This window comes from Taudactylus pleione, unplaced genomic scaffold, assembly GCF_031769625.1.
Source record: "Taudactylus pleione unplaced genomic scaffold, aTauple2 ptg000006l, whole genome shotgun sequence".
Classification (NCBI taxonomy): domain Eukaryota; kingdom Metazoa; phylum Chordata; class Amphibia; order Anura; family Myobatrachidae; genus Taudactylus; species Taudactylus pleione.
The window spans coordinates 2,444,907-2,516,995 of record NW_028284409.1 but is presented as its reverse complement, the minus strand read 5'-3'; positions in this window follow the sequence as shown (position 1 = coordinate 2,516,995).

The window sequence follows — 72,089 nt, the reverse complement described above, 5'->3', positions numbered from 1 at the left end:
AAAGAAGGAAAAAGAAAATTAAACTCCTCCTTTCCAGTCCACTGACCCTGACTGGGTATTTGCCTCTGGCAGTGATTACCTCAGAAACAGGTACCCAGATGGAGGTACTGGGAGGGATAATCTAAGTCTCCTGTATTGATGTATGGGGGAATGATTCCCCTGGTGAGGACCTCCATCATTACCTCTGAGGGGAGATAGAGAAGAAGATAGTAGTGTACCTGTTCCTTCTAAGTTGTATGGAGAAGTGTTGCTTGGGGACCCAGTGTGCACAGAGCCGGTGTTCCTGTGGACCAATGTGCATTTCACCCCTCAGGCTTGGTCGCAGTCTCGTGTGTGTTACATTGATTGCATGTCAGTTTTTATCAGGAAGTGCTCCCTCGTGGCATCCCAACTGCTGGGTAAAAACTATTTTACTTTCAATGACAGATTTTTTCTCCAGACATGTGGGAAGGCAATGGATGCAGCTTGTGTGCCCATGTATGCGAATCTATACTTGGGCTGGTGGGAGCAAGAACGTGTTTTCTGCCTGGACCATGTACCCTATACCGATAATGTCATACTATGGTTAAGATATATACATGACATTATTTTTCTTATCTGGAAAGGGTCAGAAGACACTCTAAAGGAGTTTACCAACAAACTGAATTAGAACACTCTAAACTTACATCTGACCATGGATATAAGTAGGACAGAAGTGGCATAGTTAGATCTAAAGATCAGAAGCAATACAGTCAGAGAGATTACCACAGACCTGTATCGAAAGACTACCGCTACAATCTCCTCCATAAAACTAGCTACCACTTTCCACCTATAGTCCAAAATATACCTAAGGGTGAATTTCTGCATCTCAGATGGAACTGCTCAGATGACCAAGCTTTCAAAGAAAAGAGCAAAGAGTTAACACAGAGATTGTATGATAGAGGCTACAGCCACCACATCATTAAACAAGCAAAACGCCATATAGCTCAGACCAACAGGGAGACATTAATTTGTACCCTAGTATGTTAGGGACCTACCCGAAAGAGGTTACCTGGATATGGTGGGTAGGCCTATAACCTTGGCCATAATTATGCTAAAAACCTCTATTAATTGCAATATTTTATTGCATTTATATATATTATTAATAATTTGGAGTTGTGCACCTGAGATTTGTCTGTTTTTGTGCCTGCAATTAGTTTCATCAGATAGCACCTCCCATCATATATATAGTCAGGTTGTGCAGTCCAGAAATCTTTCCTATATACTCCATTTAATGTGCTTTATTGCACTTCTGAGGGAAAGGAGATGTCCTCATTCTGGATTAGCACCCTTCCTTATTGGTTTAAAAGCATGGAGTATGGTAATGTATATGCACACTGTATTAGGCACAATTCTAGGTAAGTCCTACAAGTTATATACTGTAGTGCAACTTTGGTTCATTTTTGGGGCATGGGTCCCCCTGGATTGCATTGGTTGATCTGTCTCAGGGCACTGCATTATAACACATTTTCCTTTATAACACATTTTAACCCTTCACTGTGTGTTTAATATATATGTACTTCACTTTTTTATTTTCATTCTTTATATGCAGCTGCAGCTGCTCCTAACTATCTCTTTACACTGCACTTTTGTTACTATGGTGTTGCCCTGGGGCAGCTTGGCTGGACCAGTTTTGGGGGTCCTGCACTCTGGATTTGAACCCTAGTATGTTAGGGACCTACCCAAAAGAGGTTACCTGAATATGGTGGGTAGACCCATAACCTTGGCCATGATTATGCTAAAAACCTCTATTGATTGCAAAATTTCATTGCATTTATATTTATTATTAATAATTTGGAGTTGTGCACCTGAGATTTGGCTGTTTCTGTGCCTGCAATTAGTCTCATCAGGTAGTACCTCCCATCATATATATAGTCAGGTTGTGCAGTCCAGAAATCTTTCCCATATACTACATTGATTGCATGTCAGTTTTTATCAGGTAGTGCTCCCTTGTGGCATCCCGACTGCTGGGTAAAAACTATTTTACTTTTAACAACAGATTTTTTTCTCTAGACATGTGGGACGGCGATGGGTGCAGCTTGTGTGCCCATGTACTCGAAACTATACTTGGGCTGGTGAGAGCAAGAACGTGTTTTCTGCCTGGACAATGAACCCTATACCGATAATGTCATAATATGGTTAAGATATATACATGACATTTTTCTTATCTGGAAAGGGTCAGAAGACACTCTAAAGGAGTTTACCAACAAACTGAATAAGAACACTCTAGACTTACATCTGACCATGGATATAAGTAGGACAGAAGTGGCATTCTTAGATCTAAAGATCAGAAGCAATACAGGCGGAGAGATTACCACAGACCTGTATCGGAAGACTACCGCTTCAAACAATCTCCATAAAACTAGCTCAAACTTTCCACCTATAGTCCAAAATATACCTAAGGGTGAATTTTTGCATCTCAGATGGAACTGCTCAGATGACTAAGCTTTCAAAGAAAAGAGCAAAGAGTTAACACAGAGATTGTGTGATAGAGGCAATGCATTCCAGATATTGGCCCCGCAGCTAATGCCATCTGGCCGATGACTACATACCACATAATCAGCTGGTGGAGGATTCCTCCCCCAGCAATGGCCACCAGTCACCGGGACTGCGCATGCACAGCAGCCCCGACACTAGCTGGCAGCTCTCCGGAGACATCGCAGGGACAGATGATACATCCAGCCATTATGATTGCATTTTGCAATGTGATCATGGGTGGTACTGACATGCCCTGATCACATTGCAAATGCAATTATAACAAATGGGGCCCTGAGAGAGATGAAGTGGAGAAGTTGACCAAAACAATTAATCGGCTTCTGTCATTTTATAGACTGTGCTGGATAAATGACAGTTAGAAGCTGACTGATTGCTATGGGTGACCTCTGCTTAATCTCTCTCAAAGCTTTGATACATCTCCCCTGTGCAGAGAGACTACAAAGACACTTTTTTCTTAATCATTATGACATGTGCAGTGAGAGTGGACGAAGGAGCACACATGCATCCTGCTCACAGCTCCCATACCAACAATAAGATCAAGATGCCCAGCATGTAACCCACTCTGGATCAGCTTGCCCAGTTCTTTCACCATCCCAGTATTTTACAGAATTGTTTTTTACCGAGTTGGGTATGGGATCCTGGCGGTCAGAATCCTGACACCATCAGGTAAGTACCCTAAAACTTACCCCTAACCCTCCCTCCCCGGTGCCTCAACCTAACCTCCCCCTAGTGCCTAAATCTAACCTTCCCCTCCCTGCACCCTAAATCTCCCTTAGTGCTTAACCCTAACCTTGTTCTTAGTGCCTAATCTTAGCCCCTAACCCTCCCCCTAACCCCAGATACTTACCTTTGGGATGCTGGCAGTTGGGATACTGGAGCCGGGATCCCAATGCTATGGGGGTCCGGCACCGGCATTTTGACCATCACCATCCCACACGTCGGGATGCTGACTACCTCCCTTTTTTACCATGGGCCTTTTGCCTATTTCAGCACTGCACTTTGAGCTGGTGGCACATGCATGGTCACACTCTCAGGGTATTTTTTTAAAAATACCCTGAGAACTGTGTGGGGAGAGGATTCACAAGGACAGTGCCTTCTCGCAAGCTCTGTCCCTGCATGCAACATTTAATACATCCTTGTGATGTATTCAAATATCGCATCGCAGTTTAGGGAGAATCTATCACATCCCAACTGCATCCGAGATGTGGATTGTGATTGTGACACTGACATAGAATCATATGATGCAGACAGCTGCAGCACACAGACAGAGCAAAAGCACAGCATAATTATTAAGGGGCCTATTTATCAAATAATATTTGTGGCATATCTCCTGAAAACACCAGCTTTCGTAGAATACCCGCAAATGTTAAGTATCAGCCATATGTATAAAGGAGAGACAGCAGTAGATATCTCTGATATATGAGCTGGGGTCCCTCCATTCTGTGGTCCTCGCCCGGAGGCACAGGAATCGGGTGAGGGTGCAGTGTCCGGCATCGCCAAATCCAGCACAGCAGACATCCAAAAGAAGCAGGGTCAGCACACCGCGGGTGGAGAGGTGACTGTCCAAATGCCCAGGCGGGGCGCCAGAGCTGTGAGCAGTAGACCAGAAAATAGGTTGGGTATGGGGAGGTGAGGGAGGGCCCGGTGAGTGCTGGGAGGAAGCGCAGCTTCGACATTCTGCATTTATGATCCTGAGCACCTCTCCTTCAATAGCTGACCTACTGTAGTGACTGTCTCAGATGACTACTAACAGGCATGTTCCGGAACTCCATTCCTGATGACATAATTTTTCAACAGAACTTCAAGAATGGCATTCTGGACTGTTCCAACCTGAAAAATAGCCCTGTATATATAATATATTGTGATAGAAGCACTGGAGAAGTCTGGGATGGCATATATGTGTGTCCCAGATTCCTATTATATGTGTTTTAAAAACCCCAGGACTAGTCTGTTATGCCAGACCAGAAGTGTCGGCTTTTGGTAAAAGCCAGATAATGGGTCCTAGAGGTGTGGATGTGAGAAGAGAGTGGAGGGCTCCATCCACAGGCCATTCCAGGTGTTGGGGCTTTCAGTCTGAGAGAAGGCCGATTAGTAGTTGCATCTGGAAGTGGCTCAGATAAGCTGTGTTAGGTTTTGGTTCAGTGTCTCACATATGATGGGGGAGAACAGAGGTTTGTTCAGAGACACTGTTATTTGAAAGTGCTGTGTTTGTGGTAAGGCAGTAGGCCCTGCCACTTGTAGAGAGGGAATAACCTGTCTAGTTAGTGCCCAGACGGGCTAGGATTTACTTTCATGTTTTGTTTATTTTGCTGTTTATATTGCACAATAAAACTGGTTCCGACCAGCTTGCATGAAAACCGTGGACTGGTGTGCTGTTTCCTGGCTGCTGTGTGTAAGGTGGTGTCCATCTACCCCATGAGAGGAACCACCTACCCTGGCTATATCACAATATATATATATATATATATATATACAGTGCCAGTCAAAAGTTTGGACACGCCTTCTCATTCAATGGTTTTTGTTTATTTAAATTATTTCCAACATAGTAGCTTAATACTGAAGACATCAAAACTATGAAAGAACACATATGGAATTATGTTGTAAACAAAAAAGTGTTAAAAGTATTATGTAGCAATAGTTATTTTGGGGTGAGCGTTTGGGAGTGGGGCCCCCAGAGTTGTTCTGGCTGGACCTTTTTCAGGGCATCACCACTTAATTCACATAGATATTTTTTATCACTTTTCTAATTATTTGTTTATTATTTATGTCATTTTAATTCTTTCTTATTTCGTTAACACTTATTGATTTATCTTTACACATCTATTCTTTATACTTCACTATCACCTTTTTTCTCCTTTTCGTGTGATGCCTTGGGGTGGTACTTGGCTTGAATTTTTTGGAGTACCTTGCTTCTCGGACATGAATCCCCTTAATGTTAGGGACGCCAATATAGAGGAGCCTTGATGATGGCCTGGCGCTTATTCATATATTTGCAAATGTATGTAACAAATACCTCTGAATCTCTATTATCATGTAGGATTTAAGTATTTTTTGTTGATGTTGCTGCAGTGTGCTGGAGGTCAATTCCCTTTTTTTCTGTGTTCAGTGTAATATTCATACAAGTATTGTGACGTTGCCAGCCATACCGCAGTGTAATATTTATACACGTATTGTGATGCTGTAGGTCATACCGCTGTGTAATATTCATACAAGTATTGTGACACTGCCAGCCGTACCACAGTGTAATATTCATATTCATATTGTAACGCTGCTGGCCATACCACAGTGTAATAATCATACAAGTATTGTGACGCTGTAAGTCATATTGCAGTGTAATATCAAACAAGTATTGTGATGCTGCCGGCCGTACTGCAGTGTAATATTTATACACGTATAGTGATGTTGTAGGTCATACCGCTGTGTAATATTCATACAAGTATTGTGACGCTGTAGATCATACCACAGTGTAATACATATTGTGTCGCTGCAGGCCGTATCCCAGTGTATCCATATAAGCACTATGCGCCTGTGAAGTGCTTTTTTTTGTTTCATACTGGATTTATTGCAACTAAAATCACAAATAAGTATACTTGCAAAATACTCATGCCATTTTTCAACCTTGATTTGTAGATACCAACCTGGTGCGCTTGGCTTTCCTTGATCATAACAGCCATGTTTGGTCACGTGTAACTCAAGCACCAAATGGAGAGTCTATGTTGTGATGGTATCTGGACATGTTCTCCCTCCTTCCCTCCCAGCCTTCCAATACATAATCCCAGAAGCACAATGATAAGAGATGTATAGTACCAGACATTTAAATCCCTCTGACCCCTTCCTGTTCAGAGATTCTGTTTTGTGTGGTGCCACATTAATAGTTCATCCACCCGTTCAAGAATTGAAATGGGCAGGTGTGACACCAGCATTACCCCCGTCGGTGTGAGGGCCCAAGGACAATTCCATATTGGACCTCTTTTCTTTGCACTATGTGCTGTTTGGGGTATTTCGGACTGTCTTTTTGTGTAGATGACAAACGTTAATGTTATGGTTTATTAACTTCCATCCTGTCTGCCACTGCAGTGCCATTCTTTTTCCCAGATGTGCCATGTTGGGAATTGAAATGTCACAGCCGCTGAAGTCTTCAACATGCGGTTGCTGAATACCAAAAATGTCCAGAAATTTTTATGGCCACAGACAGCATGTCCTGCATACCCCTTTCATTTAAAAAAAATGCAGACCCACCAGAGAGCTAAGTTACTTAACAGCCACAGTCGGGAATTAGGTCCGTCTGGGTTTCCGCTGTCGGTATTTGATCCAGCGACTATTCAGCCGCCGGCTTTAAATACCGATTCTGTGATGTACTTTCAGCAAAAAGGAGAAAGTGCTGATAATAGTCTAACAATAAAAAAACTATAACAATTTAAAATAGAAAAAATTTAAATAATATAAATATAAATGGATAATTCATATAACAACGAAATAACAAATCAGTAACATCTTTGGCCCTCATTCAGAGCCGCACGTTAACAACAGTATGCTCGTTGCGTTCCGATGTTGACTAACCGCGCATGCGTCGGTGTTACACTGCGCATGTGCGTACGGCAGATTGCGAGCTTTTTTTCTCTCGTTCCTAAAATAGCGTACAGGAAGTGACATGTCAAATGTGATTGACAGAACAGGGCGTTTTTGGGTGTTGACGGGGGTGGAGATGAAAAAACGCAGGCGTGGCGAGGCGTTTTTGGGGTGTACATACATTAGCAGATGCGAACGTCAAATGTGTTCGGACCGTCTCATACGTCACTGGAACATCCGCTTTCCCTTCAAAATGCTCGCACAGCTTAGGGTCAGGATTACTCGACCATATTGGCGATGGCCTTCTCCTCCGTCCCGGGACTCAACGATGGTGCTGCGATTAATCGCGGCTGGTCAGTAAAGTAATTAGTGTTGGATTGAAAACCGGCTTGGTATGTGTTTGGAAAGCAGTTTATTGGGATAGCACAAAAGCGTACGCAGGTGGAAATCAGAGCTGCTAATGTCATGATTACACAATCAATTAGCGTACATTTTTGGTGTTTTATTTTGGCCACAATTTGTTGGTTATGGCCTATTGTAACAATAATGTCATTATGTTTTAATTAGCTCCCCTTTTTTTTGGTTTACTGTGGAATTTGCATCGCTATGTGATTTTTTAAACGTTCCTTAAAGAGGCCTTTTTTTTTTTTTTAAGAGGGTCAGTTTTTGCCTTTAGGGCCAGGATTAAATGTAACCCATTTGTACAATAATGTCACAATACAATGTCAGTTTTTTGTTTTAAATTTATTGTTTAAACACAAACAAATTGGCCTAATATTTTGTTGCCTTTTTTTTGTGGCAAAGATATTTGTAAAAAAAAAAAAAAAAAGCCATAACTGGTAACATAAACGTAAATACCAAAATTAAAAACATTTCACAAGAAAGGAGAGGGAAGTTTTGACCAGAAAGGAATATGAGCCAAGCACAGAAGGAGTGTGGGAAAAGTCGCCATTGCTGTCACCGTTTTCTCGCCCGTTTGGCTGGGTGAGGGTGGGCGCCAGACCGGGTCCGGGATGCCATCGGGCTGGCCTGTCCAGAGGCAGATGTTGTGGCCTCTGGACTAGGCACAGGGCTAGGCACATTTGGAGGATTGGCTGATGTTGTGCCAGAGGTGGAGGATCCGGATGTTCCGGCAGGAAGGGAGGTCGGCTCCACCATGTGCTGGCGAACGAGCTGCTCCAGGGCATCGGCGATGCGGATGTTGGCCCTGGTATTTTCCGCCAGGGCCTGAGCAATGGTCACGTTGGCCGCAGCATTTTGCTCCAGGGCCTCAGCCACCCGTATCAGACTGGCGTCCATCCTCTGCAGAATCTCCGTATGGAAATCCGATTTAAAATTGAGTTCTGTGAGGAGGCCCACTGCCTGCGAGGGGGCACGCCCTGGACTGGCTTCTGCAGGGTCCTCAGCCGGATGTACTGGTTCCTCCCCTGCAGAGCCAGCAGAAATTCTGCGGCCAAGGCTCCCCTCTGGAGCAGACTCATCCGCCTCTGTCTCTGTTAGGAAAAATGCGAAAAGACTCACATTAGAATCTACATATTGGCACAATAGCATTTCAGAGTTGGTGACATCACAAGACTTACCTTGGCCAACATGAGGAGCCGCAAAGTCTGGCATGTCCGTATCCATGTTGGACACGCCAAACACCTCCACAGCCTGCACACACCCCTGTGCCAGCTCTTCTAAGTCTGTCAACTCCAATGACACAGGGGTGGGACCCCCACCTGTCCCCCTTGCATGCCTAGCCCTGTCGGCAAGTTTTTGCTTGAGACGATATTTGAAGTCTGCCCATCTGTGGAATGAAATTGGAACCATTATCCTTTTTTTTACAATGGGGTTTGTTTATAGGATGGGAAAGTGTTTACTTACCGCCGTTTGACATCCCGGGCTAGACGGACATAATCACCCACCCTATTGACAGCAACGGCGACCTCCTCCCACATTCTCCACTTCTGGCTTTGGCTCATATTCCTGGCTGCCTGGGGCAGGATGTCAACGCACTTCTGGATCAAAACCTCCATCTCCTTGCTTGTGAAATGTGGCTGCCTTTTTTTTTTGGCAGCTTTGGCGGGTTGACTGGGGCCAGCAGTCTCTTCCATGTCATCCTCCTCACCTATTTGGGTAAATATGCAGATTTAGCCACTTCACAACTTGCACAATATTATGTTTTAAAAGAATCATTGAGACAAAATGCATGAAGGCCTTACCGCCGGAATTTTGGCCATTGTTTCCCTGGTCTGAAGCCATGTCTCTGCTTCCAGAATGAAATCAACCAGAAATTAAATGTGATTTTGTGACGTATTTATACATGCGTCCTTAGTTTGCGGCCACATCATTGATTGTGCGTCCCTATGATTCATCCTTAATTTGTGCGGGAAAATAAACACTATTTATGGCTTGGTGTGTGTGGAGTCGAGGTTGCGTTGTTGGATTGTTGGCGGTTAAGTTGGTTGGATTTGGTTGTTTGCGGTTGGAGGATTTGGCGGTGTTTGTATTTTTTTTGGTTTGCTACAGTTGTTTTGGTTTTTCGTTCGCATTTTTTTGGTTTATTTTTTGCCATCGTTTCCTGATTTGGTAAGTTTTGTGCAGTCTAATTTGTGGCCAATTGGTGTCTACTTCTGGTTTTTTGTTTTATATTTTTTTTTTAACACTAATTTCATCTATTTTAGTTTGTTTTGGCTTTCGGACCCAAAGACCTTTTTGAGGGAAATCTTATATATTCGATTTTGGTAAGTCCATTATTTTTCTTGCATTTGCGAACTAATTAACGCATTTTTGACTGTTGGTGTAGTGACTTGCATTTGCGAAATAATTAACGCATTTTTCACTGTTGGTGTAGTGACTTGCATTTGCGAAATAATTAACGCATTTTTGACTGTTGGTGTAGTGACTTGCATTTGCGAAATAATTAACGCATTTTTGACTGTTGATGTAGTGACTTGCATTTGCGAACTAATTAATGCATTTTTGACTGTTGGTGTAGTGACTTGCATTTGCGAACTAATTAACGCATTTTTGACTGTTGATGTAGTGACTTGCATTTGCGAACTAATTAACGCATTTTTGACTGTTGATGTAGTGACTTGCATTTGCGAACTAATTAACGCATTTTTGACTGTTGATGTAGTGACTTGCATTTGCGAAATAATTAACGCATTTTTGACTGTTGGTGTAGTGACTTGCATTTGCGAAATAATTAACGCATTTTTCGAGGCTTATTCATCATGTAAACCAGTTTTGCTTTTCCCTTTTCCATTTTTGGGGTCCATTTGACCCCTATTTGACGTACGGTGTGCAATGTCGTTTTCATCGATGGCCAAATGTGTGTTTCGCCTATTTTATGTGTTGGCTTGCACCAATTTGACAAACATAAAATCACCCTCTAAATTTTTGATGTCTCATTTTTGGCTTTTTTACAGTTTATACGTATCATGACAATACCCCGGCATGTAAGCAGCTGTGGATGGTATCATAAAGCTAAGTTGTTTTATGTTACTTTTGGGGTGGCTCAAAAGCCTTACATTGTAAACTTTGAATTTCAGGTAGATCTGGGGCGAATTGTTCTGGCCCTGCTCCCGGAAGACGACCAACCTCAAACTCGTCCCAGGCGTAGGCATCGTAGGCATGCAAGGCCCCAGATATTTCAAACACGTGTCACCCTTTTTGGAATGCCCGATGATGAGGTTTTAAGACGCTACCGTCTACCTCCCAAAATCATCATAGACACTCTCTCATTAATAGAAAGTGATCTTGAGCGGCAAATTGACAGTCCAACAGCAATACCACCACTGACGCAATTTATGGCGGTGTTACATTTCTGTGCCTCAGGATCGTTTCAAACAACGGTGGGAATAGTGGCGGGCATCTCCTAATCCTCCTTTTCCCGGATCCTGAGGGCAGTGATGGAGGCACTTTTCAAGCACCTCCATCATTTTATTAAAATGCCTTTGGATATGGGTGCCCTTAGTGTGGCCAAGGCCAATTTTTACCAAATAGCTGGCTTCCCACACATCATAGGGGTTGTGGATGGTACTCACATACCACTTCAGCCTCCAGCACGGCTGGAGGTAATATTTAGAAACCGTAAACACTATCACTCCCTGAATGTAATGGTGGTATGTGATGCCTCCCTCCAGATCCTGTCCCTGAATGCTAAATTACCAGGAAGTGCTCATGACTCCTTCGTCATCCGGCAATCAGGGATATGGCAGAAATTAACCAACCTACAAGCTGGTGATGCGTGGCTTCTGGGTAAGTGGAGACCTTTAGTACATAACAATGTTAAGCTTGATACACAGTGTTCCTGATGTTGTCTATTTTTTTTCACAGGAGACAGTGGATACCCTTGCATGTCCTGGCTGCTCACTCCTTATTTGGCTCCCACACCAGGGCCACAAAGTGCGTATAATTCCGCACTTACAGCCACCAGGCAAGTGGTGGAGCGCTGTATCGGCCTTTTAAAAGGCCGATTCAGATGCCTCCACCGCTCTGGTGGCGAGCTCATGTATGTGCCGGATATGGTGTCTAAAATTGTGGTCCTGTGTGGGATATTTCACAACATTGCCATAAGGAGTGGTGTCCCAATGCAGCCAGAGGATGCCTTACCTGAGGATGGCCCCCCCGAGGTTGGTCGGAGGTCAGTATGTGGGGGGGCCATACGCGATGATGTGGTGGCCAGATTTTTTAGGTAAGTTGTAACAAAACTACAGTGTTTATACCTAATGTGTTTGTGTTTGTTTGCGAACATCTAATTTTGTGTTTTTTTTCTCACCATCTTCTGTTTGTTCACATAATCTTTGGCACTCCAACGCTCACTACTTCCTGCTACCCTTACCAAACCTGGATCTGGTCCTTTTGGGCATATATTCTGGAACCCATATCGCAACGCCATGTTTGTGGAATCATGTTGGCATGGTCCTTCGTCAACCAGTTCTTGATTTTTTGTTTTTATTTAATTATTTCTTGGTATGTGTTGTATTTGAATTTATCACTGTGTTCTTTTTTTGGGAGTGACCACTTTGTTTTCTCTGTTATGTTGTGAATAAATGTTTGGAGAGTGAAATGGTCTTCCTTTTTTGGGACGTTAACAGCAAGTGTAACCAGGTTAACACAAGTTACATTTGACTAAGGGGTAATCCAGTACTGACGCCAGTTGAGCTAAACTGAAATATGTTTTCAGCTTCCCAACCCACACCAAAAGGAAGCCTGGCCCAACCTTGGGATTTGTAAGATTGGCCTAAGCAGCTTGCGCACCAACTAGGAACCTGTAAAATGTAGAAATATGTAATTGACACTACACCCAAAAAGGGAAATGACATTGTTACTGTTATGTGTTTCTTGTGTCTGTTTGACATACAAAGACAAAACACAATCTAACTTTTAAAAAAGGGAAATCCTTGCAGGAACAGTCTACTTATGTCATGCTAAACTATCTTGGTTTTGGATTTAAAAAATGAGCCAGAACGTATATTTGTCTGAATAAATTTATTTTGAAAAGTTAACAAAAATAAAAAAACTACTGGCGAAGGAGGCCAGACAGCCGGTCGAGGGCCACCAGAATGCCAATTACATGTTGGCGCATCTGGCCAACACAATCCGCCACCTCTTGCCGACGCCTCTGTTCCTCTGTGGGTGAGAAAAGTGTGTGGGTTAATACAACAATAGGGAATCCACATTAAAAAAACAAAAACACAACGAAATCACTCCTAAACCTAAAAAAAAAAAAAAAAAGGGGTGCTGGCAAAAATACAAGGCCTATGTACAAATTCCCACAGGTGTGATATGTGTATGTTGAAATCACCAGGAAGAGGTAAAGGCAAACTGCAAAATCACCAAAAGTCAAGCCACAAAAACACGAAGAAAGGCACGACACATGATTACATACAAACAGTTTGTGCTTTAAAAAAAAACAAAATAAAAACATACCGGGAGCCAAAACGGGAGCTCCGGAAATGCCTCCATGATCCTCCTCGGAGGATCCGTCATTCCCCAAAGAATGGGGAGGAGTTATGATGGACTCCGGGGAGGGGGTAATTGGAAGAAGGGTGGGTGGAGGAGAGGGGGAAGTGGGACGGAGGGGAAGGAGGCCCGACATTTCCGGGAGAGGGTCTGGGAAGGATGGGGAGGAGTGGGGAATAGGGGAAAGATTTAGGGTGGAGTGTTGGCTGGGGGTTGGGGATAGTGGCCGGGAACGCCGTCTGGGCGGACGGTGACGGCGGAGTCTTGGCTGTCCCCCTAAAATATGTCAAAGAAATTGCGGTTAGTTTATGGACAAATCCGGGGACCAAAACTAAAAAAAAAAAACAACCCAAAAAATAAGCCAAATAGGAGTAGAATGAATAAATCAGAAATAGAGGGAAAACATGCACACGCAGATATGAGTACAAATAATAAATAGGACAGACAGGAAAACATGCACACGCAGATATGAGTACAAATAATAAATAGGACAGACAGGAAAACATGCACACGCAGATATGAGTACAAATAATAAATAGGACAGACAGGAAAACATGCACACGCAGATATGAGTACAAATAATAAATAGGACAGACAGGAAAACATGCACACGCAGATATGAGTACAAATAATAAATAGGACAGACAGGAAAACATGCACACGCAGATATGAGTACAAATAATAAATAGGACAGACAGGAAAACATGCACACGCAGTTTGCCCCACAAACACAAACATTAAAACCACAATACATAACACTTACTTTCCAGGATCTGCATGCGAAAGCATGCCAGCAAGCGGGGCGTTCGCCGTTGCAGGTCGGACCACCTGCGCTCCAGCTGCCCGATGTTGCGGCGTGAGCCGAAGGACCGCAGGCGGGACCGTGCCTCCGCATACGCGGAGCGCTTCTGCCGGTTGGTGATGGGTTGAGGTTGGCTGGTGATCCGGCGATCCATGACCTCCGTAAGCACCAGCAGCTCGCGCCTGGTGAATGCGGAGGCTCTCATGATGGCAATGGTGTTTTTCTTAAAAATCATTTTTGATAAAGTGTGTAAAAATTTTCTGATTGGCTAATGTATTTTGGAAATTAACAGGAGCAATTTTATTGGTTAGTGTATGAGTCATGTGTTCGACAGGGCCAGAAATCTCTGGAGAGTTATGATAGGCTTGATACAGTGACATGCGTAAGCAAATTTAAATAAAGAAATGAACCCAGGGAAATATGCGGTGATCCACAGCAATAGAACAATTGTTTAATTGTGGTTCACATGTTTTTGGAACAATAAAAGCGAATGTTTCATCCGTACGTATTCTGCGGGTAAACACAAACACGGACAAGAGTAAAGTTTCTTGCATTGTGTTGAAAAAAAACAAACAATTAAACTAATTGATACATTGATTGGCATGATACGATTGATGGAGGTAGGCAGAATAAAGGAGCAGGTAATCGACATCTGACAAGGCCACTTCCTGTTTATACTTGTGCGTGCGTTCCTTTCAAGCCATTTCGGGGATGTACGCTCACTATTTCGTACGCTCGTTAGTTAGAGGAGGGGTCGTCAGAGTTTAGGGAGGAATTTTAGATGCGAACGAAAATACGAGCGAGCCATTGAATTTAAATATTTTTGTACGTACGCCTAACGTACGTGCGCCCGCTTGCGAGTGGGTCTGAATGAGGGCCCTTGTCTTATAATTTTAACCATATTAGAAATAGGTTCACCATATATAAACAATTGACTAAATGTAAATATAAATAAAAATAATTTTGTGTGTATATACAGTCAGGTGCATAAATATTGGGACATTGACAGAATTTTCATATTTTGGCCTCTATTCACCACCACAATGGCTTTGAAATGAAACAAACAAGATGTGCTTTAACTGCAGACTTTCAGATTTAATTTGAGGGTAATTACATCCAAATCAGGTGAACGGTGTAGGAATTACAACGGTTTCTATATGTGCCTCCCCCTTTTTTAGGGGCCAAAAGTAATGGGACTATCAACTCAAAAGCTATTTTATGGACAGGTGTGGGCTGTTCCCTCATTATTTCATTATCAATTAAGCAGGTAAAAGGTCTGGAGTTGATTCTAGGTGTGACATTTGCATTTGGAATCAGTTGCTGTCGACTCTCAATATGAGATCCAAAGAGCTGTAACTATCATTGAAGCAAGCCATCATTAGGCTGAAAAATTCAAACAAACCCATCAGAGAGATAGCAAAAACATTAGGTGTGGCCAAATCAACTGTTTAGAACATTCTTAAAAAGAAAGAACGCACCGGAGTGCTCAGCAACACCAAAAGACCCGGTAGACCACGGAAAACAACTGTGGTGGATGACAGAAGAATTATTTCCCTGGTGAAGAAAAACCCCTTCACAACAGTTGGCCAAATCAAGAATACTCTCCAGGAGGTAGGTGTATATGTGTCAAAGTCAACAATCAAGAGAAGACTTCACAAGAGTGAATATAAAGGGTTCACCACAAGATGTAAACCATTGGTGAGCCACAAAAACAGGAAGACCAGATTAGAGTTTGCCAAATAACATCTAAAAAAGCCATTACAGTTCTGGAACAACATCCTATGGACAGATGAGACAAAGATAAACTTGTACCAGAGTGATGGGAAGAGAAGAGTATGGAGAAGGAAAGGAACTGCTCAAGATCCAAAACATACCACCTCATCAGTGAAGCATGGTGGTGGTAGTGTCATGGCGTGGGCATGTATGGCTGCCAACGGAACTGGTTCCCTTGTATTTATTGATGATGGGACTGCTGACAAAAGCAGCAGAATGAATTCTGAAGTGTTTCGGGCAATATTATATGCTCATATTCAGTCAAATGCTTCAGAACTCATTGGACAGCTAAAAAGTGGAATGTTATGCAATGGCCAAGTCAATCCCCTGACCTGAATCCGATTGAGCATGCATTTCACTTGATGAAGACAAAACTGAAGAGAAAATGCCCCACGAACAAGCAGGAAGTGAAGACATTTGCAGTAGAGGCCTGGCAGAGCATTACCAGGGATGAAACCCAGCGTCTGGTGATGTCTATGCGTTCCAGACTTCAGGCTGTAATTGCCTGCAAAGGATTTGCAACAAAGTATTAAAAAGTGAAAGTTAGATTTAGGATTGTTTAGTTTGTCCCATTACTTTTAGCCCCTTAAAAAGTGGGAGGCACATATAGAAACCATTGTAATTCCTACACCGTTCACCTGATTTGGATGTAATTACCCTCAAATTAAATCTTAAAGTCTGCAGTTAAAGCACATTGTGTTTGTTTCATTTCAAAGCCATTGTGGTGGTGAATAGAGGCCAAAATATGAAAATTCTGTCAATGTCCCAATATTTATGCACCTGACTGTATATAGAGAGAGAAAGAAAGAAAGAAAGAAAGAAAAAAGAGAAGCACTTCACTACAGAACTAAAATTGCCGTGTTGCACTTGACAATAAATTACCAATGAGCCCAAATGATAGGCATTCTTCATACTTTTTTCAAAAAAGACACAATAAGGCAATCCTGCTTGCCAAGGTTTCAGATTATAATTCATCCGTCATCAGGGCATACAGTACCATAATATTACAGTACAAATTCTTACCTTATATACACCACTAATGGAAGGCAGACAAACTGACCATACCTGGCTCGGCATAAGTGTCCCCGAAACTAGAAGTGCCTGTGACATGTAAACAAACCAAAACCTCAATACATAAACAAACCCACTGAAAAAATAAACAATCAAATAAATGCTCTACTATCTCCAGAACACCTGAATAGACACAGTGGGCCTGATTCAGTCTAGTATGTAAACCCAATGTTTTACGTACTAATCCAAATGTTTGGGGTCGGCACATGGGAGTGCTGAGCCCAGGGTCAGCATCGGTGGATACAGATTTCCTTGTTTCGCAAGAGGCCAGGCTGAGTACTCTGACTGGATGGTGCTGCCGCCATGGTGACCAATGGTCGTGATGGCGATCCGATGCAGCTTCTGCAGATGTTGCACTTGGATCACAATTGCTGTAATGAGGTGTCTGCTTCCTATGGTCACCTCCTGCAGTATTTAAATATTTGCTGGGCAGTACTCTGTATGTTGATTTGTTGTAAATTGATGCTACAATGTTGTTACCAACAATTCTGATGCAAACATCAGATCTAAGTTCTGGTCAGTCTCCATGGTTATATTGAAAGTAAATTTGATAGGATAATTGGGACTATTGTATCTTGCCATATGTGCAATGAATTAATTTACTGTCCCAGTCCAAAAAAGCAGCACATCATCTATGTAGCATGTGTAAAGGAAAGATGAGATCTTGCATCTCTGTTAGAAAAAATTATTGTTGTTCAGCAAATAACATTTAAGCATTTGCATAAAAGGGTACAACATTAAAACCCATCACATACACCGTATGATGGAGAAAAAATTAAAGAGACAAAAAAGGGTAAGTTGTAATAGATTTACAAATAAGTCCAGTTTAGGACCTTCATACATTGGACTTGTCGCAAGTAAGTATTTGGTTGCCTCATTGCCGCCATCATGTGGAATACAGGTGTGAAGACTTGTAATGTCTACAGAATATAGTCATATTCCTGTTGGAAACATCCAAATATCCTTCAATTGCTTGAGTAAGGTGGTAGTATCTTAGAGGACATGTCTGTGTGTCTTGAATACAAGGCTGTATAAATTAGTCCAAGAATTTAAAAATTTAATTATAGAGTGACTCGTGAAACCCAAATGACTGGTCTACATGGTGGCTTATCAAGGCTCTTATGGATTTTGAGTAGACAATATAGTACCAGCACTTTAGGATGTTACATGTTATTGATCATGTTATTACTATTGTATCTGCTATTAACGGGTTAATATATTATGTCCATTTTTATGTGCCCGTAGGAATAGTTTGTTCTCTCTATACATACTTGTACATGATATATACTTTCATATGCTATATCAACACTACTCATGTGATGTGAGTTTGTTGTTGTTTTTAGGCTTTATGATGTATTTCCTATGACAATATGTGTCTTGATATATTATTTCTAATTAATTTTAAGTACAGCTATTAACTGTAACACGCCTAATCATTTTATATTTTATTTTTTAAAAAAGCTTATATTGTTTGTCTATGTATTTATTAGTTTTTTATATTTATTACATACATCGTTGTTGTAATATCAGTATATACTGCTATTCATATAGTATCTCTGCTCAATATTTGAACTGTGATTAACTAGGTAAAGCAATTCTAACATACACCTGTTAGCCAGTTGATGTCTGACAGATGTTGATTCACAGGTGGTCTATTAATGAAAATGGGTATATATTAGCCGCCCATGCTACAATAAATCATTCTGCCTTCTTGAAGAAGCTGCTACATGCAGTGAAACGCATTAAGGATTACAGAGACTATTTTCATTTACACACTGCATCGGTGCCCCACTGTCTCATCACTCCTCCAGCCAGCGGTCTGACACACAGCCCGGATTTCCCTCCTCTTTGTGTCCTGTTTGAGCCATCACAGGACCGGAACATCAGCTGCGGCCGAGCCCTGTGAGCCAACACATGCCGCATTCATCTCTCTGGAGAGAGGTACATACCATTGGGAGTCCGGTCGTTTACCATCGGAGGGAGCTGCTTTACTGCTGAGCCCGGCCACATCCTGCCGGTGATCACACGCCACTGTGCCCCGGACCATAGAGTTCACAACTCTAGTGCTCCCGCATGTGCTTCTGCACTGCCATCTAGTCCTCAGCATTTCCAGCCGCGAACCAGCCGGTCTCCACTCCAGGCTGTCATCGCATCCTCTTCTGGACCTACTCCATTCCGCGTTCGAGGGGTGAGCATGAGCCACAATTATTGAGAGCGGTCTATTTACCACCCAGACCTACCTACTGTCATACTTTTGGGGTACCCTACCACGATTTTTTCTAATGGCCACACACTGGTATTAACAACCATTTACTTGTGGAAGCCCACTCCCTGCTTGCACGGAGCTTCAAGTAGCCATTCCTAATTATTTGGTAACATTGTTGCAGTTGTTACAGGACATTTCTTATTTATTCATCTATTGATTGTCGCAGAGACACGATTTTACTTGTTTACATTTTATTATATTTCACATTGTTGTATCAATATCATTGCAATCTTCTATTCTATAAAATGATTTATGAATACATTGTTTCTATGTGTTAATGTGTTTCTAGCGCCATTCCACCTATACCATTTTTATAGTAACTGAGATGTCGCTTATGCCGCCGGGTTGACACAAGCGGTGGTAAGCAAGATTGCGTACTTTGGATGCTGGAGTGCAACCTGTGCTGCCTGGTTGACACAAGCACCAGTACACAAGATTGCATACTCCGGATGCTGGAGTGCGGCCTGTGCCGCTGGGTTGACACAAGCAGCTATATGCTAGATAGTGCACTCTGGACTCAGGAGTGCGATCAGTGCCGCCTGGATGACAAGAGCAGTAGGAAATTGGTATGCGGACTGTGCTGCCTGATGACACAAATGGTAGGTAGTATGTATGCGGACCCTGCTGCATGGATGACACAAACAACAGGATAATCAAAGCTGACCAGAGGGCTGGGTACTTGACTCAACAAATAGGAGACTATGCCACCGGAAACATGAAATAACGCTATCACCAGCATCGGAGCAGCCTACACACTCACAGGAAATAGTCACAGGATCCAATCCGGATCAAATCAGGGATGATTGACAAGTGATGGGGAGGAGTTCAGCAAATGATTTCCTGGCATTCGCCTCACCCTGCATTCACAGTGCAGTGGCTTGTGACAGTACCCCCCCTTGATGAGGGGTTAAGGAACCCCTAGAACCTGGTTTGTCAGGAAAGTTCTCGAAAAATCTCTTCTAAGAACAGTAGCATGCAAAGATCTTTCAGGAATCCAGGAGTGCTCTTCCAGTCCATACCCCTTCCAGTGGACCCATAATTGAAGGCAACCTCGTGAAATTCTGTAATCAAGGATTTTTTTGAAATCCTGGTGATCTTGAATAAGCGAAATTAAAGGGATATTCCCTCCAGCACACTGCAGCAATATTGGCAAAAATACTTCAATCCTACATGATAACAGAATTCAGAGGTATTAGTTGCATACATTTGCAAATATATGATTAAGCGCCGGGCCAACATCAAGGCTCCTCTATATCGGCATCCCTAACATTAAGGGGTTCACGTCCGAGGCACAAGGCACCCCAAAATAATTCAGCCAAGGACCATTCCCAGGGCATCACATGAAAATGGAAGAAAGGTTATAGTGAAGTGTAAAGTATAGATGTGTAAAAGATAAATCAATAAGTGTTAATATAAGAAAGAATTAAAATTACATAGATAATATACAAACAAATAGGAAAGTGATGAAAAAATATTTATGTGAATTAAGTGGTGATGCCCTGAAAAAGGCCCAACCAGAACAACCCTGGGGGCCCCACGCCCAAACGTTCACCCCAAAATAATTATTGCTACCAAATAGTAGCACCCACTCTGGGTCATATAATTACAATTAATGTACTGCATGATAACAGCACATATATAAGCTGAGAGCTGACTCAATGAGGAGGTACCCCAGAAACCTCCAAATGGCACTATAAGGACCAGCACATCCTCCCAATGCTGGATCCCTTCATGCCTCTCAGAAGTACAAATAGAAAGTATGGTGGTCACTCAAATCATATTTTTTTCTCTGGTTCAGTGTAAACCCCACCCTTTACAAGCACCTGGGCAATATCATTAAGCTGATTTGAGTGAACACCATACTTTCTATTTCTATTTGATCTTGAATAAGCACCGGTGGAGGCCTGACTGCACACCTAAGAGAAACCTGAAGGAAAGGAAAACCAGTTTCAGAAGAGAACAATGCAAAGTTGTGTTGATCCTGAGAGTCTGGAGTAGCTTCAGTCGAATGCCACAGGATTAACTTGATAAATAATTCTAAATGGACAGATGAACTCGGGCCCCATTTTGTGATCTCTGCTATAGGTTAATGTTTTTGGAGGATAGCCAAACTAAGTCTCCCACTTTGAAATTACAGGGCCTGCGATGCTTGTCAGCCCAGATCTTAGAATGACCAGATGCTTGGAGAAAAGAATGGTGCACTTTCTTCCAGACTGATTGTAACCTGGAAACAGATGAGGATGAAGGAGTTGTAGTTGATGTTGCCTCAAAAGAATTACTTCTAGGATGATCCTCGAAATTGCAGAGGAAAGGAAACATGGAAGAAGCAGAATGGCAGGAGTTGTAAGCAAATTCAGCAAACGGTAAGAGAGTAACCCAGTTTTTTGACACTTGGAGATGAAGCAATGAAGGTACTGTTCCAGGGACTGATTGGCCTGCTCCATCTGTCTATTAGACTGTGGATGGTATCCAGAAGACAGACTGACATTGATACCCAAATCTGCACAAAAGCACCTCCAAAAGCGAGCAACAAATTGGGTACCTCGATCCAAGACAATGTCTGATGGAAGTCCATGGAGTCTAAACACATGTTGGATAAAGAGTACTGACAACTCCTTAGCTGAAGGCAATTTTCTGAGAGGAACAAATGTACCATCTTTGAAATCGATCCACAATGGTCCAGATGACTGAACAGCGAGAAGATGATGGAAGATCTACCACAAAATCCATAGCAATATGGGTTCAAGGTTTCGAAGAAGTGGGTAATAGACACAAGAGACAAGACAGAGAAGTTTTGGAGAGTCTTATTCTTGGAACAGATGTCACAAGCTGCTACAAATTCCCGAACATCCCGAGACATGGACTGCCACCAAACTGAATGGGACAGAAGTTCATGAGTCCTGGCGATGCCTGGTTGACCAGCAGCTTTGGACAAATGGAAGTTGTTCAATAGTGCCTTGCGTGACTTCTCATGAACAAACAGTACTTCTGGAGGCTTTTCAGGAGGGGCTCAGACTGACCTTGCCTGAAGGAATTAGCCAAAGTTCTAGTTAAGGCAGGATGAATCTGAGAGGTCGGAATGATGGTTTCTTCCATAACACTAGGAGACTGAGCGATAAGAAAGCTATGTGACAGGGCATCCATCTTCAAGTTCTTGGAACTGGGATGGAAAGAAATAACAAAATTGAAGCGGGTGAAAAACAGGGCCCATCATGCTTGCCTAGCATTCAGCCTCTTGGCAGACTCAATAGAGGTCAGATTCTTGTGTGTTCATCAGAACAGAAATCACATGGTTTGATCCCTCTAACTACTGTCTCCAGTCCTCAAATGCCCATTTAATGGCCTAAAGCTCTTGGTTGCCCACATCATAATTCTTCTGCGCAGAATAAAACTTCAGAGAAAAGAAAGTGCACGGATGCAGCTTGCCATCTTTACTATGCTTCTGGGAAAGAATAGCACCAACTCCGATCTTGGAAGTGTCCACCTCAACCACAAATGGGAGGTCCAGATTGGGATGTAAAAGAACAGGAGCAGAGATGAATGTAGTCTTGAGACGCTTGAAGGCTTGAATAGCATTGGAAGGCCAATTAGCTACATCCACCCCCTTCTTCATCATTTCCATGATGGGCGAGACAACAGCAGAGAAGGACTTAATAAAGCTGCGATAATAATTTGCAAACCCAAGAAAACGCTGGATGGCCTTCAGCGAAGTGGATTGCTTCCAGTCCAAAACAGCCTTCACCTTGTTAGGATCCATGGAGAACCCGCGGGTGGAAATAATGTAACCCAGGAAGGAGACCTCTTCCACCTCGAATTCACATTTTTCCAGCTTGACATAAAGACTTATCAAGAAGTCTCTGTAACACGAGTCTTACATGTTGTCAGTGCTGTTCCAAAGACTTGGAAAAGATGAGAATATCATCGAGGTAGATGACTGCAAAAATTCTAAGAAAGTCCCTTAAAATCTCATTGATGAAGTCTTGGAAGACAGCCATGGCATTAGAGAGACCAAATGGCATGGCAAGATACTCAAAATGCCCCGAGTGCATGTTGAAAGCCATCTTCCATTCAAATCCTTCTCTGATGCAGATGAGATTGTAAGCACCCCAAAGGTCAATCTTTGAAAAAAAAAAGATGTTAGCTTTTTTCTTAGAGAAAACTTTGGCCAAATCACGATATGGAAAATGAAGCAAAAGAAACAATAATTCTTCGAGATTCAAAGCTCCAATTGTCACTTGTAATAGTGGAGGCCGGAAAGGCTATCAGAATCTTGGAAAGGTTTCTACCATCCAAACCTATGACTGAGATGGGACTTGATGAGGGCTCCCAAATGAATCCCAAAGTTTAAAAAAATGTCTGGTCTATGAAGTTGTCCACTGCCCCACTATCCACAAAAGTGGAGACGAACACTTGAGCACCTGATGATTTGATGACAGCGGGGACAAGGACAGAATTTTGAGGAGAGATGGACGCAAGTCCTAGATGTAACTCTCCACTTTCACCTAGACCATGGCTTTTCCCCACTTCACAGGACAAATTTGGGCAATATATCCTTTACCGCCGCAGTAAAGACAAAGACCCAGCGTGTGTCTCCTGTGCTTCGCTTCAGTTGGAAGATGGAAAGCCCCCAATTGCATGGGTTCCTCTGATTCTGTAGGTGGCATCCAAATAGGAGAACGTGGAGCCAGAGACGGCAGATTCTTCTCCACCCTGCGTTCCCAGAGCCTACGGTCAAAATGGATGGTCAGGCTCATTAAATCATCCAGGCTCACAGCAGAAGGATGTTGAAATAGGATGTCCTTTATCTGGTCAGATAGACCCCATTTAAACTGACTCCAGAAAGCTGAGTCATTCCACCCAGAATCTATGGCCCATTTACGGAACTCCATACAATAATCTTCGGCAGCCCAGTTTTCCTGCGTTAGAGACCGTAGGCTAGCCTCAGCTAGAGCTGATTTGTCTGGGTCATCATAAAGCAGACCTAGTGCTGTGAAGAATGAATCCACTGTCAGTAATGCAGCTGAGGTGGGAGGAAAGCCGAAAGCCCAGGTTTGGGGGTCTCCCTGCAAGAAAGAAATCACTATCCCGACTCATTGTACTTCTGAACCAGAGGATGTGGGTCTGAGCCTAAAATAGAGCTTACAGCTCTCTCTAAAGTTAAGGAAGTCTTATGGTTCCTGGAAAACTGGTCAGGCAGATTCAACTTGGGTTCCTGGACATTAGATTGGGCAGATCAAGTCTCCTCGACATGGAGAGACAGTTCTTGCACCTTTTGTGTGAGAACCTGAATCTGGGCTGCCAGAATCTGCACCGGGTTCTGCCTGGGGTCCATGATGAAAGGATGAGTGCCTCTATCACAAACAAGGAATAGTTCTCTATCCATATATGTCCAGTGATACTGTTAAGGATGGAGGTACCGCGATAACAGTCCAGCAACAGCCTTGAGGGCTGGATAACTTGGCTTGATGCTGCCATGTAGCAGCCTTGAGGACTGATTATTCTTGACTTCTAATGACCTGTAGGTTGTAGAATAAGTTGTGGCCTCTGGGCCGTGAAGCAGCCTTGTGGGCTGGAAGACCTTGGCTGGTAGTGGCCTGTGGGCCATAGAACAAGATGCGGCCTCTAGGCCATGAAGCAGCCTTTAGGGCTGGTAACTCTAGGCTAGAAGCAGACTGTGGGCCGTAGAAAACAAGATGCAGCCTCTGCTCTATGAACCTGCCTTGCAGGCAGGTAGTTGTTGAGATGTGGTTTAAGCCACCGGGTTGACACAAGCGGTGGTATGCAAGATTGCGTACTTTGGATGCTGGAGTGCGGCCTGTGCCACTGGATTGACACAAGCAGCAGTACACAAGATTGCGTATGCTGGACGCTGGAGTGCAGCCTGTGCCGCCAGGTTGTCAGAAGCAGCTAGATGCTAGATAGCGCACTCTGGACTCAGGAGTGCGATCCGTGCCACCTGGATGACACGAGCAGCAGGAAGTTGGTATGCAGAGCATGCCGCCTGGGTGACACAAATGTCAGGTAGTATGTATGTGGACCATGTCACCTGGATGACACAAATGACAGGATAATCAAAGCTGACAGGAGGGCTGGGTACTCAACTGAACAAACAGGAGACTATGCCAGAACCGGAAACATGAAACAATGCTATCGCCGGCATCAGAGCAGCCTATGCACCCACAGAAAATAGTCACAGGATCCAATCCGGATCAAACCAGGGTTGATTGACAAGTGATGGGAGGAGTTCAGTGAATGATCATCCGGCATTCGCCTCACCCTGCATTCACAGTGCGGCAGCTTGTGATAGGCAGAGTAAAGATAATATTAATATTTTTGTCATCTGTCCCAATTCCTTATCTCCCCAGTAAGTTCTATATTATATGTGCAGAACAGCTCTGAGCACTTACCTGGTCAATAATATTCTATGACCAGGTATAAGCTGGCTGACACTCACTGTTTCACAGACTGTTGGCCTGATTCAGAGATGGATGGAATTGCAAAGCCACACACAAGCGGCTGTGCATTTCCATCCCTCTGAAATGCAAGTGCAGCAGGAGGTGTCAGACACCTCCTTGCTGCATCTGCGATTCCAGTGCTGTGACCGAGGTTACAGCCCGGGATTACCATTGCAACCATCTCTTTGGTCAGGCTCTTGTTGGCAGGTGACCCAGGAAGAGCCTGTAGATCTACTTGCATGTGAATTAGCTGTATTTGAAGAATATCCTCTGACTAAGCTGTTTTAGGAGATTTACATTTTCTACAAGGTGTAGTGTGAATTCACCTAATCTCCTCTAATTTAACAGCAGTTACAGTTGTCAGCAATACTTAATAGTTTCCTTCCCACCCATCTTCCATTTTATTGAGAATAATTTATGTGAATTATTATGATTGTTTTAGTATCCATATGTGCAATATATATGTAATATGTTTGTGCTTTATTAAATACTATTATGGTTAAGAGAAGCCTGTATGATTGATCAATAAAGAATATGTATTTATATCTGCACTAGTGCAGTTCCTAGTTATAGATCATGGAAAGCACCCTCCAGGTTATTAGTTGTGTATCAATCACAGCAGCATGTATCTTCTTTAGCTGGTTGCTTAAGGAGATGAGTTAATTCTCTTACTGACTTCATCTGCAGGTGCAGTAACAACATTGGGTAGCTTTCCAAACAGTATCTCATATTTGGAAATATTTAAAATTTAATTCTTGTATAGGGGTTATTCTAATAGAATACAGTACTAGTGGCAAAGCTTCTGGCCACTGCAAAGCAGTTTCTCAGCACATTTTTGCTTGTTTTTGTTTGTTCCATTGTAACATTCATCTTTCCAACTTGATGGTGAATGATATGGTGTTTACAGTTGTTTTATCCTAATAAGTTAACACATCTTTTAATAAACTTTTCTAGTAAAAATAAGCTAAGGGCATAAGCACAAAGAAATATAAGTGGCCTAATTTTTTGTAATTGGTTAGAGGTTAGGAACCTGTTGCTATGTGGATTAATGGTTCGTTGATATTGATTGGTCTTAGGATTTCCTCAATTCAATTACTTCTTTCACTTCAGTGTATTACTTCACATCTTTTTTCTTTTGTTTCCTCAATTCTCTTCAATCCTCCCTTTCATAATTAACAGTTTCCCTCTTTTTCCTGCCCCAGTTCTATTGCCCAGCAGTCCCTTCATTATTCAATTGTGTACACCCCCCCTCCACACTTTTCACATAAATTTGACCCCCCTTTTGTTTCCCCCCTGTGTGCCACACCACTGCTACTTTAGCAATGCCCAGGCCAAAAAGGTCAGGACCCCCCTGCAGTGCATGGCTGAGTTACCGCCATCCCAGCATGAGTGAGATCTTACCTCCGGCTGGCAAGCGGTTGGTCCCCCCCATGTCCCCTGGTGCCTGTTCACCTTTAGCAGGGGAGCGGGACATAGGCACGGCTTCCTCCCTCCTGTACTTACCCATGTCTCCTGCCTGGCACACTCCTTCACCTGGGGAGCGTGTTAGAGGCGCTGATCCTCAGCCCTCTGCTTCACTGCCAGCTCCCTCCATGGCCCCTGGTGCTCATGGCTCCCTGTGGGTTCCCGCGAGCAGTGGGACAGTTGTGCCCAGCAAGGGGGATGACCTCAGCAACGCGAGCGCCGGGGGCTGGGCATCCCCAGCTGCATCATCAGCGCACATAATAACAGTCCTATAGGGGGAGTCCAAGGGCTCTCATGCAGGGGTCGTGACCCCTCATGCTGGGCAGTACACAGTAGCCCCCCTTTCAAGTAGGGCAGCCCCCTTTTTATCACAGCCTGCAGCCGCTTTTTTAAGGGTGGGAGGAGTGCATCAGTTCCCCCATCAATCTCCAGGAGCCATTTTAAGTATGGCAGCAGCACCACCTGCTGTCCATATAGGTGGTATGCATATTTTGAGCTCACACAGCTCACTATCAACTTACCCTAACATGCCAGTCCACCCCCCCTTCATTAGATGCACACAGGGCCCCACCTGCCAGCACATTTTACCCTAGTATGCAGGGTTTACAGGTTTTCCCAGCCACTAATACACAACATCAGTATATGCACATGCCGGCGTATACACAGCCCGCCCCACATATCCCTGCAGTGGTTTCCTCCCCTGCTGTGGTTCAGTCCACATGGTCTTCAAGTGTACAGAATATAGTGCCTCCCCCCAATCCTTCGACATTGACAGCACTGTACCAATTCAATACCCTGCCAACACCAGTTTTTAGCCAGACACGGTATTGGCAACCAGCTGTGAACCTTGCACAGCAACCACCAAGCCCATACAATTAACCCTGTCAATCTGGATATGCAACGCCAAGTCCTTGGTTGACTGGGTATCCCAATGCACACACTGCCATAACCCTTTCCTTTTAGCTTCCCCTTCCCACCCCACACTCACGGCCCCCCCTGCACCTCCTTTACCTACAGTTCACCCAGCTGAGGGCAGCGTAAAAACTCACCCTTTTCCCCCTGCACCAGCCACAGAGTTCGTTATTCCCAGCCAGTCAATAATTTCTGGTTCTGAAGCTGTAGCTAGCACGTCAGTGGTGCAGGTTATGCCGAGGGAGGCAGTTCAAAGGATGAGACATATGGCGGGTGAACAGGTGGCGTTAACCAGAGAATCATCTGGTTCGGTAGGAGCAGCCAATTCGGACACTTTGGAGATTCCGTGGCCATCTGGATCTGGTGAGCATGGTGTTTCTCATGTCTTCTGTAAGTTCATCATCCGACTCTTCAACTAGCAGCGAATCTTCAGGTTCCCCTACGCACCCGTGAAAATTGGCTAAATTAATTGCGCACAGGTTGGCTAAAAAAGATGCAAATCGCAAAGACACGTCTTCAGCAGGAGCTCACTCTGAGCCGGCACTTTTCTCAGAAATGGCGCATTGCGCAAACACAGCAGTGACTAGGGGCTTAAGGAAAAGAATGAAGGAAAAGATAAAGAAGGGGAAGTACATAGATGTGTTTATGTTGACTGAAGAAATGAGGCAAGATGTTGAAAGGGCTAAAAATGTGGGAGGCATGGGAGAAAACACTTTTTGTAGTTTCCACCACTGGTTGAGGGGTTTCTTAGTTTTTTCATCATCTTATTTAGATACAAGGCCCAATGAACATCCCACCATTTTAAAATACATATTTTTAGTTCTCGAGATGTTTATGAAATCAAGGGGTTATGTTTGGAGGGAATACGATGAAAAATTTAGTCGCAAGTAAGACGGAAAACCAACCATGCCTTTAGGTTGTAAAGATGTGGAGGTTTGGTTGGAGGTCACACAACAGAGCAAGAATGCGCTTGAGGGCCAGGATAAAAAACACACTCCTGTCTCCAAAGCAGGCACTGGATATGGGCAGAAAGGTAAATGCTTCACGTACAATGATTCCAGATGTTACAGGGGCACGTATTGTCATTTTCGACACTCCTGTATAATTCGTGGAGCAGGTCATCCAGCCAAAGAGTGCAAGTCTAGACTAGACGAGAGCGGATTGGTTGAAAGTACTGACATTCTAGGAAGTGACTATGGATTGGCTATCAACTGTGGCAATCATTTGGGAGACCACGGATTGGTGAGATGATACAATTTAACAGGCTTCAACCTTCCTATCTGGTTGATCCTATGATAAAGCTGACTAAGCAAAATGCGCGTCGGGAGACATGCGGCACTTGCTGTTAATAGGATACACGCTGCATTATAGCAAGCGTGTATATATAAAAATGATTGCCTAAGATTTTTTGTCATACGCACTAACATCTATACTGGCTAACTGTGACATTATGCACATGCAGTTATTATCTTAAATGGAACAATTATATATGGGTTGCGATTGATGAATGGTGTATGTATGCTAGACTGTCAATTGTGATCGTTACATTCACAATGCTGTCTTAGTATGTGTGAGATGTTGTGGAAATACTATACTGCTATTTAATAGAATGAGCTTCTGTTTAGACAGAATGCAACTGCGATATTAACAGAAGCTACATATGTTCCAGTCCCTCTTTTCACTTTCATACTGCCAAATCAGGCAGAGTTATATTATATTAGAGTGACCTAGTTAATAGAGGCATTTATTTACCATCATATTATGTAACAGTATATGGATTATACATAGAGATGGCTACATTTACAACACTTTATATGTGAGAGATATATTGTAGCCAATCAATATGTTACTATAAAACGGACCTCTGGTTTGGATAACTAGTCAGTCTAATGGAAGATCTTCTTCATTATATTTTTCATTATACTATCAGCAATATTTTATTAGAATGGGACACATAATAGCAGAATTTACTCTTTAGTAGTAAATGGTGATTATCCCTATATTAAATAAGAGGGTTCAAAGATCTTAGTATTTCCATACATATAAGGGCTATAATATAGATGATTTCCCTATTAGAAGATCACCATCATACACCAATCGGCAAGATTGAAATAATACCATATTTCCACCAATGGATCTTTATTGTATTAATATAACTGCATGATGATCACAGAAGTTACTGCTGCTTGTCATACAATCCTGATAAGAGGACCCTCTTAAGGAGAATACTATATTATAAGTGGCAGAATATTAGCCTTTTTTGATAACACGTGACAATGATATTGATATCACTAAGGTATAGAATTATCTGTGAGTCTTGATAGCACCATAATTTGTTTTAATTCACTTTATGTATTGTGTGTGTGTCATTTTCTTTATATTTCACTGTAGGATTTTAATTGATCAATAAAAGTTAGATTTTAGTTATTTTGGATCCCATATTGATGGTATAATAATATTATTGTATTACTGCTAGATCCGGGTGTGCCCCAAATAGGAATCTTTTTTCTTATTCTCAAAAGAGTGCAAGTCGCCAGCAGGGCAGAGTCAGACCGATAGGGGTACTGGTAGCTGAAGTAATAAATAAGGCTTCATCCCCAGTAGTTCTGTCCGAATTGAATAAATCGCTGGCAATGTACCCCAGGAGAGAGGATGCTCAATTTTTGGGTCATGGGTTTAGTTTAGGTTTCTGTTTACCCATTATCAAGTCAGATCAGGTTGTGGCGTGCAGGAATTTAAGGTCAGCAAGAGAACTACCTCATGTGGCGAGATAAAGGGTGGAGGCTGAAATTAAATTGGGTCCTTTTTAATTTGAGCCCATGTCTGGCGTGTGCATTTCTCCGTTAAGGGTGGTACCCAAGAGAGTTCCGGGGAAGTTCCGCTTAATCCAGCATTTGTCTTACCTTCATGGGTCCTCTGTTTAATGATGCGATGCCTGAGGAGTTTTGTCGAGTTCGGTATCAGTTGTTTGAGGAGGCCCTCAACTTGATACGGGGTTTTGGCCCTGGGGCATTGATGGCAAAATTAGACATCGAGTCCGCTTTTTTGTCTCTTACCGCTTCATCCCAATTCCCTGAGGTTCATGGGTTTCAAGTTAGATGGGCTCTTTTACTTAGATGTTTACCCATGGTTTGTTCTGTCTCTTGCGCTTATTTTGAGAAATTCAGTATGTTCCTGCATTGTTGTATTCAAGCAGGCACTGGCCATAAGGGAATTGTACATTATTTAGATGATTTTCTCTTCATATGTCCAAGAGACAGTAACGTTTGTCAAGACCTTTTGTTTTCGGCCCGTGCATTGTTTAAAGTTAAGGGGGGTCCCAATTGCACAAGATAAGACGGAAGGCCCTACGTGTTGCCTTTCTTACCTGGGTATTGAGGTGGACACAGGAGTAGGTTGTTGTCGCATTCCTGCGGACAAAGTACAAAAGCTTTTAGCCCAAATAGAGGAGTGCTTGAGCAAGGATAGGGTGAAGCTTCGTCAGAATTAGTCACTCCTTGGCTCCTTCAATTTTGCATGTAGAGTGATTCCTATGGGGAACGTTTTTTGCTGGAAGCTAGAGAGAGCAACTGCAGGGGTTGTCAAGCTGCACCACACTATATGATTATCAAAGGAAATAAAGGAGGATTTAAGGGTGTGGTCTAAATTTTTGATTAACTTCAATTTGGAATTGATCTGGCCTTCCAGGCCAGTGTCAAATTTGTTAATTCAGTTGCGGCTGGCTCTTGCGGCTTCGGTGCTTTTTTCCAGGGGGAATGGTGTTATGCTGTTATAGAGGGGGGGCGTTTTAGTCATCCCCCAATTTTTTAAGAGAGTCAATTGGCTGGAGCTGGTGTGTGGTAGCGTCCTTCTTTGCCCCACCCTTATTGAATAAAAATTAATTATAATAAATAAATAACATTGATCTTTAAACCAATGCAGTGGTGTCTTTGTCATTATTTATTAGTATTAAGCTAGGTTAATGGTTTATATACAAGTGCTAATTGCAATAAATTAATGGACAGCTTAATGTTTGCCTTTGTCAGATGATATTACATAATTTATACCATATCTACAAACAAATTATTGTGTAAGTTTCTTAGCAGTAAATGATTCTGTTGCATTAGCCACAGCGTAGACTTCGACCCATCTTGAAGACAAGCCTACACATACCAAAACATACTGAAGCATTCTAACCTTTGGATGCTAAATTAAATCAATTTGTATTAAATGTAAAGGACCTGATGTATGCAGAAGACATGAAAGTATTGTTTTAACTAACTGTCCTGAATTTTTTTGCAAACAGACAATGCAGGAAGTACAATATCTGGCTGCAACTTATGCAAAGCTGGGAGCATTCCACTAAGTTATAATTAGACTAATCATGGATATATTTCTTGAATGGTTTAGTCCATGAGACAACTGTGTCAATGCTGGCAAGAGTGATTTTGGGGTGACAGGCTTACCTTCAGACAGTGGTGTCCCTCCCTGCAGTGACACCCAGTGCGGAGAGGGATGTCATGCGTGCGGCATATCCGCATGCCATAGAGAAGGGAGCATGACCTTGTGGGCAGGGGGTCTGGTCTCATAGAATGGGCATGGCCTTGCAGCCCGATCCATGGCTCATGGCAGTGGCGTAAGTTCATCCCAGATGCCCGGAGGCAAGTTATCATTTAGTGCCCCCCTATCTCCCATATTGACAGAGTTAGGGGGGTGAATATATTGTGGGAGATGGAGGAGGTGCCCCTTCAGTGCTGGTGCCCGGCGGCAGGTGCCTCCATTGTCTCCCATAGTTCTGCCCCTGGCTCATGGTTATCACTGGGGTGGTGGGGGGTGCCAGAGGTGTGGAGTGCCAGCTCCCTCACTGTGACAGGAGCTGAGTGCTGCACTTAATGCTACAGTGCAGCACCTGGCACCTATCACTGAGAGAGAACCTGCATCATGCTGTCACCCCTTGGTGGGTGACACTCAGGTGTGGCCTTCACCCCCCACACCACCTTTGTGATGCCACTGCCTTCAGAGCTTCCGCATAAGTCTTTATTGTCATGTGTACTTTTTCCCACTTCGTCCTTTTCTGTGATCACAAGCTTTTTGCATTTTGATTCATGTTTGGTCACTTGGTATACATATATCATTAGTAAATATGCAAATATTTTATTTTACAATTTCTTTGTGCTGCTGCTTTTGCATCAATATTGGCTTGATAATTTTCTTTAATAATTGCATCATATCCTATCAAATGCACTAATATAAACCACCAGTCTCTGTTTACGACCATGCAATTTTGTAAAGACTTCTACTACATGCGTCAGATATTCATTACAGAATAAATAAAAATCCATCTTATAATTGGGTAGCTGTAAAGCTGGGGCTCTTATAATGTAATATTTCTGTAGTTCAAAAGACAATTTAGTTTGTTAGGTATGTACCAAAGCTTCTGGTATAGAAGCCTTAGACAAGTCATATAAAGGTGCAATTAATTGACAATAGTTAGGTATCCAATTTCTACAATAACCTATCATTCTTAGAAAATTCTCAGTCCTATATAAAAAACTTGTTTTGACAGAGTTGGATTTTTTCTTTGGATACCTTGTGTCCATTTTGTGCAAGGAACTTCAATATTTCGGATTTTTAAAATTAGGCGATCATAGAAGTAAATTATCTAGGCACTGATTTAATTTGGAACCACCTGGAAAAACAAGAGATTGTAAGTATTCAGTTAAGCTTTTACTAAAAATTGTGGGAAAATATATGAATCCCTGTGGGAACCTAGTCCATGTGTATGGTGTACAATGAAATGTGAATGCAAAAAAAGATTGACTATCTGGATGTTTTGGAATTGAAAATAATGCAAAACACAAGTAAATTACTAAATGAATGTGTACTGTCTGATGGAATTTGCATGAAAGTAGTGGCAGGATTTGGTACTACAGGTTAGAATGGCTTTACAATTATTTTAAATGTGCATAGATCTTGAAAAGCCTAAAGCTCCTCCGTGGGCTGGACTTTGCATTTTAAGAAATACCCCTTGATGTAGTAATTTCTGAATGACTGAAAACATTGGCTCTTTTGCTTCCAGTTTTAAGGGATATTGTGAAATACTGGGAATTATTGCCCTTATCTTGAGTTTTACACACTGATGTATCATGTAGAATCTCTCCAACCTCATTAGAACCTGTTGTCCATAATATGTCACATATTGTTAACAACATTTTTGATACTTCTGAAGGAAGTTGTTTTAGAAGATTAAGCTTCAAAACATCTTTGTAGGGTGCATCACTAAGCAATCCATTAGTGACCAAATTTGGGTTCGAATCTGGCACTTCTAAATATACTCTGTCTGGAGTACAGAAAACAGTACACCCAAGTTTACCAAATAAATTTCTTCATAACAAACAAGCCGGTGCATCTGCAGCTAATAGGAATAAGTGCTCACTGGTCAGAAGACTGATTGTTATCTTTACCTCTTTTGTTTCTTTTAGGGGAGTAATTTTGTTCACTACCCCTATGGCATGTACTGTATGATATAATTTGTGATATGTAAAGTAATCTTGTCTGTTATAAGTGATTTGCAGCTCCTGTATCAATCAGAAAGGAATGTATAAAATATGCAAGTGTCATATCAATAGTTGGTTCCTTAGGATTATAACATATTAACAGCATGATGTTAATGACTGTTTCTTCCCATCATTGAGGGTCTTCAATTTCAGCAGTGTCATTTTTAGAATGGAATTATCTAGGTTTCTTTGGGTTTTTATATTCCCAAGCAAAGTGTCCCATCCTCTGGCAATTGTAACAAATGATTTATATAACTTTGGTCGATGGGTAGTAAAATTGTTATTTTTCTGTTGCCCAACCATTTCAGAAGTGGTTTGAGCTGCTTTAACATGTATGTTCATGAGTTTAGTTTCTGTTTGTAAATTCATGGCTACCAAATTATCCTCACGATTTTGTCAAAGTTGCTAGATCTTTTGAGTATTTTCTATGCCATAATGGATCATTAACACCCGTGTTTTAGTTTTGATTCTAAATCATCATTGGTTTCAGCAAACCTACCCTCAAGTGTTTTGGTTCAGTTGTTGATCTCTTTAAAAAATTTAAAAAAACTGCAGAAACATGCACTTTTGACCAGTTTTTTCCCCTAAAGTCTTATTACCATCAATAACATTCATTTCCAGTCAATGTTTGTCCATCTCACAGGACCTGAAATCATGAGGGAGGGACTTAAATGAAATCTAAAACATCTGGTTTTTAGATCCGAGTTCCGGACTTAGTGAGAAGACTCGAGTTGGGACTCAGTACTCCCAAATTGATCCAAGCTATGACTCAATTTCACTTGGTACACCAAAGTTCGTGTATGTATGGTTTCCAGCAATACAAAACTGCTCATATCTTCAATAAAAGCACTGGACATCATTGATAGAGAGATTTTTGTTCACATATCTTTTCAATAAATCCATAGTTTTGTACCTCAATTCTAAACCTGACCCAGTATTCCATTTCTGGTTCTGTATGTAACAAGTCAGCTTTCCCACAACTTCCAGAAGTGAGCAAAGTCTCTCCCCATTATATCATACCTCAAGCCATGCACCAAACCCACAGAGATTATAGCAGAACCATACTGTGTTTCTATGTTTACTTCTGCAGTAACAAAATACTGAGTATCCCCATGTATGCAGGCCACACAAACAGCTCTTCCCTTGCGCTTTAAGGGGTTCACTAGTTCAGCTTTCATAAGAGTAACCAGGCTGCCAGAATCTAAGAGAGCCGCTACTTGATTGCCTTCTACAGTAACATTACACATTTGCTTTTCTGTCTCAGCCTGTTGGTCAGCAGTACAGGCAGGCTGTGCAAAGAAAGACATTCTGCGATGGACATAAGCAGTATCACATTACATAGGTTCAGAGGTGAGTGGACAATTAGCAGCAATATGGCCCAATTCACTACATCAAAAACATTGTATCATACTATTATCTAGTCTCTTATGGGGTAGGCACCTTCCTGGCCTGGCTGGCCTATCTCCAGGTTCCAAACCCACAGTCTTAAGTTCATTCCACCACCCAGCACCCTTCTCCCCTGGAACAGTCTTACCAGTAGTCACAGGAGATCGCCGTTGTGGAACGGGGCTCGGTGGGACACACTCAACAGTTCCTCACCTGCCACATACGTCTCCACCAGTTCGACTAACTGGTCTGCATGGCTCACCCACTTGTGCAGAGATGCAGGCAGCGATTGCAGATACCAGTCCATCACAACTCTTTTGACGATCTGTGGTCCTGTAAGCATCTCAGGCTGTAGCCATTTTGTGGATAGATGGACGAGGTCATGCATCTGTGAGCATGGAGGCTTTTCCATTTGGAATTCCCAGTGGTGGACTCATTGGGCATGAACAAACGAGGTGACCCCAAAGCGAGTTAGGATCTCCCATTTTAGCTTTTCATAGTCCTTTGCATTGGCTAGGCACAAATCGTAGGCCTTTTGTGGTTCTTCAGACAGGAAGGGTGCCACAAGACTTGCCCACTGTTCCTTGGGCCAACTCTCCTTTTCTGTGGTTCTCTCAAAGGCCGTAAGATACGCTTCCACATCATCACTCTTGGTCATCTTTTGCAGAAAGTGACTGGCCCATATGGAGCGAGTGTTGTTTGGAAGTTCAGTGGAAGCATCTCCAGACTGGACTTCTAACTGTTGTACCACGTCTTTTAAGGCCTGGTGGGTTTCCTCTATGGCAACTTGTTGTTGTCTCAGGGCTTCCTCCATGGTGACTTATTGTTGCCTCTGGGCTGCCTCCATGGTCATTAGTTGTACATTGGTAGATTCCTGCTGAGCTCTGGTAGCTTCTTGCAAGGCTTTGTTAGTTTCCTGCTGAGTTTTTTTAGCTTGGACCAAGGCCTTAACAATGTCCTCCATGTTGTGTTTCGGTGTAGGTTTGTAGCAAATCCTGGCTTCTCTAAGCATCTGTCAATGCCACCTTCATGGACTTCACATAACATGAGTTGATACCCAACACAAAAAATTGGGGTCTATCACTTTAAAAATGTAGAACTTTTCCTCTTGCTGCAATTTCAAGTGGGCATTTGCCCGCATTCTCCACCAATTGTGACACAGTCGGGATAGAGATGCCTCTCCTGGGGTAGATGGTCTCCCTCTTTACATACAGCAGCTGAGGAAACAGGACACAAGTCTGGGGTTCATATAAAAACTGGTTGGCGCCAGTCTTTATTGTACCAAACACATAAACAAAATAAACAGTAAACATAACCCTAGCCCGGCTGGGTACTAACTAAACAGTGGGTACCCTCACTACCAGAATGGTAGGGCCTACTGCCCTCACCAGCAATTGCAGCACATGCACAGTACTTACAGGGTAATCATACAGTGTCTCTGGACATGCTAGCCTGCATGCCTACTTTCCCAGGTGTGAGACACTCAGCCACAAACAAACCATGCTTATCTTAGCCATCTCCAGCTGCAAGCCCTAATGAGCCTGTTACCAGGCTGAAAGGCCCAAAACCTGGAGTGGCCTGTGGATGGAGCCCTCCCTCTCCTCACATTCACCCCCCCAGGACCCAAACCGGCTTTTCCGAAAGTCGATACCCTGACCTGTTTGCAAAACAGACTTCCCCTGGGGTTTTTTAGAACACATAGGCCAAAACCTAGGACAAATGTACCTGCCCTTGACCACTTTACCAGTGCTTCTATCACAACATATATATATATATATATATATATATATATACACACAAAAACACACACACACACACACTACTGTGCAAAAGATTTAGGCAGGTGAGGAAAAACATTCTCTTTTCTCTACTCTGTCTTTCTTAGATGCACTTGGTTTACTTTTATTAGCCAATGCCATTATTGCTGGAAGAATAGTCCAGACTTTCTGCTTCTCCTGTCTTCACAGGCATTGTTTGTGCTACATAGGCTGGAGGGGGAACATAACTAAGGGCTTCTAATCATAATGTATATGTCTTCCACTCAGGCTTTTTCCTAATTTATCTCATAATCCTTTCTATTTATCTATATCAACATTTCCTATCAATGGTATGAGAGCTGATTGAAAAGTAAAGGGACTGATTTTTTTAATTCAGAATCAGATGACTCCACAGGATCTGAACATTTTTCTTTTTCAAAGTAGCAATCTTCACATTCAATAATTTTTTTGCAGCATTCCAACAACGATTCAAAGATGTGCAGTAAACTGTTTTGTGACATCACTTTTGGTGTTGCAGCTGTGGCATTTTCACTTCATCATCTGTTGAGAACTTCTTTCCCTGCAGTTGTTTTTTCAGTGTTGGGAATGCCCAGAAATCACAGGGCACTAAGTAAAGGCTGTATGGAGGGTGTTCTAGTGCTGTCCCATTAATTTCAGTCAGTGATGCCAATGCAACAGCAGCAACATATGGTCGGGCATTGTCTTGGAGCAAAAAAACACTGTTTCTTCAGCAAATGTGGTATTTTCTTCCTTATGGCTCCACGCAAATGGGTTTTGAGGATGTTTGCATAGTAGTCACCATTAATTATCTGGCACGGAGAATCCAGTGCTGTAGGATCATACAGTACACATCAAAGAACAACAGAAGCACAAATTTATACACCGAAGGAATCACACAGAATTTTTTTGGCAGAGGCGAATTCGTGTGGTTCCATACATCCACAATTTGTCACAATTGATGTCAGGAAATCAGGTATTTTCTCCGATATTCAAATGGTGTTCTTGCACAATTCAACTCGCCGTTGCATCTGCTCTTCTGTGAGATTTCTGGGTACCCATATGGCACTTTGAAAAGCTGAAAACTACCCACACAGATAAATATAAGATATATCAAATGTCCTTCCTTATAGAAACCATGTCCTGAATAATATAATATCAAATGAACTATTATAATGATGCATCACATCTGCTACAGATTTTCATTGTCCCATTGTAAAGGTTTGTCTTTATTTTATATTCCAGCCTTCAGTATCCAATACAATGGCAATTGGGTCTTTCACCTATTAAAGGAAAATTACTCCTCCTTTTGGGAAATCATATAATCTTGTCAGGTTAAATGGCCCTTTACTAAACTCAGCCTTATAGTGTATATTATCAGGTGCTTTGTCACAGTAGGAAGTATTCCTGACAATATAAATTATATGGGAGTTTAACCTTCAGCCTTTTCTTTATACCAGCCTCTTTGCAGACATCATTTGCTGTCAAGGGCCAGCCATCAGACACACACACACACAAGACACACACACACACACACACACACAAACCACACTCTCAACTTAGCAAGATATTGCAAACAAAATATATAAAAAAATGAACTAACTTTAAATTAAAATACTGTAAAACTTTTTGATATCAATCATAATAATGATTCTATGCTTACAATCTTTAAGAATACTTCAACAAGAACAAGCCGACACTGACACACAAAGACAGAGAACAAGAGACAGAGTACATGGAGCAGAGTAAGAAAAATGGGCTCTTACTTTGTTTCCACAATTGATCCAAGTACCCTGGCACTAGATATTCATTCCTTCCTTATGTGTTAATGGTGGGTTGCTTTTGGTGGGACCTCCATAAAAATATTATCAACATTTTTTTATACACAATAGTGTCTACTCAAGATTTATTATACATGTCCATGCAAAGCAAGCAAAATAAAAAATGCATGCTAATTGAAATACAGATGTGCTTTAAAATGTAAGTACACCATCCCTTCATGTCCATGTTGTTATTGACATGTCAGCATTTAACACTGAACAATGTGAATAAATGGGGGACTACTGTGCAGTGTAATATAAATAAGGTTACTCTACTGTGTGATGTAAATTTAAATGGTACAAATGTGTGACCACGCCTCTTCCCCATTAGGTCTCACCCATTTTTTTTGATACATGCCTCTGGCATGCACCATCCCTATTTAGAATATAGGGGGGGGGTGCCAGTCCATTATTTTGCCAGGGGCACTCAGACCAGATTTGTTTAAAACATATTCCAATCATTTATACCTATCATGACAGTCTTTTAATCTCTTGATTTATGACTACAATATTAAAAATATAAAGAAAATTTCCATTAGCGTACACTCCCTAGTTCTTCTTAAAAGTCCTTATCTACACATTCTTTACTCATAAATAAAACAAACTGGTTAAAAAAAAAATCAATTTTAAAATATCTTCAAGTAGATACAATTCTTTGCTTGTAAAAGACTTTGAGAAATTAGTAACCTAAAAGTAGGAGATAAAGTTTTGGCTATGTACACAAAATCTACTTCCTACTATGAAGTTTTCTCCTCAGTATATTGGACTTTTCAGCATCCTGCAAGTCCCTAATCCAGTATCCTACAAATTTTAATTACCATCATCTCTATGAATACTTAGTGCCTTCCATATTTTGTTACTGCAACCTTTAGTATTTAACGGATTCTACCCACCAAATTCAGACTCAACATGGAGAAGAATTTGAGGTAAAAAAAAAATCTTGATTCGCATATCTCTAAGAATAATCTTCAATGTTTTACTTATTGGAAGGAATATAGCCCAGAAGACAATGACAGTGTGCTTAATGTACATGCACCTGCTATGGTCAAGAATTTTCAAAGTTTCCTGGAAGACCTCATAGGTGTCTAGAGGCCTTCCAGTAAACTTTTTAAGAAGGAGGGAGTAATGTCATGAGTTGCCACCAGACCACAATTTTACCTTTTGGGTAACATTCTCCTGTCTGGGGTGGATTAAATTGAATTTGCATTGTAAGATCTCCAAAGAAACTGCCTACACAATGTGAGTACAGTATAGGGATATTACAGTAGTCACTTGCTACAAAATACTTTGCTTTTCTGTACCTTTTCTGCTCTATTTTCATGTTAAATCCAAAGTGATATTTTATATTCATGAAAGTGACCATGTCACATATTACTGGTCACAACAGAGGCTTACTGATAATGCATGCTGGTGATAGGTTGCATGCAGTGTGAGGCACTCAACATCAGATCTTTACAATTACTCAGTATTATATGTTTGTTTTTTCTTCTTCATATTGTAAGCCTACTGCAGGAAATGCCATGAATGTGAGGAAGAACAAGGAGCATGAAAGGACTGTTCCTTTATTTTTAACAACAATGTAACAGAAGTGGGAGTGCTAGGGAGTTTTACTGTAGTTTTGTTTAAATAGTAAGTAGATCAGCTTATGATTTGTATGACAATGAACCCTGCTTCAACTGGAAGTATTACTGCCTCCAGTCCCATATGATCAAAAGCACCAGGTAACCACGGATGATCTCCCATCCAAGTACTAACCAGGCCTGACACTGCTTAGCTTCCAAGATAAGACAATGTTGGGCATGTCGGGTGTAAAGATGAGGATATCATTTTATTTGAAATAATGGTGCATTTATATTGCTGAATATTCGAATATCTGTGTTGATGATGCCATTTGACTTGAAATAATCATGCTTATGTAATGCTTATATATGGAATATTTTTATTGAGTAGAATAGATGATGAGGAAAATCTTGTCAATATACAGAACATAACTACAAATTAATATATAGGGGTTTATCAATTTATCAAGTTGCAATGTATCAAAATCACAGATATTTAGTGATTTTGCCTGCAATTTTAAAATGCAATTTTTCTGAAAGCAAAACCCTTTGCATTGATGAGGAAAATATATACTTTCCGATAGTAAGGAAATATTTTTTCTCATAATAATAAGGATTTGCTTTTAAGAAAATGCGTACATACACTAACATGGTTTTAACTTTTATGTTGACTGCTGTAAAGCTGGTTTTACCATGGCTGTGTAGATATGACAATATAATGTACAGTACACAAGACAGGTGTTATGTATACATAAAGGTGTAGGCATACATGCCATTGTGACTATACTGGGCAATACTGTCAATATTGCGAATGCACATCTTGATTTCCAACTATAAATTGTTATAATGACATGAGCATGTTGAATCTGCAGTTTGCACAAACCCTTATATGTATTTATTTATTATCAGTTTCTTATATAGCGCAACATATTCCGTTGTGCTTCACTATTGGAAACATTAATAGAACAAAACTGGGTAATAATAGACAGACATAGAGGTAGGAAGGCCCTGCTCACAAGCTTACAATCTATAAGGAGATGAGCATTGATACACAAGGAAAGGTGCTGTAGTGTATTGCATTTTTGTCCAGCCAGAATGCAAAGTTTTTTGGTGGTCTGTATGATCCAGTCACACAGGAATGTTGGCCAAAGGTAAGGAGGATGTGAAAGAAAGACTATGTGAGAGGTTATATGTGTACTGTGAAAGGCGATGTAATTATATTTGGAAGCTATGATGGTTATGTGGGTGGTTCTGGAATCTGGTAAGCTTGTCTGAAGAGGTGAGTTTTTAGGGAATGCTTGACGGTTTGGGGAGACCAGAGGACAGTCTTATTGTGCATGGGAGGGCATTCCACAGAGTGGGTGCAGCCCGAAAAAAGTCCTGTAACCGTGAATGGGAGCAAGTAATGCATGGAAATGAGAGAGGCAGATCTTGTGCTGAGCGGAGAGGTCGGGAGATATTTTTAGATGTATGTTGGTGTGGTTTGGTTAATAGCCTTGTGTAAGTAAAAGTATTTTGTATTGAATACGGTAGAAAATAGGTAACCAATGGAGTGTCTGACAGAGCGGAGCAGCAAACGATGAATGTTTAGCAAGAAGATGAGCCTCACAGCTGCATTTATATAGGGATTGTAGTGGCAAGAGCCTAATTTTGGGAAGGCCAGTAAGGAGACTATTGTAATAGTCAATGCGGGAAATAATAAGTGCATGGATTAGTGTTTTTTGCAGTGTCTTGTGTGAGATATGGTCGAATTTTGGATATGTTTTTTAGATGTATGTAGCATGATTTTGAGACAGATTGAATGTGGGGAACAAAGGACAGTTCAGAGTCAAGGGTGACATCTAGGCAGCATGCTTGTGGGGCAGGGTGGATTGTCAAGTTATCAACAGTGATAGAGATCAGGTTGGTAACTGTTATATGTGATAAATGTGTCATTGAGCCTGACCGTGGCCTGCAGCCATCATCTGTAATTTCACAGGAATAGTGTGGGATCATCTCGAACCCTGGTCTTGGTGGTATTGCTCCATAATGAGTCCTTTCAGTGGATTGCCATTCTCTGCCCTATAGCCACAATCATAATTGTAAGGAATTATGGGTAGGTTATATTTTATAGCTTGCCTGTGTACTAATAGGTCAATAATGTGTGATTTGTGCTACCTTGCATTACTAATACAGACTCCCCTTCATTAACATTAGTCCATTCCTATTGTTTCACCAAGAGAGAAAGGGGAAGTTCTCCACGCATCCCATACAGGCCTTTTCAGGATTTAGCCAGTCACAGAGTATATGACAAAAGGGTACTGGTGGTTGTTGCTCTGTGAGTCCTATCTTTGAGTGTTAGGGTTTGTGCTGAATCTCTGCTTCATTGTTCATTCTGGTTGCTGAGAACTGGGTACTGGATCTATATTCCTCTTTGAGGATGTAGGCTTCAGTCATCCAGCTCTGGTAATTGGTTTGCAGGATCTGCTAGAAGATTCCAGATTGGCCACCATTTACCTGTATTACTCGTTGATCTGTCCCCTGAGTTCTCAACACTGGTTCCAACCCATTATTCCTGTATTCATGGTGATGGTTGAGTTTCACTCAGTTGGTTCCAGGGGCAGACCTGGGGCCTTCCACATTTTACTAACGTCTGTGAAGGCATCATGCATTTACCACATGGGTCACCCCCATGAGTAGACTCCTCATACAACCACCACAATTCTGCTTGAACTCGTCAGCCCAGCCTAAGGGTTCTGACTTGGATCTGAAAATCCAAAACATGACAACAATGTTTAACTACACTTCATTTACCACCATCTTTCTCCTATTTTGTTTCATTTTTTACTGATATATTGTACACAAAATCTCACAAGGATCTTCTGGAATGCAATGTGAATGCTTGTCTAAAGAAAGCCGAAGATAATTCTTTATTCCAGAAATGGATTAAAGTGTTAGCTTAGGGACAAATTCGATGCAGGTTAAAATGTGAATTGAGAACTTAATGTTTAACTCAAATAATTTGTAACCAGTATATACAGTTATATACATAGATTTACTTTTGTGCTTAATAAAGTGGTATATTTACAGTGCTTAATAAAGTGGTATATTTACAGTATGAAGCACTGATAACCCCTTTGTTGCCCCTGCATTTTTAATGAAGAAAGGGCTAAATACTGCATTCAGCTATTTAAGAAGAGTAATATCAGATAAATAACTGATTTCTCTTTCAGTCCCTCTGTATTTTTATAATTTACAGTCTCCATGTAGCTTACTATGGGAACTGTGGTGTTTTCTCAATGTAACAATCTTGAGATGGTATTACCGCATACCTTTCCTTTTGTAAGAAACCTGAGAACCTGGAGAAGTTATGCAAGAATCCCACCTGGCCCATGTTCCACTTTGCCTGAACTCCTCACTGTAAGCGTTAGCCTGCTCAGTCTTGGGGTTTTCTCTGGCGCTGCAAGAGAAGCTCCAGATTGATAAATTGCATATGAAACACATTCCAAATCAATGTAATATGCAGTGATCTGTAATGTCAATTTTCATGGTGCCATCACAATTACTAATAAATAGACCCAATAGTCTCAGTATCTGAATTGAATTTCTGCACTTCCATTTCTATGTATACCAATCCAACCACATAATTGTAGTCAGTGATGCATTGGAGCATGAAACCAATAGAAGAGGCCCAAGCAGTAGCATGTGTTACCACTACACACGTGTGGGCAGCAAATATAGGACATGGCCAATCCATTGTGAAAAAATCTAGCCCATGCTATTACGTGAAAGCAGCACAACAGCAACCTCTACTTAATGTTTCAGACAGATAAAAGCACACTTAAATGGAGAATACACAGGCTTGCAATAATGTTTAACCCCTTAAAGTCAAAATATTTGTATTAAAATTACACAGATTGTTCCAGACAATATTTATACAGCGAGCCACTTCATGTAAATTTTCAAACTCCTAATTCATTATTTGTCTCACAATTTTTTAACTAATCAACCCCTGTGCTGTGGAAGAAGTGGCCTTTCAATTAGGCTCTATCTGTGAATCATTATAAAAATTCAGTTTTTATGAATAAAAGACCCCTATTTCAAATAACATTAATCATACTGTGAATTTTAAGGGGAACTGTGAAAATGAACACCAAAAAGTTTCTAAAAATAAAGTAGACACGCACAATGTAGCAAAAGTCAACAAAAATATACAAGCGCTTGGATATCCAAGTGAGCACTGTTGGATCAATTGCAAGGACATGTAAACTGCATCAATACCACCTAGGCACTGGTTGGACAAAATTCAGCATCAAAGTAAGAAGGAGACTTTTGAAGGAAGCCACAGAGAGCACAACTGTCTCTTTGAAGGAACTACAGATTTCATGGTCTAACCATTACACCATCTGTGCAATAATCTGCTTAAGTGTCAGTTGTAATATACACAAATAGTTTCACTTCTTAGGGGTTAAATACTTGTTCAAGGTACTGTAAAATATATAAAAAATTATAAATACTTATAATTATAAATAAAAAAATCAAACAAATAGCAGATTTTGAATAAAATCACAGAATTAAAAAAATAACTTTACTCACAGTAATAAACATACTTTCTTTTCTTTCTTTCTTTCTTTCTTTCTTTCTTTCTTTCTTTCTTTCTTTTTTCATGCAGTATCCACTTTATTTCTCTGATAGATATTGTAGGTTACAGCAATGAGGGTGGTAGCATGTGATTTTTTTAAGAAGAGGTAAGATTAATAGTAAATGTGTTCATTTTGTTGTAAAATATGATATTCCTTACAATGTTCCTTTTAATATTTATTAGCAGAATTTATTCTAAAATAGTTATTTTCCAAACATTGATCTAATATACGTGTTTACTACTTTAATTTACCAGAAAGAGTTTTTGCAATTTTTTGCTACTTTAAGCCTTGAAAAAAACTCACAAGACACCTGAATACAGGCTAATGTAATAGAAGTTTTAAACACTGAAAACATATTTGCATATATAGCAGAGATAAATTATGATAATATAGAAGCCGATAACTACAGGTCAGGCAGTTTTCACAGGCTTTATCTTTGAAATCACTGTACATTGTTTCTTAATTGTCTTTGTCTTTTCTTTACAGTTATTTGAGGATATATTTTTTAAACACTGAATAATTCTCTGCAAATTTTAGAAGCCCTACTTTAAGTTGAGCATTGTTTTTTCTCTGTCAGCAACAGAGTTTATGTTGAAATATCACTCTTACCCTTGGTTTATTTGGTGAAACTAACTTGGGTCAAAATATATAGAATGCCCTTAGTTTGCTCCACCTAGAATATTTCCAGTGTTCCTTCAGAATTAAAGACAGATCTTCTGCTCTTGTGCTACTAACATCAAGACTAATAGGTATTTCACAAATAGTACCATCCTTAATTTTCCTAAGAAGAATGCTGCATTGTTCCACAACACAAATCTTCATAATAAATTTAACAGAGGTTCTTACATCCTGGCCTTTTTTCGTATAACAGTATTTCCGATTAACAATATCAATTTGCTCTCTGGATGATGACTATCTAGCTAACTAAAAAAAGTTACCATGGTTGAAGTCACTATTGAGTAATGTATGAACAGCATTTTCCTTTCCTTGCTTAAATTTTCAACATCACTTTTCTTTCTCCAGATAAATATGTGTAACAGCAAGCACCTGTTTTAAGAGTCTGGGTTTCAGGAATATAGACATAGGGGATAAATAGCAAATGGCTCACTACTTGCAGAGATCCTTGCCAGATATAGAAAAGCCTGGGAATAGGACCAGAGAGGTATGACTATTACAAGAATCACAGCCTTATTAAGTGGAGCCAATGCTGAGAAAGAAGCACTGAAGCTCTGTCCACTGACTCTGCAAGGGTATGTAGTTATGCGCCGGTCACAATCCCTATGGCAGAATCCCGACTAGGGATTTAAGACAGGCGTCGAGATACCGATACCTATCATAATCCTGATGCTGGAATCCAGGACGATGCTGGCCTGAACGAGGTAAGTCTGGGGCACCCATCCACGGGGGGAAGGGTTAGGTTTAGGGCACCCCGGGGGGACTTAGGGTTAGTCACCGCCCAGGGAGGTTTAGGGTTAGGCTAGTGGAAGGGGGGGTTAGGGTTAGTTGCCACCGGGGGGAGGTTAGGGTTAGGTACTAGGGGGGAGGTTAGGCACTCCTAAGGGAGTATTAGGGTTAGGGGGGAGGGGAGGGTTAGGTTACTTATGTTCCGCTGTTGGGATTTCCTCCCTTTGGTCAGCTGCTGACGGGATTTGAACTAGCAGCTAGAGAGCCACCGGCATTTCAATCCCATTCCCCTGCAAGAGTGAATACTGTGGTGAAGGGTGATACAAAAAGAGGTATAGATGGCAATTCCATCACCAAGAGACTTTAGGCAGTATCACTGCCAGGATGTTGAAGGTGATGATGAGTGCTGTAAACCCCTTGCAAATAATTCCCAGTTTAACAGAGAAAGCTGCAAGTCTAGCAGGAGGAGCTGACAAATAGAGGAAGTAATTCAAAGCCAATGGCAAAAGTCTAGGAAGTCAAGCAGCAGAGCCAGTTTAACAAGAGCAGTTAGACTAGACAATAAGAAACCACTAGTGCTGTTTCAAGTCTTATATTCCCTAGGTTGCAATTAACTAGATGTAGCTAGGAAGTGGGTGGAGAGAAAGCAAATTCATGCTGTTTAAGTTTTAATGAACAGGAGCCTAAATAAACTGCACCTGCTGTGGCTAACTTGGTAGAATAACTGCTTCCCAGTCTAGAGGATCAAGGATAAAGTTCCATGGGTTATGTTTCTATTTTTCTTATAATATTATGGCATTACTCCTATCTTCAAGATGCCGTAAGGTCAGAGTACAAAAAATGGAAGTCTTTCAGAATAGAAGGATCAATGTCCCATATAATTTTCCATATTCTTCATCTGGAATTCCCTTCCAGGAAAAGAGGTGTTGTGGGTCTCCCTCTCAAATAGAAGAGTTTTATATTGTTCATTTTTCTTTTTTCCGTGTTCTTTTTCAGTCAGGTGATGTTGTATGGCCCTATCTGCATAGGATTGTTTTCTGACCTCTCTGGAACCAAATGTTCAGATTTACTAGCAGATATGGAACTGTAATTGAAACATTATACCTATCATACTCTATATCACAGGTTCTCAAACTCGGTCCTCAGGACCCCAAACAGTTAATGTTTTCCAGTTCTCCTCACAGAATCACAAGTGAAATAATTAGCTCCATCTGTGGATGTTTTTAAAAGTGTCAGTGAGTAATGAATATACCTGTGCACCTGCTGGGTGCCCTAGAAAAAGTGACCTGTGTGGGGTCCTGAGGACCGAGTTTGAGAACCATTACTCTATACAACACTCTGTCAGCCATCTATTGATAATCAATTACCTCTGTATAAACTCTTTAAACAAAGTAGGAATGTCAAAACTCAATCTTAAGTTGTCCAATAAGTCTCAATGATACTGATGAAGGAGAGCATCTTCATTCCAGTTATTTTCAATGATCCATACTGTATATATAATGCTGAATTTTTTTCCAATACTGACCACTGGCTTTGGTGTAGGCATGGGGTTCAGCCATGAAACTGCAGTGTGAACAACCAAATACAGGCATAATGGTGTTTCAGGGAATTGGGCATGGATGATAGTATTTCCTCATAAAGGACTTTATTATGTGCCGGAGGAGCAGAGAGAGCCATTGTGGTCTGATGTTCTTGTATTTGAAAATACCCCTGTATGCACATTTTGCATTTGTTGTACAAGCCACATAATTAAGGAGTCTATGGATGGAGTATCATAGATTAAGCATCAGTTATAGTGGAATATATTTTGTAGACCTGATTATCATGTACAGCTCAGGTGCTGCAGCGCTGCAAATTTAGAGTTGGTTCCCAGGGCCGAGTAGCCAAGGAGTTAAATGTAGCTACAGCCAGAGACAAAGTAAAAAAATATTACACACATAGGCAGTCTAGAATTTGTTGCTGGAAGCCAAGGGATGATCCAGAGACAAGGTGTCACACCCGGCTCTGAGGAATTCCCTACTGAGGGGCTGAAAACTGAGGTCCAGGGTTGAGGGAGGAATTGGAGGTGAGGGGCCTGAATGTAAGTTCTCCTCATCCACAAGTCTTGGATATTGACGAGACCTGACCAAAGGCACGGAGTCTAACCTGCCAGGAGGTGTTCACCAGTGACCCCTCCAAGTGGCAAGCAGGTCATGGCCCTTTGGTCAGTTATCCGATATGAGTGGGAACTGGAGAGAGAATATTTTACAAGTACAGGTGCTATACCTATAGGAACAGAGTTTGCACAATGGGAATTGATCCCTGAACTAATATACAGAAAGACAGGAGGACAGGTCCATGAAGGAGTAGGATGCTCTGCTGGCTCTGGAGGAGGATGGTGATAGCATTAAAATAGATGAGCACTGAATGCACGGAGCGTGGATCCTTTTGCACTGTTGGAACAGAAGGATGACTCAATGGTTGTACTCGGTTGTACAGAGTACATGAGGTGCAAACTGAGACACACCAGAGGGTGACACAGTGGTAGTACTTGATAGATGTGGACTGAGGGCCCGATTCAGACCCGGACGCAAGTGGCTGTTTGCTCGTCCGCCGTACGAGCTGAAAAATTTTAATTCAAGCGCTCGCTCGCATGTTCGCTCGTAGCTAACCTTCCGCCCCATATTCTCCCAACCCCTCCTCTAGCTAGCGAACGTTCAAAATAGCGAGCGTCCGTCTCCTCTTTGGTTGCATGGAGCGCTCGCACAAGTCAATTCCGGACGTGGCCCTGTCAGTTTTCGATTGCCTGCTATTTCATTCTGCAAACATACTTGAATCAATTACTGACAATCACTATATTAATTACCTTAATTGTTATTCACATGTTTGCAATCCTGGTTTTTTTTTCATTTTCAATAAACTTTATTCTTGTTAGTGTGTATCATTTGTTCCGCAGAATACGTACGGTTTGACCAAGGGGATGGTTTTTCTAAATTAAAAGTTTGTTTGAATGCTACTATTGTTTTGCGGTTTTTTTATAGGCAGATTTTACTACTTTAATTTTTATATTTAAATTAGCTTATGCATGTCACTGCACCAAGCCTATCATAACTCACATTATATTTGTGAGGGTGTAGGTCACATGACTCATACAATAACCAATAGAATTGTTCCTGCTAATTTACATTAGCCAATCAAATTTTTTTCTAGGACCTTTATTAAAACTGTTTTGTGTAAAAAAAATCATTGCCATCATGAGAGCCACCGCTTTTGTAGGTGTGAGCTTCTGTTCCTCACTGAGGTGATGGACCACCGAATAACGGACCATCCGCCCCCCGTCACCAACCTCCTGAAGCGGAGGGCCTACGCGGAGGTGCGCCGCCTGCGTTCTCTCGGCTATCGCCGAAATATAGGCCAATTGGAACGCAGGTGGTCGGATCTGCGGCGCAGATCACCACGCCTGCTGGCCCTTTTGCGTCTCCGGATTGCCCAAAGTAAGTCTTTCTGTGTATGTTTTTAAGTTTTTTTTTTTGGCTCATACCTGCGTGTGCATGTTTACAGTATATCCCTGTTGGTTTATTTTGGACATACCTGCGTGTGCATGTTTACAGTATATCCCTGTTGGTTTATTTTGGACATACCTGCGTGTACATGTTTACAGTATATCCCTGTTGGTTTATTTTGGACATACCTGCGTGTGCATGTTTACAGTATAGCCCTGTTGGTTTATTTTGGACATACCTGCATGTGCATGTTTACAGTATAGCCCTGTTGGTTTATTTTGGACATACCTGCGTGTGCATGTTTACAGTATAGCCCTGTTGTTTTTGTTATATTTTTGGATAAAAAAAAAAAAAGGTAATTTGTAATTAAAAATGAATTTCACCATCATTTAGGGGCAGAGCGGAGACTCAGACGTCGCCGAACATGTGGCTCGTCCCCTATCCCCCACTCCCACCCAAACATCCTCTGCCCACTCTTCCCCAAATTCCCCCTCCACCCCAGACCTTGCCGACCGTCAGTCCCCTCCCTCTCCTCACATTACCATCCCTCCAACTTCCCCCTCCCCTCAAACCCCCCCTCTCTTTTCCTCACCCTCCACTTCATCCAACATTACCCCTCCTCCTTCCATGAGCCACTGGCCCATGTCAGATGAGGAGGAATTCAGGGCTCCAGGCCCAGTCAGCAGTGTGCCCGGTATGTTTACATTTTAAACTATGCTTTTTTTAAAAAAAAATTATTTGGGTTGATGTTGTCCTTTTGCCTGTGCAGTTCAAAATAGTAAAGTAGTTCAAATGTTTTTTATATATATCTTTGGGAAACAATGTCAAGGATGTTTTCCCCTTACCCATATGACACATTTCCAAACACTTACACTTGTGTCTTTCTTGTTTACGGTACCAACAAATGTCGTAGTTTTGCTTAGTTTTAAATCTTTTTTTTTTCATTTTTATTTCTTCATTTTGGGCCCTTATTTGTTTTAAATCTTTTCATTTTGCATTCCTTTTGTTTTGGACATGTTTTGGTAACTTATGTTTTTTTTTTGGATAGTCTGAATTTTTTGTTGGTTTTTAAAATCTAAATGAAGGTGTCATTTTACCAATCCGCACATTTTTTTAACCCACAGAGGACCAGAGGCGTAATGAGGCAATTGCTGGCGTATTGCTGGATCTCCAGGGACATGTCATTGCCATGCTGGTGGCATTGGACCACCTTTTGGCAATCCTGCTCCACTAAGTTTTTTACTATCAAAAAAATAATTAACCCAAAAATAAAGTTTATTTATAATTATTTAAGTCTCATTACTTGTCTGTAAATCTTAGATTGTTGAACCTTACATAAGTCTACTATTTATCCCTGAGTTTTTAAGTAATGTAAATTTGTTTGTAGAAAGCTCAAGTAAGTATGTAAGCTTGCAAATTAAACACATAACAATACCAATAGGTTTGTAGAATTAACCTCAAAAATCGTTTGTTTTTTTGGGGGGGTAATGTAAAAATTAAAGCTACCTGCTTAAGCCTAGAATTGAAAACATACTGATTCACCATAATACCTTTGGTGTTTGGTTTTAGCAACAAAGCAGGGTACAAAAGTTTACAAATTAAGAAATTACAGTATTAGGCAGTAAGCAAGTTTGCATTTTTTGGAACAGGTTACACTTGGTTGTAATTTACAAAGGAAGTAGTTGGTTAACGTAAAAAATAAATTTAATCCACACAAATAATAAACACCAAGTGAATTGACGCAATAAATTCACACATTGAAAACACACACAAAAGTCCAAACAACAACAAAATCCACCCATAAAAAAAATAAATCAGGAACTATTTGAAGAAGTAGCATGCCAACATGAATCCAGAAATGAGGAGAAGAAATCATTGTTCCCGAAGTTATATCCAATGTGTCCACATAAAGTCATTTGTGTTGATCAGGTAGTATGCATGGATTTTTATGGTCATTTTAGGGAATAAAACAAAAACACAAAAAAAAGTTAAAGTGTACATTAAAATATTACATGTCTACATTGTGTCAATTAAATTAATTTGTGGAAATAATTACCTAAAAAATCTTGCAACAACTTCATCGCGTATGGCCACCCCACATACTGACCTCCGACCAACCTCGGGGGGGCCGTCCTCAGGCAAGGCATCCTCTGGCTGCATTGGGACACCACTCCTTATGGCGATGTTGTGAAATATCCCACACAGGACCACAACTTTTAAAAGGCCGATACAGCACTCCACCACCTGCCTGGTGGCTGTAAGTGCGGAATTATACTGACTTTGTGGCCCTGGTGTGGGAACCAAATAAGGAGTGAGCAGCCAGGGCGTGCAAGGGTAACCACTGTCTCCTGTGAAAATATAAAAAAAAACATCAGAACCATTGTGTACCAAGCTTTGCATTGGTTTCAACAGAAGGTGTCAACTTACCCAGAAGCCATGCATCACCAGCTTGTAGGTTTAATTTGTGCCAAATCCCTCATTGCCGGATAACGAAGCAATCATGTGCACTGCCTGGGAATTTGGCATTCAGGGACAGGATCTGGAGGGAGGCATCACATATCATCATTACATTCATCGAATGAAAGTGCTTGCGGTTCCTAAATATTGCCTCCAGACTTGCTGGAGGCTGAAATGGTATGTGAGTGCCATCCACAACCACTATGATGTGTGGGAAGCCAGCAATTTGGTAAAAATTAGCCTTCACCACATTAAGGGAACCCATATCCAATGGCATTTTAATAAAATGATGGAGGTGTTTAAAAAGTGCATCCATCACTGCCCTCAGGATCCTTGAAAAGGAGGATTGGGAGATTCCTGCCACTATTACCATGGTGGTTTGAAAGGATCCTGAGGCACAAAAATGTAACACCGACATTATTTGCGTAAGTGGTGGTATTGCTATAGGACCGTCAATTTGCCGTTCAAGATCACTCTCTATTAATTAGAGAGTGTCTATGATGATTGTGGCGGAAGATGGTAGCGCCTTAACACCTCATCATCTGGCATTCCAAAAAGGATGACACATGTTCTATATATCTGGGGCCTTGCACACCTACGAGGCCTACGCCTGGGATGAAGTTGAGGTTGGTCGGGTTCTGGAACCATGACCAATATAATACGGCCAATATCAACCTGAAATGTTAAGCCAGGTAGTTATTGTTTTAGACAAATGTATGAAGAAAAATATACTTATCTTTTCAAAGAAAACCAAAGATTCTTACAGGCCTGAGTCGTATCATGTTAAATCCACCTACATTTCAAAAGTAGAAAATATTTTTATGATTAATTTAATAAACTAGGAATTAAGCCAAATATAGTTTTCGTAAATTTAGAGAAGGGAGCACACATTAGTTTGCAAAATAGTACGCTACATTTAGAGTTAAGACATGATTTTACACAGAACAAGCACACATAAGTTCGCAAAATAGTACGCTACATTTAGAGTTAAGACATGATTTTACACAGAACAAGCACACATTAGTTCGCAAAATAGTATGCTACATTTAGAGTTAAGACATGATTTTACACAGAACAAGCACACATTAGTTCGCAAAATAGTACGCTACATTTAGAGTTAAGACATGATTTTACACAGAACAAGCACACATTACTTAGCGAAACATATGCTAAGACCAACACATCTAATTTGTTAATTAATAAAACCAGAAACACCAAAAACTGACAAATATCCCAAAGTTCGAAAAGGTCACTTGGTCACAGCCAAAATAACTGTTAAAAAAATAAAAAAAATAAAAATTTTAAAACAATTTAATAATCAATATTTATGGGAATTATTGAAATACTTACTCAAAAAAAAAACAAAAAAAAAAAATGAAACGCAAAAATGCTAATGTAAACAAAGAAAGTAATAAAAAAACGCTCCTTCCAAAAAATACCAACTACTCCTTCACGAACCAACAAACAAAGAACCAACCACTACACCGAGAAACCTCCAACAATCCAAAAATGCCACCTCGAATGGAGTCACACCAAGCCATAAATAGTCTTTAATTTCCCACTCAAATTAAGGACGGATAATAGGTGCGCACAAGGAATGATGCGGCCGAATAATGCTGACGCATGTATAAAAACGTCACTGATGGCCAAAATTGGTCTGCTACATTGAGAAAAGACAATGAGTACAGAGCAGCAAAGTACTAGCCAAGAGGCGCCATGTAATTATTTTTTAAATTATGTGAAAATGCTTATGTTTAACATTACATTTTGAAACATTTAACTTTAAAATTTTTTAAACCATTTAAAAAAAAGGTGTGGAGGATGCCATGGAAGAGGCTGCAGGGCCTAGTAGACAAACTAGGGCCAAAAAAAAAGGCAGCCACAATTCACAAGGAAGGAGATGGAGGTTTTGGTGCAAATGTGCAACGACAACCTGGCACAGGCACCAAGGAATATGGGTGCAACCCAGAGATGGAAACTGTGGGACGACATAGCCAGTGCTGTCAATGGGCTGGGTGAGTTTGAACGTTCAACCCAGGAGGTCAAACGCTGGTACATAAAAACTACATTTGACTAAAAAGTGGTTACAGGTCCAAATACTGCAGTAATAATGCCAACTTTTTAACCAACAGATGTAGCGACTTCAAATATCAGCTTAAACAAAAAATGGCTGATAGGGCTAGGCATGCAGGGGGAACAGGTGGGGGTCCCACCCCTGTGTCACTTGAGCTCACGGATTTGGAGGAGCTGGCCCAGGGGTGTGTGCAGGATGAGGTGGTGTTTGGCGTGTCGAACATGGATACCGACATGCCAGACTTTGCGTCTCCTCATGTTGCCCCAGGTAAATGTTGTAATGTTAACAACTCAGAAATGTGTTTTGTAAAATATCTCGATTTGAAGTTTACTCTTTTCTCTTTTTTCTCACAGAGACACAGGCGGATGAGTCTGCTCCAGAGGTGAGCTTTGGCCACAGAATTTCTTCTGGCTCTGCAGGGGAGGAAGTAGTAGATCCGGCTGGGGACCCTGTGGCAGACAGTCCAGGGCATTCCCCCTCACAGGCAGTGGCCCTCCTCACTGATCTCAATGTTAAAACGGATCAGCACACCGAGATTCTGCTGAGGATGGACGCCATTCTGCTACAGGTGGCGGACGCCCTGGAGGAAAATTCTGCGGCCAACGTGAGAATTGCAAATGCCCTGGCGAAAAATACTGGGGCAAACGTGAGAATTGCAAGTGCCCTGGAGCAGCTCGTTCACCAGCACATGTTGGAGCCGGCCTCCCTTCCTGCCAGAACATCAGGACCCTCCACCTCTATCACAACAACAGCCATCCCTCCAAATGTGCCTAGCCCTATGCCTAGTCCAGAGGCCACAATATCTGCCTCTGGCCAGGCCAGCCGAAGGAGCTCCCGGGCCCGTTCCGGCTCCCTCCAACCCCCGGCCAAACGGCCTAAAAGGCGATGACAGCACTGGCTAATTACCCCACAATCCATCTCTGTGTTTGCCCCATATTCCTTCATGACAACAACCTCCCTCTCCTTTCTTGTGAATTGTTTTTATTTATTTTTTTTTAAGTTCAAATGCCACTTATTTTGAGTGTGTGTGGCCCAAATCATTTTTAAATTTTTTTACCTTATAAAAAATATGTTTATGGAAAAAAATAAAAATGGACACAATCATTTAATAAAATTATAATACAAATCTGCAAAATTCTATTGTTGATTTATTCAAAAACGGGATAAAAGGTAATCCCTCAAACAAACTTAGAAACTATACAACGGAAATAGAAACATTTAATTTTTTGTAAAAAAAAGGGTTAAAAACAATTTATGAGTTTTAATTTACACTTAGCCAAAAACAAAAGGACGATTGGTTTCTTGTCCCCCAAAAAATTCAAACCAAAAAAAAAATGCGTACAATATTGTTTCCCTGAAAAAGAAACACTTACAAATATTTTAAAAGCCCCCCCCAAAAAAAAAATTTGTTAGCTAATTGATTGTATGACCCAGAAATTAGCAGCTGAGTAGTTCACCTGCGTTCGGTTTTTAGCTACTAAAAAAGGTCTATTTGCTAAACACCTTACAAGCAGTTTTGCAATTAAAAGATGATTGTTTTTGTGGCCTCAATTGATAAATCGCTACACCATCGATGAGCCCAGGGAAGTACGAAGAGACCATCATCATTGTGGTAGACTATACCAGACCACAAGCTGAGCGAGCAGTCTTAATGGAAATTGTATGAGACAGTGACGTATCACTTGTTCCATTCACATTTGGCGCTCGCATAAGATAATTTATGTACGCCCAAAAACCGCCTCGACACGCCTGCGTTTTTCCATCTCCACCCCCGTCACCACCCCAAAACGGACAGTTCTGTCAATCACATTTGACATGTCACTTCCTGTTCGCTGTGTCTACGATCGACTGAAAAATGACCGCAATCAGACGTACGCACATGCGCACTGTTACACCGACGCATGCGTGGTTGGACAACATCGACTGCCTACGAATGAGCGGCCGCTTGCGAGCGGCTCTGAATCAGGCCCTGATTACACGGGGTGTGAATTGAGACACATCGGATGATGATACAGTGGTTGTACTCGGTAGATGTAGACTGAGTACATGGGTTGCAATGCCAGATGCTCCGGAGTATGACACAGTGGTATTCAGTTAATGTGTACTGAGTACACAGAGTGTGTTGGCAGATGCTCTGGAGGATGATACAGTGGTTGTACTCAGTTGAAGTGTACTGTGTACACGGATTGTGAATGGAGATGCACCGGAGGGTGATAAAAGTTGGAGAAAACTCAATAGCAAGGAACAGGAACCTAGAATGAAGTGATGGCAAGCATACACCAGTAGTAATACCTCCTGGTGCCATCAGGGCCCTAACTAGGGTGGTGACACTGCACAGAGTGCAACAGCCCTCAGGGTGTAACTGGTCGCCCTCCACAATCTCTCCACCAGGTGCCCGCTGCTAATACCAATGCAGTGCTATACACTGAAGTGGCAGCAGCCAGCAGCCTCCCCCCTGCATGTTCTATTCACTCTGCCTCCGAGGCCCTTCCCAACAAGTCCTGCATAGTGTATTGGGAGAGACACAGAGACAGATTAAAGGGTACTGGGGGGGCATAGGGGGCGAGTACTCCTGGACCCTCATGGACAGAGCCACAATGAAAAGGCCCAGCAACAGATGTATACAAGGGACCGCAGTCACTCTGTCACCCATGCTACTCTGGTGATTGTAAGACCTGTGCTGTTGTTTTTATCATTGCAGTGTGTGGGACATCATGACATCCGCTCACTGCTTGAGAGAAGATCAGCCGAGTTACGAGTGAGGAGCCTGCTGTCGCTGTGAGGAGCCTGCCACCGATGTGAGGAGGAGCAAGCAGAGTATGCATCTTAGGTAAGTGTGGGGTTATAGAGAGACACGTGTGGCTGTTCCATAAGTGAGATGGGGGAGGGCTGGACTGCAAAGACACAGTGGGATGTTTGTGGCTGGTGCTTCTCTAGAAACCCAGGGGGGAGGGGAAGGTGGCTGCTGCTGCTACTAATAGGAAATTGGAAGGGGGGCTGTGGCTTCTGCTACAGAGACTCAAGGGGGCTAAGACTGCTGCTACAGAGAGATATGGGGGAATCTGAGGCTATGCAGAGACACAGGGGGGTCTAAGGCTTTAAAGAGATACAGGTGGAAGTGAGGCAGTGGAGAGAAGGGGGAACTGAAGCTATGAGAAGCATAGGGGAGAGCTGAGGCTGCTGGATAGATATAGTGGGATGAGACAGCTGAAGAGACACAGGGGGAAAGGGCTGTGGCACAATAATCTTCATTAAGACACCAATTAAAGAAAAATTATTACCTTGGTTGTATGATGGTGACATTGCTTATATACATACTTAAACAGGCATCTTTTGGGCCATGTGGTTGCCTACATGAATAGTGAATACCGCCTGAAGCTATTGTCTGTCCAGGGAGGATCCATTTTTTTAGAGGTTTCCCATTGCAGAGGTAAGAAAAGACTGGCCTATACTAAGTAGAGAAGGATGGGGTGGGGGCAAGAAAAATTAGTTTGCTGGGCCCCAAGGTTTCTGTTGCCACCCCAAACTTCAACCAGCTCTGGTGCTGCTGTCCGGGGATGATTCTGCTATCTCCAGCTTACGCTGCCAGCAGCAGCAGCACTCCCACCTGGTAACAGTTGCTGCACCGCTGCTGGGAGAGCTACTGCTTGTTGCAGAGGCTGGAGATGAGTAGAATCAGTCGCTGCTCTGCCCGAGAGGAGGCTCCAGAGTCTGTCCCCCACTGCAGGTATGACCTGTGCTGCTGCCTTATGGACGTGCAGGATGAGGAGGAGGTGCACACAGCCAGGGGGACATTGCTGACAAGAGGTAGAGGGGCCTCCTGTCTTAAGTGCCCCAGGCCTTCCATAGAGGCTTAATCTGGCCCTGGCCCAGCAGCAGGTCCCAGTCCATAAGTATTGCCAGCTCTCCTACTCCCTATACATATAAAGAGTACAGTCAGTGTGTCAGTGCCTGGGGAGTTTTTCACTCCCGGACATTATGCATTATCCGTGCTGTTCTGCTGCTGCATGGTGCTGCATATACAATAAAGGGCCTTTGTATATACAATAAAGAGCCACTGCACTGCATTTACAATAAAGAGCCCCTGCATATACAACCAAGAGCCTCTGCATAGGTAGTCAACTTTTGGGTGGGTGGGGGGACACCGATGCTCTTTCTCGCACAGGGTGCCAAAATTTCTAATTACGGATCTAGGTGCCATCATTGGTTGCACCATGGAAACTTGCACCAGTCCTATGGCAGGTGCAGATTTTCATTTGAGTATGGCCTCCAGTGTGAATGATTGAGTGTCTGTGACACTCCAATAGCTTGCTCATAAGATGGGCCATCTCCATGCATCTGTTTAGCTACTCAGAACTTTTCCAAGACATCTCTGATACTGTGCATCTATATAACAGTGGTCTCATTTGTAGGCGCTGTGTAACGCATTCTCTGTAGGAGTTTTTCAGATTTTCGCCAATGCACAGTAGCAAAAAAACCGATCATCTATGTGAACATCGGCATTGCATGCGACTCTGAATCAGTTCCATAGAGTGAAACAGAAATACTATATATTTTTGTATTTGAACTGAAACATCTTACAGCTGATTATGCTAAGATGTGTTTGCAATTAGACCCAAAGGACCCATCATGACACATACATTGTATACAGTATATAGGAAAGCTAGATGTTTTGCCCATTATTACAAAGAACTTATCCTCGCTTTGATCTAATACATAAGCTGTAAGAGAGAACACAAAACATTGTTGTTTTCATAGGCATTCCACTGTGGAAATACAACTCAAGAAAAGACAGCACTAGTGTCACTAGCATCTCCTAACACAAAAAAAACATGTTATATCAATGAAAATAAATTCATAAATTTGATTTAATAAAAACTTGAATACATAAACTAATATAACAATAATAGATGAAATTGTCTATGATAAAATAATAGAAATAAGGCATTTCATTAGGGGTACAGAGATGTTTTTCCAGCTTAGAGTTCTATCCTTAGGTGGTAGCTGTTTTACATGTCTTGTGTTCAGCATCTCGGCAGTCAGGATGCCGACACTCACATTACAGGCACCGGTCAGAATCCCACTGCCAGCATCCTGACTGCCGGGATGCCGAAGGTAAGTAGCGGGGTTGGGGGAGGGTTAGGGTTAGGCTTAGGTGTTAGGGTTAGGCACTAGGGGGCGGCAAGGGTTAGACACCAAAGAGGGACTGTTAGGGTTAGGGTAGGGAGAGAGGGAGGGTTAGCATACCAACCAACAAGTGTCGGTATGTTAACTCTGTCAGGATCCCGACATCGGGATTCTGACCGCCAGGATCCCGACTGTCAGTATTTCATACCAGTTCCATTTTACTTGGCCCCTTCCAATGTAGAAGTGCCTTTGCATGGAAAAGTGTACCGAAGTGGACTTTCAGATACCTGATTACTGTTCTCAGCAATGGCTGCAAACACTGACAATTATATTGTTTGTGCTGTTCTACAGAAAGATCTGGATGTCGCTTTTCATGTTCAACTTGATGTTCACATATATCAAACCACTTAGCTGCCTATGTCTCCAGCCCTACTGAGGAGGCAAAGCACATTAAACACAGTAGCACCTGTCTCTGTCTATTATTCAATGGGTAGGAGCAAAATAAGTAACTTGTCCATGAGGGGGATCAGGAAAAAGCCATCCTAAAATATAGTGAGATTTTATTTCCAGGATGAATTACAGTATAGTACCTCTTGTATTGTAAGTGGCCAATGTACTAAAGCAAAAACCTAACTTGTAATCTCTGTCACTCCTTACTTTGATGAAGATTCCAATTCAGATTACATCAATACCAAATATGGAGTAAGTGATATCAGAGAGTTTATATCTCCTCCTCTGTTTAATGAGTCAAGTTTGTGATGCATTTTGACTTGGTTATAAGTAAAAATGAGAGGCTCTGGATCTCCATAGAACCAGACCCACCCAAACATAGGGGATCCGGCTCAGGTTTTCCCACCTAACTTGGCACCCAAAATGAGGCAAAACATCATCATCCCGCTGTCAGATTCTTGCGGGTTTTGCATTCTATAAAGGTGTCAGTGATTAGCGGCATTTTCACTCCAGCTATGGAGAGTGTACAGAACAGGTGTGCTCTTTGCTGCTCTGTCTTAGCATGTGTTATCAACTTCTCAAGGGTGCAGTGTTGTCGGGCTGCTGTCACTATTGTCCTGTCAATCAAAGGGCTGGAGCTGCTGTCCATAAATGGGCTGGGGGTGCAGTACATAAAGGGGGGCTGCAGTACATAAATGGGTGCTGCTGTGTTGTCCTGTCTATCAAGGGACTGGGCTGCAGTACCATCAAGGGGCTGGGGTTGCTGTACATAAAGGGGTGGCTGCTGTGTTGTCCATAAAGGGGCTGGAGATGAACTACATAAAGGTGGGGCTGCAGTACATAAAGGGGTGCTGCTGTGTTGGCCTGTCCATCAAGTCGCTAGGGCTGCAGTACACAATGGAGTGCAGTGTCATCCAGGGGTGCTCTGTAAATCCAGTGGATCTCTGCCCCGGTGTAAAAGATTACAGTTAAATAGAAATTAGCATTCCACAAAAAATACAAAATAAAGATTTAGGGCCTGATCCATTCCCACTCGCGAGCAGCTGTCCGCTCGCAAGTGGGTCGATGTTCTGGACTGAGCATGCGCACGACGGAGGGAGCTCCGTCGTGCGCATGCGCCAGACGCGACGAGCGAAGGAAAGTCCTTCGCTGGTTGTGTCTGATCAAAGGGGGCATGCTGTCGATGTTGATTGACATCACGCCCCCTTTGGTAGGCGTGCCGGGGGCGTGCCTCCCTGATGGGGGCGTTCCTACGGGAACGCTTCCCGTCAGAAGCCGGCCCACTGACATCACTCCGGAGCTTGCGGTTGAAAACCTCAACCGCAGGCTCCGGCTCGCAGTTTCAATGGTCGCGATGGTCACGACCATCGCGGCCATCAAAATGCACGCTCGTATAGCCTGTGGGTGGTGACCCACAGCTATACGAGCGTCCAGGAGGACGCTCCATTTTCATGGAGGCCGGCCCTCATTCAGAGCGTGCGCTCTGCTCAGAGCGTACGGCTCTGAATGAGGGCCTTAGTTTTTTATTGAGTGTGTGCTAGCTATGCTATTATTGCTCGGTGACAATGCCGGCCAGACCGCAGTTTATCTTCTACGTATTGTGACACATTAAGTTGTAGTGCATTGAGTAATACTTATTCTTAAAAAAATATTGTGACACTGTAAGTGGTAGCGCAGTGTATTCATAAAAATATTGTGACACTGCAAGTGGAAATTCACTGTAATATTCAACTTGTATTGTGCCACTGTAAGTCATTGATACCGCAGTATAATATTTAAAATTGGTACAAATTGACATGTGTGCTGTACCCCAATTCATTCGTGTTTGTTGACATGGAGAATGATCAGTTGAGAGGAGAGCAGGAATCACATACTAGTGCTGGAGCTGCTACCAGGGGCATACAGGGCTTAAGTCAGGGCATCTAAAATCAAAGAAGCAATCTTTTACATTGGTAAAGAAAAAACACTGAAGGGAAAGTTAGCTGCAGAATTGCTTTGTTTCGGCTCCTCCTTCAGTTGCTCAAGTAGCTTTTCCAACAGTCTAATGAGGGGAATTACCTGACTCAAGCAGGCAGTATTTGAACTCACTTCAGAGGTGACTACTTCGAAGGGTTTTAGCACTTTACACAACACGGAAAGTACTGAGCTTGAGTAAGGTGCATTCCCCCTTCTCTTCCTATATCATAGTTTGCTGTGTAGCTTTTGATGGCTTTTTTGCTGTTCCTCCATCCGCTGAAGCATGGAATTCCACCTTGTAACTACCTCTTGCTTCAGCTGGTGGCAGGGCATGCAGGTGCTGCAATCTTCTACATGTGCCTGCTGAATGGCGAAAATGTCCAGAAATTTTGTGGGCCACAGAAAACATCTCCTGCAAGGCCCTGTCATTTTTTTTAAAATAAATTTTACACCACCAAGTTGATTGCATGAGAAAAACATAGGATATGTTACAATTCACCGAACTGTAATGCTCTCACAATATTGATGGCGTTGTCAAAAGTAAAAAATCCTGAGGAGAGTGCAAGCAGGGTAAGCCATTTTGCAATTGCTTCCCTGAGTTTTTCTAAAAGGTTGTCAGTGGTATGCCTCTTAGTGAAACTGGTGATACACAGAGTAGCCTGCCTCTGAATAAGCTTCTGTTTCTTAAATACTGCTGCTGCTGTTGGTGCCAGTGAAGGCAATACACCCACCCAGTGGGCTGTTACAGTCATGTAATCTTGCATTTGCTCTGTTCTGCTTGTCCACATATCTGTAGTTAAGTAGACAGTGGGTACAATGGCATTTTGGAGGACACTAATTAAGTTTTTGTAATGTCCATGTACAGGCTGGGAATTGCTTTTCTAGTGAAGTGGAATCTAGATGAGATTTGGATGCAGGGACACAGGACCTCAATTAACTGTCTAAAGCTCACTGCATTATTGGTGGATATTGGACGCACATTCAATACCAGCATAGATGTTGTGGCGTCAGTGATCTGTTGTGCCACTGGGTGACTGCTGTCATACTTGCTCCCCCTTGCAAAAGATTGTTTAACAGTCAATTCTATTTTTTAACTACTACTAGTAGTCTTCTTGGTCTCCTTCTGGGATGAAGAACCACTCCCAGTAGCAGCAGCTGGTGTAGTGCTCAAGGATTGTTCTGGGGAAAGGACTGATGTGAATGATTTAAATATTTTTTGTATTTTTTGTAAATGCCTCCCTTCCTCCCCTCCTCCCTCATAAATTTGCTTCAAAATCAAGAAATTAAATCAAATTTACTGATAATGAAACCTTCCTTTCTATCCCTGCCTTCAACTACATACATACTCTAACTCCCTGAGGCCTCTTGAATAAAAAAAACATTTGTTTCCTGATGTGCCATGTTGGAAGTTGAACTGCCACATCTGCTGAAATGTTCTACATGTGGTTGCTGAATGCCAAATATGTCCAGAAATGTTTATGGCCTCAGACAAGATCCCCTATATGCTCCTTTAATTTTTTTAAAAAAATTCTGAACCACAAAGTTGATTCGGTGGGCAAAACATGGTAGATTTTCAAATTTACCCAGTTTTTCTTATTGCTCCCAACCCCAACCGGTTGCCCCAAGACCCTGTTGAGTTGATAGGATGTAATAAATAACGGTTCAGCTAAAAAATGTCTGCCTCCTTTGTATGTAGGTGACTATAAGCATAATAACTGGATAATGTAGTTTGTAGATGGTGGGTGTCATGGGAGAGACCAGAAGTATGAGCAGCAGCACAGAGCAGCACAGAGCATCCTGCCAGGATGTGTGCAATAAAGTGCAAATGTATTGAATACAAAAATTAGTTGTGTATATTGGACACATTACATACATATTTATATGTTACATAAAGTGCATAAAGCAGGCAACCTGAGGCACACCACCCATTGTTGACAAACAACTTCCAGTAGGCCTAGCAAACAGCATGGATGTTGGGAATTGTAGTTTAGCCGAAGAGCTACAGGCTGCTTTCCTCTGATGTAAACAGCAACTCTTGGTCCCATTATTCCTAACAATCTCCCTGAGCACAAAGTAAATGTCTGTTTACAGTGTATACTATAAATCAGCACCTCCACAAGCAAGGCCATCACATTTCTATTAGATGTATAAAAAAACCTCCTCCAGATCAAAGATGTATTTTAGGAACTGAAGAACTTGATGCTACATTGATCGTCCCTCAAATTTTCTTTAAAATTAAAACAGTAAAATAATAAATTAAGAACGAATCAATCCTTCCATCCTTTCCCTGTCTTCAGTCAGTAAACATATTCCAACTCTCTCGGGCCTTTGACCTATTTCTTGATTAATGAAAACATTCTTAATTTTTAAACTTCCTATGAGGTCGTATAGTTTATTAAACTGCCAACCTGCCTACCACTGCAGTGCCATGTTGGAAGCTGAACTGCCACATGTTAGTGCGCCTAATGCTGTCGCTTATCTTAGTCAGCCAGCTAGCTTGATGCAACCTTTTGGCCTAAGCTGGATGAAATCAATTTTGTGAGCTATGAGGTGGTCAAAATTGACTAAAAATTACTGGAAATAAATATTATTGAGGTTAATGATACTGTAGGAACAAAAACAGGGCCAAATTATACCATTTCAGCTGTTTTTATGATTCATACAGATCCAAAACCTAAACCAAAACATGTAAGGGTGGTTTTGTAAAACCAAATCCAGATCCAAAACCTTGAAAAGGATACAGATCCAAAACCAAAACCAAAACATGGGGGTCGGCGCACATCCCTAGTTATAAGACATTTTTAAACATATAAGCACATAATAGTGCTAATTTTAAATACCGCCCCATCTATGAACCACTTAATTAATCAACAGTTGTTTGTAAATTTAGCTTGTTTCCTAAAAAGCATATATATATATTTATAGCAAAAACTGTGTTGGATTTGTCTATTCATAAATACTACAATATATTTGTGAGTAACCTAAATATGGCATACGTCTCACTCTACATTCTCAAATGGGCATACTAAACACTAAGGAGCTCATTCAGACCAGGACGCTAAGCTGCGCTCTCACACAGCTAAAAGGTGCCGGGTATGCAAATGCCGCAGTCGCACTGTGTGTTGTTTGGATGCCCTCTATGTTTTAGAGAGTGATGGCAGAGCGAACGCATGCCGGTATAAAGACACTCACTTTTCTCTCTTAACACACGTCATCTCCAGGAAGTGTAGGAACAATCGGAACCACCGAGAGCCATCGGAGCTGCACTCAGCGCTTGAGTTAGACCTTACCCCACCGCAAGCACTGCGATCACTGCAGGCTGTAAAACAACCAAGTGACGTGTACAATGATGCATCTTTGCTAATTATGCACACCCATAAAACTCTGTTTTGATGCCCAGACATGCCAGCATTCGCAGCACCACTCCCCGTTCACAAGCACCTTCCCTTGTTACCACCCACAAACGACACTATCTGTCAGTCAAAATAATGTCCAGTCTGTGTACTACGAGAGTAGGATTCCCGATCTCAATGTGAGTGATGCATGCACGCGCATATTGATTAGGGGTGAGCGGGTTCGGATTTCTGAAATACGAACCCCCCCGAGCCCCCCCGATCCGAGGCCGATCCGAGTCAGGCTCGACTTTTCCCGCCTGACTCGGATCTGAAATCGAGGCAAAACGTTATCATCCCGCCTTCCGGGTCTCACGGGTTTTGGATCCTATATAAGGTACCCAGGTCGGCGCCATTTTCTCACTTGGCTGTGGACAGTGAAGAGGGAGGGTGGGAGTTAGGGCTGGCTGGGCTGTGTAGTGTAGTGTAGTGCAGAGTAGTGTTGTGCTGTGCTGCGCTGTGCTGCTGTTGTCCATAGGGGCTGTGTCCACTACTTCAAAGTCCATAGGGGTAGCTGTGTTGTGTTGTGCTGCTGTTGTCCATAAGGGCTGGCTGTACTGTGTTGTGCAGTCAGTTGTCCATAGGGGCTGTGTCCACTCCAAAGTCCTGTGCAGTGTTCCAGTTCTAAAGGAGTGCTGTAGTGTTGTCCAGGGGGTGCTCTGTCCGTCAGGGGTGCTCCCCCAAGTGCTAAAAAAAAATATATTTTTTCTGTGTTTGTGAATTGTGTGCGCAGTAGCCGCACGTGCATCAACAAAGTAGTGCCAAGCGTGCGCCTGTGTCATAAGTAAAGGGCCGGCTGGCTTGACCGTTAAAGGGTGCTGTAACCCCCAAAGTACACTCCAAACAAAATAAAAAAATATTTTCTGTGTTTGTGTGCGCCTTAGCCGCACGTATATATCAAATCGATATAACATAAATGGAGGACCAAACTTTCTCCGATAAAAATAAAATAGAGAAAGATCCACTTCCTCCTAGTGCTGAAGCTGCTGCCACTAGTCATGACATAGACGATAACATGCCATCAACGTTGTCTGCAAGTGCTGAAAGGAGCACCCACAGTCCACTTGCTGATATGCAAATTGAAGATGTCACTGTTGAAGTACAACAGGATGAGGATACCGGTGTAGCTGGTGCTGAGGAGGAAGTTGGCGAAGAGGATTCTGATGGTGATGTGGTTTGTTTAAATCAGGCTCCGGGGGAGACAGTTGTTGTCCGTGCGATGAAAAAGCCCATCACGGTCATGCCTGGGCAGAAGACCAAACATTCCACCTCTTTGGCCTGGCAATATTTCTATCCAAATCCGGACAACAACTGTCTTGCCATATGTACTATATGTAAAGGTGAAATAAGTAGGGGTAGGGACGTTAACCACCTAGGAACATCCTCCCTTATACGGCACCTGCAGCGCGTTCATAAAAAGTTACTGTCAAGTTCAGAAACTTTGGCTAAGACCGTAAGCAGTCCAGGGACACCTAAATCCCATTGTCCTGTTGTTTCCAAGCGCCTGCAAACCACACCATCAACTCCCTCCTCGTTAATTTCCTTCTTAGTCAGGATCGGAAGTAGTCCTGCGGGCCATGTCACTGGCATGACTGACTCTCCTATCCGGGATTCCTCCGGAGGATCCTGCATTGCTACGCCTCCTGCTGCCGCTGCTGCTGTTGCTGCCTCTGGGAGTCGTTCATCATCCCAGAGAGGAAGTTGGAACACCACTACTTTTACTAAACAATTGACCCTCCAACAGTCCTTAGCGAGGAGGATGAAGTACGACAGCAGTCATCCTGAAGGAAAACGTATAACTGAGGCCTTGACTGCTATGTTGGTGTTAGACGTGCGTCCGGTATCCGCCATTAGTGCAGTGGGATTTAGACAATTGATGGAGGTAGTGTGTCCCCGGTTCCAAATCCCATCTAGGTTCCACTTCACTAGGCAGGCGATACCGAGACTGTACAGAAACGTCAGAAAAAGTGTCCTCAGTATCCTGAAAAATGCCGTTGTACCCAATCTCCACTTAACCACGGACATGTGGACAAGTGGAACAGGGCAGACTAAGGACTATATGACTGTGACAGCCCACTGGGTAGATGTATCACCTTACGCAGCAACAGCAGCAGTGTCACCAGTAGCAGCATCTCAGAAACGCCAGCTCGTTCCAAGGCAGGCTACGCTGTGTATCACTGGTTTCAGTAAGAGGCACACCGCCGACAACCTCTTAGAGAAACTGAGGGAAATCATCGCCCAGTGGCTTACCCCACTTAGACTCTCCTGGGGATTTGTGATATCTGACAATGCCACCAATATTGTGCGGGCATTACATCTGGGCAAATTCCAGCATGTCCCATGTTTTGCTCACACAATAAACTTGGTGGTGCAGAATTTTCTGAAAAGCGACAGGGGTGTGCAGGAGACGCTTTGGGTGGCCCGAAAAATTTCTGTCCACTTTCGCCATTCAGCGACTGCGTGCCGAAGACTGGAGCGCCAGCAAACACTCTTGAACCTGCCCCGCCATCACCTGAAGCAAGAGGTTGTGACGCGGTGGAACCCAACCCTCTATATGCTTCAGAGGATGGAGGAGCAGCAAAAGGCCAATCAAGCCTATACATCCACCTATGACATAGGCAAAGGAGGGGGTATGCACCTGACTCAAGCGCAGTGGAGAATGATTTCTGTGTTGTGCAAGGTTCTCCAGCCGTTCGAACTTGCCACACGTGAAGTCAGTTCAGACACTGCCAACTTGAGTCAGGTCATTCCCCTCATCAGGCTTTTGCAGAAGCAGCTGGAGAAAGTGAAGGAGGAGCTAAGACGGAGCGATTCCGCTCGGCATGTGGGACTTGTGGATGAAGCCCTTCATTTGCTTTGCCAGGATTCCAGGGTGGTCAATCTGTTGAAATCAGACCACTACATTTTGGCCACCGTGCTCGATCCAAGGTTTAAAGCCTATGTAGTGTCTCTCTTTCCGGCCGACACAAGCCTGCAGAGGTGCAAAGGCCTGCTGGTGAACACACTGTCAGCTGAAGCGGAACGTGACACGTCAACAGCTCCTTCTTCATTTTCTCCAGCAACTGGGGCTGCCAGGAAAAAACTTAGGTATCCTAAGCAACCCGCTGGCGGTGATGCAGGGCAGGCAGGACCAAGTTTGGACATCTGGTCCGGACTGAAGGACCTGGCAACAATTTCTGACATGTCTACTGTCACTACATATGATACTGTCACCATTGACAGAATGGTGGAGGATTACATCAGTGACAACATCCAAGTAGGCATGTCAGACAGTCCATACCTGTACTGGCAGGAAAAAGAGGCAATTTGGAGGCCCCTGTACAAACTGGCTCTATTTTACCTGAGTTGCCCCCCCTCCAGTGTGTACTCCGAAAGAGTGTTTAGTGCAGCCGGGAACCTTGTCAGCGAAAGGCGTAGGAGGTTGCTTCCACAAAATGTGGAGAAGATGATGTTCATAAAAATTAATTATCAACTCTTCCAGGGAGACCAGCCTCCAGAACATACAGAGGGACCTGTGGTGGTGGATTCCAGTGGGGACGAGTTAATACTCTGTGAGGATGAGGATGTACACAACACTGAAGAGGGTGAGGAATCGGTGGATGAGGAGGATGAGGATGACATCTTGCCTCCATAGAGCCAGTTTGTGCAGGGATAGATTAATTGCCAGCTTGTTTTGTGGGGGCCCAAACGATCCAGTCATTTCAGCCACAGTTGTGTGGCAGACCCTGGCGCTGAAATGATTGCTTTGTTAAAGTGTGCATGTCCTGTTTATACAACATAAGGGTGGGTGGGAGGGCCCAAGGACAATTCCATCTTGCATCCTGTCTGCCACTGCAGTATCACTCCTAGATGGGTCACGTGTTTGTGCCGCCCACTCGTGTCGCTTAGCATAGTCATCCAGCTACCTCAGTGCAACCTTTTGGACATAAAAACACTATTGTGAGGTGTGAAGTGTTCAGAATAGACTGGAAATTAGTGGAAATTAAGGTTATTCAGGTTAATAATAGCATAGGAGCAGAAAAACCAACACATTCTGTGATTTTAGCTGTTTTTATGCTTTTTTAAAAAAAAATACAGAACCAAAACACAAAAACCAGAACCCAAAACACAGAAGGGTGGTTTTGGCAAAACCAATACAGATCCAAAACACGAAGAAAGATCCAGATCCAAAACCAAAACACAAAACACGAAAAGTGGCCGGTGCACACCCCTAATATTGATGCATACGCATGCGCAAATGGGCGGGTATCGCCCAAAGCATTTGTCTGCGGCTTAGCGAAGGGGTCTGAATCAGGCCCTAAGTGCACCTGTACATTTGGGTGTAAGTGTTTCTGATGCATGCCACACTCAGCAACAGCTACATTGAGTCCATGGCCTCAATTGAGTGGTTATATGCGAGGAGAGAGACAATTAAATTGGTACTGCTAACAGCTGTATGGTGATATATTCTTTCTAGTTATCATTGTTATTGTTAACTCTAGAGAACTTGCATATTGCCCAGTTAAACTCTTCTCCTTTTGTTTCGGATCATGTGTAGACTCTGTCATTAACAGTTGGTTAATGTGACTTTTTCCCCATAGATCAAAAATTAAAGTTAGATGGTGAGGACACATCAGGATGTGGAAAATAACAGTCATTCAAAATTATAGTGCCAAAAAAGACTAAGGGCCTGATTCAGACCCACTCGCGAGCGGCTGTCCGCTCGCAAGTGGGTCGATGGTCTGCACTGCGCATGCGCACGACGGAGGGAGCTCCGTCGTGAGCATGCGCGAGACGTGACGAGCGAAGGACTTTCCTTTGCTCGTAGTGTCTGATCAAAGGGGGCGTGCTGTCGATGTTGATTGACAGCACGCCCCCTTTGGTGGGTGTGCCGGGGGCGTGCCTCCCAGATGGAGGCGTTCCCAAGGGAACGCCTACCATCAGAAGCCGGCCCCACTGACATCACTAGTGATGTCAGTGGGAGTGATTTTAGCTCTGATAGAGCCAAAATCACTCCGGGCCTTGAGGTTGAGAAACTCAACCGCAGGCTTCGGCTCACAGTGGCGATGGTCGCGATGGTCAAGACCATCGCGACCATCATCCTGCATGCTCGTATATGCTGTGGGTGGTGACCCACAGCTATACGAGCGTCCAGGAGGACGCTCCATAATTATGGAGGTGGGCCCTGATTCAGAGCGAGCGCTCTGGTAAGAGCGTCCGGCTCTGAATCAGGGCCTAAGAGCCTATTCAGGACTGCCATCAGAAATTGTGGGGCCCAGGACTGACAAAATAGACAGGCGCCCCCTAGTCGGCATCCCCCCCTTGAGGTCACGCAGTGTCGGTTGACAAGAAAAACAACTTTATTGCAGCGTATATAAGAGATGGAGCTGGAGGGCAGCCCAGTCACTTGACTCATTCTATTGTGCTGCGGCAGGGGGGGGGGGTTATTAGTCAGGGGTTAGCTGGCAAATTTCAGACTGTGGCAAGCAAGTGACCCTTGCACTTTTACATTTAACTTTATTATTTATTATTCATATATTAAAAAAATAAATACAGTATATAATGTGTGTATATGGACAGTATATACATATATTCATTTAGAAAAATATGCACATTTACATATTAATATATGAAGAATAAATAATAAAGTAAGTTCTTAAGGATTAACCCCCCCCCCAAAAAAAAAGAAAAACAATAAAGCAACTGTACCTACATTACCTCTCCCTAATTCAAAATCAGGTCCAGGAAGTAAAAACTCTTCTGCTCTTTAAAATGCCTAATTGTGCTCATGGGCCTAGTGTCCATATTGCCCATTGGCTTAGTGTCTACCTAACCATAGGCCTAACACTCGCTTACAATGCCTGTGAGTCTACCGCCTGACTTTGTTCCCAGGGAATAAGGCTCGATCTAGGGTGGTAATGAAGAAGGATTGTCCCACTGGGACCTTACCTGCTCTGCCGACCTTGGGGGGCACAGAGGGGTACCATCTGCAGCAGCCCTTCTACTCAGGGGACAGTGACAATCTTCATCTTGCCAAACGCTGGATCCTCACTTGTTTCTGGATGATAGTTTGACATCGCTGGCTACTTGACTCCCGAAGAACTTACTGTAAATTGAAAGGCAAAGAAGCCATTATAAGCTATTTATATGTTCTGTATTATGCCTCCCTTCTCTGTATCCCACTGTGCTCCACTGTGCATTGGTCTTTCCATTTCCTTGTTCTGCACTGTGCTTCCTGTTCCACACTGCGCACTCCTTCCCTCATCCCATCAACACTGCGCTCCCCCTT